The sequence below is a fragment of the Macrotis lagotis genome, chromosome 5, assembly GCF_037893015.1.
Source record: "Macrotis lagotis isolate mMagLag1 chromosome 5, bilby.v1.9.chrom.fasta, whole genome shotgun sequence".
Lineage (NCBI taxonomy): Eukaryota > Metazoa > Chordata > Mammalia > Peramelemorphia > Peramelidae > Macrotis > Macrotis lagotis.
This window is the reverse complement of record NC_133662.1, coordinates 120,721,405-120,793,493: the sequence shown is the minus strand read 5'-3', so window position 1 is coordinate 120,793,493 and position 72,089 is coordinate 120,721,405. Positions and strand designations below refer to the sequence as shown.

At 36.2% G+C, this 72,089-nt stretch overlaps 3 protein-coding genes across 7 annotated transcripts in view; 1 reads left to right on the top strand and 2 right to left on the bottom strand.

The window, feature by feature from the left end:
- Positions 1–6,354, bottom strand: part of LOC141487854 (importin subunit alpha-6) — a 53,864-nt gene extending 47,510 nt beyond the window's left edge. Inside the window, exons 1-2 of the mRNA XM_074187435.1 lie at positions 6,169–6,354; positions 3,811–3,944 (exon numbers count right to left, since the gene is read on the bottom strand). Of these exons, the coding sequence (XP_074043536.1) occupies positions 3,811–3,944; positions 6,169–6,172 (138 nt within the window). The 5' untranslated portion in view covers positions 6,173–6,354. The remainder of the gene's footprint in view (positions 1–3,810; positions 3,945–6,168) is intronic.
- Positions 6,355–12,712: 6,358 nt separating this feature from the next.
- Positions 12,713–34,138, top strand: ZUP1 (zinc finger containing ubiquitin peptidase 1). Of its 2 annotated transcripts, XM_074187433.1 has the most exons (11): positions 12,713–13,028; positions 14,161–14,191; positions 15,620–16,190; positions 18,827–18,934; positions 23,535–23,650; positions 26,841–27,009; positions 27,769–27,957; positions 29,156–29,321; positions 30,868–31,019; positions 31,338–31,558; positions 33,122–34,138. In XM_074187433.1, the coding sequence occupies exons 2-11, from the start codon at positions 14,189–14,191 to the stop codon at positions 33,167–33,169; spliced, it is 1,743 nt and encodes a 580-aa protein (XP_074043534.1). In that variant the 5' UTR covers positions 12,713–13,028; positions 14,161–14,188; the 3' UTR covers positions 33,170–34,138. The 2 variants fall into 2 exon arrangements, with proteins under 2 accessions (XP_074043534.1, XP_074043535.1); XM_074187434.1 differs by lacking the exon at positions 14,161–14,191 and having other exon boundaries at positions 33,122–34,137.
- Positions 20,183–59,459, bottom strand: RSPH4A (radial spoke head component 4A). Of its 4 annotated transcripts, none has more exons than XM_074187429.1 (6): positions 58,819–59,459; positions 55,830–56,061; positions 44,510–45,232; positions 41,998–42,154; positions 40,338–40,455; positions 20,183–20,458 (listed from the first exon to the last, which is right to left on the bottom strand). In XM_074187429.1, exons 1-6 carry the CDS (start codon positions 59,370–59,372, stop codon positions 20,263–20,265), a joined length of 1,980 nt encoding a protein of 659 aa, XP_074043530.1. In that variant the 5' UTR covers positions 59,373–59,459; the 3' UTR covers positions 20,183–20,262. The 4 variants fall into 4 exon arrangements, with proteins under 4 accessions (XP_074043530.1, XP_074043531.1, XP_074043529.1 ...); XM_074187430.1 differs by lacking the exon at positions 20,183–20,458 and adding an exon at positions 24,291–27,485 and having other exon boundaries at positions 58,819–59,457; XM_074187428.1 differs by lacking the exon at positions 20,183–20,458 and adding an exon at positions 27,527–39,418 and having other exon boundaries at positions 58,819–59,457.
- Positions 59,460–72,089: the final 12,630 nt, after the last annotated feature.

Sequence of the window (72,089 nt, the reverse complement as noted above, 5' to 3'; positions counted from 1 at the left end):
TAATAAGGAAGTTTGAGGAGAAGGGCAAAGAATTCACTTTTGGACATGATGAGTTTAAAATGTCCTCAGAACATCCAGTTCAACATTTCTACTGGGCAGTTGGAGAAATAAGACTAGAGGCAATTAGAGAAGTTAGACCTGGATAAGTAGATTGGCTATTCATCAGCACAGAGAAAATAGGATTCAGGTAGATAGACTATTATGTTGCTATTTATAAAGAGGAGTAGATTTTCTGACTGAGACTTGGTGGTGGTGGTACTGTTGTTTGTCTTTCATTTTCAAAGAAGACCATCAGGGAGGGGAATGTCATGACATGCATGTGAACTGGATTTCAAAGAAGAGGTACTGTGCTAAGTCACCAGCCTCACTTTCTCCTCCAGAGCTCTCTTGAGTTCAGTGGTCAGATATGAATCAAGACTACTGAATGTGACCCTAGATGCAACATAATCAGGTTAAGCGACCTGTGCAAGATCACACAACTAATGTCAAGTGTCTCAGATCTGATTTGAACTCAGGTCCTTCTAATTTCAGGGCTGATGCTCTATTCACTGCATCATTAGCTGCTCTAGCTAGTCACTTAGCTTGTTTGCTTCAATCTACCGGGGAAAAAAAAAGGTCAACCCTCCAGTATTTTTGTCAAGAAAACCCCAAGGACAGTATTATGATTCACGAGATCATGAAGAGTCAGAAAAGAACTGAGTGAATAAAACAACTAAGTGATGCAGTTGATAGAGCACCAGTCCTGAAGTCAAAAGAGGACCTGAGTCCAAATCTACCCTCAATCACTTATTACCTGGTCATACCTTTTGACTATAAGACAGAACTCAGCTAAATGAGGCCAAGATGAAAGAGCTAATGTTTGGTTACCCTTGTACCCAGATTACTAGCCAAGAGAGAAGAAGTGGTAAACAGTAGCTCAATTCAAGAAATATTTATTTAAGTGCCTACTACCTGCAAAAACAGGGCAGCTAAGTGGTGCAGTAGATAGAGCACAGAATCTGAAATCAGGAAGACTGATCTAAGTTCAAATCTGGCATTAGGCACTTACAAGTTTTGTGATCTGGGGCAAGTCACTCAACCCTGTTTGCCTTAGTTTCCTCATCTGTAAAATGAGCTGAAGAAGGAAGTGGAAAACCACTTCGGTAGTTTTGTCAAGAAATCTCAATGGTATCTCAAGGAATCATTCATGCCATGTCCTTTATTTTTGAAGAAGACCACAACATCAGGGAAGTGATACCATGACAAGCATGTGAATTGAATTTGAGTAAGGGGTGCTATGCTAAGTCATCAGTCTCACTTTCTCCTCCAGAGTCATCTGAGTCCAGTGGCCAAACTTGAATTAGGACACCTGGAGATAGCCCTGGATTTGAGGCAGTCAGGGTTAACTGACTTGCCCAAGATCACACAGCTAGTAAGTGTCTTCCTGTCTCCAAAACCAGTCTCTATCCACTGTATACCTAGCTGCCCCAAGAGGAGTCAGGCAGGACTGTTAGAACTCAACAACAATCAAACTTGCACAACAACAAGATCGCTAAAAATGGGACAGAGGGAATGTAATTCTACTAGGGAGATCAGTAGAGAATGTAGAAAAACTCCACATGCCTCAGGTTTGAAGAGACCCTCCCAGTCCTCTCCTCTCTTTCTCAAACTCTAAGTAAAAGCTGTCTATACTTATCGCTTACACTTGCTGTTTTTTCATTCACTCCTAGGCCCTTAACAATCTAGCTCCCAATCTCATCAGTGAGATAAATCTGTTTTCCCATCAGAGCATGGACAATGCAGACCATCCTTTCTTCCAGAATACTTTCTCCTCTCTGGGTTTTTATGACATCACTCTCTCCTGATTTTTCTACCTGGCTGAATGTTCTTTCTCAGTCTCCTTTACCGGTTCATCATTCATCTCAATCCCTCTAGTTGTTGGTATTACCCCAAATCATATCCTAGGTCCCTACTATTCTCACTCTCTCTCTCTCTCTCTCTCTACATACTCTCTTGAGCCTCATCAGTTCACAGGGGCTTAAATCTCACTTCAACTGTCAATAATCCCCAAATTTTCCAGCCCCAGCCTCTCCACTGAATTCCACTTTGGCATCACCAATCATCTATTAGACATTTCAAACTAGTTGTTCCAACAGTCTTCACAAACTTAACACATCCAAAACAGCAGATTTTTCCACAAAACCAACTCTCTTCCAAAATTTCCCATTTCTGTTGTTCAAATGCCAACTGTACATTTGCCTTTAAGAATATTTTATGAAGAACTCACATAAGACAAATGCTCACATAGTGGTCAGAAGAAGTAATATAAGGATAGTCTCACAGTCTCTCTGAAGAATTCTGGAATTGATTGAGTGACATGGGAGACACTGGCAAGGAATGAACATGCCATCATCAAAGAAGATTTTGTGCTCTATGAGCAAAGTAGAACTGAAGTAGTTCAAAAGAAATGCAGAATATTCAGATTTAGAGAATCTATTCCAAATGTATACGTGGACTATTTGTGCCCAAACTGCAATAAGAGCATTCTGGGCTCAATTGGTCTCTAATGAGTCACAATTAGACACTCTATAACTTGACTCTAACAAAATATTGTCATTTTGGTCCTCTTCAAGAAAGGAAGATACCAACTGTTTCTTTTGAAGGCACCATCAGTGCCTCCCAAACTCCCAAATTTATAACCTTGGCATTATGCTTAACTTCCCATTCTCTTTCACCCCACGAATACAATCAGCTGCTTAATTTTTCAGTTTTTACCTCTACATCTCTCATAGTTGACATTTCCTCTCTGCTTACAGGGGTGGGGAACATCTTTTTTTTCCTGTCAAGGGCCATTTGGATACTTATAACATTATCTGAGGGCTATATTTAGTCAAACATTTAATTAATTCGACCCTAAAAAGCACCAAGATCTATTGAATTTTGAGTCCCACCTGCAGTTGTCTTGGCAGCACAAGACCAATACGGCACATGGGCCCGAAGGTTACTATCTTAGTTCTGACACTCATCACTTCTTGCTAAGATTATTAAAATCACTGACTTGGTTTCCCTGACCCAAGTCTTTCTTCCTATTCCAGTTCACCCTCCATTTTGTTACCAAAGTTATTTTACCTAAGAATAGATCTGGGGGCAGCTAGGTGGTAGAGTGGATAAAGCACCGGCCCTGGAGTCAGGAGGAACCGGGTTCAAATTTGGTCTTGGAACACTTAAAAATTACCTAGCTGTGTGAACTTAGGCAAGGGCACATGCCCTTAAACTCACTGCCTTGCAGAAAAAAAAAAAAAGACAAAATTTGATTATCTCATTCCTATATGCAATGAATTCTAGTGTTTCTCTACTGGCTCTAGAAAAAAATTTAAACTTCTGTTCAGTCTGACTGGAAAATTGACACTACCATCTACATGAAACCTTTCCTGAGCAAACTAGCTCATATCAACTACTTTTCATATGTATTTCACTTCTTTTAAAATATCTGTAATTCAGACTCACAAACACATCTTGTAGGAAGGGAGGGAAGATAGAGAGCAGTCTGGAGAAAAGATTTCAAGAGCATAGGAAAGTCCCAATGTGAAAACTCCAAACACTGATGCATTTAGTCTGAGTTTGTGATGTTTGAGGATATCATCCTGATGCCATTTTCCTTTGTTCTTAGTTTGCCAAGATATCACAGTGACTATGACAAAGTTAAGTAGATATATTCCTCATATTTAATTACCACAAAATCAACTGTCTCCAACTGAACAATAGTAAAACTCCCAAGACACATCAAATGTTTTCATGATAAATCGCTATTAAACACTCACAAATACCTACCTGTTCTTCCCTTTTTTGCTTTCGAAGTTGTATTCCTTCTTCTTCCCTTCGTCTACGCATTTCTTGAGGATTTAATGCTTTATTCTTGTAACTTTTCATTCTATAGTTATCCTTCCCTGGGCTTGCCATGGCATCTGGTGGAATAAAAAAAAAGTTCAAACACAAAGATGATTCTCAAGACAATACTCAAGATTACAAATATCTGATCTGTCATCCTGGTTACTGATTCTGATTAGAGAAAGCTTAGGTGGACAGTGCTGAATTTGGAATCAAGAAGAACTGAGTTCAAATTTTGCACCAAGACATTTCATATAGCTATGGTACACTGGAAGAATCCCTAAGCCTCTAAAAGTGGTCATTATAACATCTACCATTTAGGAGCAAGAAGATCAAATGAGTTATCACAGATCAAAGTGCTATGCTAAACACCTTAAAGGTCTATATAAATTGTAGCTATTGTTACTACATATATATGTTCAAATGGTACTTTATGGATGTAAAAGTTTACCTAAAATTAAATATGCACATTTATAATGTAATCATCACATGGACTGTGAGTATTACAAGTATTACTGTCTCCATTTTACAGATGAAAATCTTAACAAAAGTGACTTGATTTGTCCATAGTTCTATCCCTACTGTCACAGGTGGGCTTCAATGCCAAATTTCTTCTGACTTCAGCTCCAGTGCTTTTCCCACTAATCATGATTTAATAGTATAACTAATAAATTCACCTTAGGAACAGCTCACATGCCCAAGTTACTATTTAGAAGAGATTTAATATAAATTCATAATGGAAAATGAAGTCTTCCACCAATTTATTTCTTCCATACAGATCCAACAGTACCTTAAACTTGTAGAGGAAAAACCTATAACAAATAATTTAAATTAATAGTTATGTGTTCAATAGGTAGTAAATGATTTTTCAGAAATAAGGATTTCATTTATAATTAAAATATTAATTATACATAAATTTTAAAATTGTTTTATCATCAGTTGATTATCAAAAAATTAGTATTGTTATTATATCTGTTAAAATAATCTATCCTGAAAATTTCAATTATGGTTTGCACATTTTCCTCCATAAGGACTATGCTTGCATTCTTCTATTTTATCAAAAAAAAAAACCCACCACCTTATCACTCAGCTTCTCTAAATTCAAACACTTCAAGGAGGCAATTCATTTGAAGTAATATAACTTTTAGAGAGGCTGTACTTTTAAAGTGTGACTCATTAAGTAGTCATTTTTAAGTGCTAGTAATGAAATCAAAAACCCTATGTCTATTCTATATAGAATTTATTCCCTTGTTACCCAACCATGTAGTTTCTTTTTTTTTTTTTTTTTTTAGGATTTCTGCAAGGCAAACGGGGTTAAGTGGCTTGCCCAAGGCCACCCAGCTGGGTAATTATTATTAAGTGTCTGAGGTCGGATTTGAACTCAGGTACTCCTGACTCCTGGGCAGGTGGCTCCATCCACTGCGCCACCAAGCCGCCCTGCCATGTAGTTTCTGAAATTCTAAAGCACAGCTAAGAATTTAGGACTAGAAAAGTTTTAATTGTTATTCTGCTACAGACTTAATGATATTGTTTTTATATTACAAGGCCCATTCCCATCTCCTTCGTCAGTCAAAATCGATATAAATAAAGAAGGCAGAAATGTAAGAACAAAAACTTATCAACAGCTAAGGAAGCAACACTTTAAAGGGCTCCCTTGGACAGGGAGAAAGTTAATATTCCCACTCGAGGATCATTTGTTAAATTAATAAGCGATTTCAGTTTAGAAGCTCATGTCACGTATTCTTTTTTTTCTTTAGGTTTTTGCAAGGCAAACGGGGTGAAGTGGCCTGCCCAAGGCCACACAGCTAGGTCATTATGAAGTGTGTGAGCCCGGACACATATTCTTTTAAAAGCACAAGACACATGGTCGTACTAGCGGTTTAATACCCTGGTCCCCTCCTCTTTCCCGAGCTAACAAGTCTTTTCAACGACTCCTTGCCCACGTAGGAGCGGGGCTGGCGGAGGGTCCGCCGAGGCCACTGCAGCCGGCGCCCTTCGGTGACAGCCCAAAGCAGGTGCAGGAAACAGCTGAGGCCGGCGAGCCCGGGCCCCGCCTCCGGGCCTCGGGGCCTCCGGGCTTCCGGGCCCCGGGGCCTCCGGGCACGGCCTTCCCCGCCCCCACGCGCACCTCCTTCGGGCCCCGGGGGCCCCAGGGGGCCGAGCCGACCCCGCGGACGAGGGAGCACGGCCGAGACCGGCCCCCCGCGGGATCTTCGGGGCGGCCCGAGCTGCCGCCCCCCCCCCCGCCCGCGCATCGAAGGCCCGGAGCCCCGGGTCAGCGGTCCAGTCGCCGCCCCTTACCCATCGGAGGCCCGGTTCGGCCGCTGCTTCCCGGCTGCTCGTTAAGTCGGTGCTGACGCTCCCGCCGGCGCTGCAGCTGCGCTGCTTCCCCCGCGAGGAGCTCCACGGACGGGTTCGCAATCCAAAATGGCGGCCTCCCGGCGCCCCCTCCCCGAGACCCCGGAGGCTCGGCTCCCAGCAGCCCTTGCACCCGGCGAAGAGCTTCAGCCCTACCTAGTGGGAGGGGCGGGGAACGAGCCGAAGCTCCGCCCACTCGGCCCTCGGCGTCCGGCGGCGCCGCGAGCGGGACGCGCCCGGGAAGAATGCCGGGAACAGGCGACACCGGCCTCTGCGCATGCTCCCTTCCCGGGCTTTCAGCCCCTCTGATCCCCGAGGCTTCTTACGAGATTTCGGTTTGCTACGTGAACTGCACGAACCCATGACGTCATCAGGCTTCAGCTTGCAGTGTGGTTTCCTCGGCACCAGCCGCAGCCCTCTGGATTCTTCAGTTACCGGCGTCCCGCTTCCTTCAGCTCAAGAATCAAGTACAGGGGCCGCCGGGTGCGCAGTGGATGGAGCACCGGCCCCGGACTCAGGAGGCCTGAGTTCAAATCCCATCTCAGACACTTAATTACCCAGCTGGGTGGCCTTGGGCAAGCCACTTAACGCCATTTGCCTTGAAATAAATAAATAAATAAATAAAAGATGCTAGACTGAGATGACTCGCTTATGTTGTCTACTTAGTTCTTAGATGATGAGATAGCCCTTCTTTCTCCAAGCCAAAGGGGAGCTCATCCACATTGCAGCTACTCCCAGTTTTTCCATTATCATCCCTGTTCACTTTTTTTGTTTAGTGTCTCTCTCTCTCTTTCTCCCGCCCCCCACATATATATCTATAAACATATATATCTCCACGAGTTTTATACTTACCCTCTGGATGATCTCAACCATTATATATAGATATAGATATATTTGTGTGTGAATATATATATGGAAATATGTCTATATATGTATGTGAATATATATCTATACCTATATGAATGTGTATCTATATATGCATATGTATATATACATATATGTAAACTTATCTACATGCATGTATTGTACATATATCTATATGCATGCATGCATAGATGTCTGCACATATATATGCATGTGTATCTATATATGCTTGTGTATGTATACACATAAACATGTGTGAGTATATCTATATATGCATTGAACATATACATGCATGTGGATATATCTACATATGAATATACTTATGTACACTGTGTGTATGTGAATATACACGTGTGTGTGAATATATCTATATGTATGTGAATATATCTACATATATATGTATGTGAATATTTATCTATATATGTATGTGTGTATATATCTGTGTGTATACATATATGTGTATATATCTATATATGCATGCATATGTGTATGTATATATGCATATATATCTATATACATATAAATGTATGTGAATATATATCTATATGTACGTGAATTATATATTATGTGAATATATATCTCTAATACATATGTATATATAGCTATATCAATGCATGTATATCTATATATGCATTTGTAGATATAGATAGATATAGATATAAATATAAATATAGATATAGATATAGATATCGATATAGATATAGAGATAGAGATAGAGATAGAGATAGAGATAGAGATAGATATAGAGCTCCACCAGCTTTATACTCACCTCTGAATGATCTCAAGTACAGCAAAATCTCAGAATTATTTCACACTTGTGGTCTTTGAATCTGGACAAGCACCTAATATCCCAATATACCTGTTTATTCATGAAAGCTTTCTATGAATCAAATGTCTTATTGTTGCTGTTCCCTCATCGTCAGGGCTACAACTCATTAGTATATGGATTGATTTTTTGCCGACACTAAAACAAATCTCCTCCTGGAGAAGACGGGGCACATAAGTGTAGTTTCCCTTTTCAAATGGAATAAAGGAAGGTTTTTGCTTATAAACACTGTTAGCTCTTTGATTTTATTGTGTTTCATTTTATTTTATTCTGCGAGTTAACTGTGATTTTGATAACCAGTCTAGTTTTATTCTTTGCTTTGCTTTCATTTTTTTAGAGAGTTAACAGTTTTATGCCCAAAGGGCAACAAAAATGTGCATATCCTTTGATCCAGCAATACCACTACTGGATCTATATCCTGAAGACTTGATAAAAAAGGGTAAAAACATCACTTGTACAAAAATATTTATAGCAGCCCTGTTTGTGGTGGCAAAGAATTGGAAATCAAGTAAATGTCCTTCAATTGGGGAATGACTTCGCAAACTGTGGCATATGTATGTCATAAAACACTATTGTTCTATTAGAAACCAGGAGGGATGGGAATTCAGGAAAGCCTGGAGGGATTTGCATGAACTGATGCTGAGATGAGCAGAACTAGAAAAAGACTGTACACCCTAACAGCAGCATGGGGGCGAAGATCAACCTTGATGGATTCACTCATTCCATCAGTGCAACAATCAGGGACAATTTGGGGCTCTTTGCAATTGAGAATACCATCTGTATCCAGGGAAAGAACTGTGGAGTTTGAACAAAGATCAAGGACTATTTAATTTCGAAAAAAAAATTGATATCTTATTGTCTGAGCTTGCTGTCTCTTATACTTTATGTTTCTTCCTTAAGGATATGATTTATCTCTCATCACATTCAATGTGGATCATTGTATACCATGGAAACAACGTAAAGACTGGCAATTTGCCTTCTGTGGGGGGTGGGAGGAGCGAAGTAAGATTAGGGGAAAAATTGTAAAACTCAAATAAAATCTTTAAAATTAAAAAAAAAAGAGTTAACAGTTTGCAAAACCCCTATGACTCTGGTTATTTGTTCTCAGGGTTGACACTGCAAATAGGTCTATATCTAGCCCTTGCTTTAAAAAAAAAAATCCCACCAATCTAGCAGTTGCCCTAAAAGTCATGTATAATGAGTATTTCCTTTCAATCTATTCTAAATTCTCCATAATTTAGCTTCAGACCTCAACATTTAATGGAAATTCTTCTCTCTCTCTCTCTCTCTGAAATTACCAATGATCTTTTACTCCCTAAATCTAATAGTCTTTTTGTCAGTCACCATACTTCTTGACCTCATAACCAAATTCCACATTGTTGATCTCCTGGATACTCTCATTTTTTTGTGACACTGCTTTCTTCAAGCTCATCTACCAGTCAAATTGCTCCTTTTAGTTACCTGTTCATCCCTGCCCCCCTAACAGTAGTATTCCTGAGCCTCCTGATGATCTGGCAGCATCCAAAGAAGACTGATAAAGGAGCAAGTAATTGGGGCCTCTGGGTCAGACTACTCTGCTCTCCTGAGACTAGAATTATATCTATCTGCCCCCGCCTAAAAATTGCTAGTCCAGGAGACATTCTTTTTAGATTCAACTTGATTTCCTGATCAATAACCTTTCATGGAAAAAGTAGTACCCCAAGCTAGATATAGAGGTGTGTCCCTTTTCCTTTTCCATCAAATCCCATTTCTACTAAAATAATGCTATTTAATAAATAGCATTATCCAATATAGTAGCAAAAAAGATATCATAATTATACAGGCAGTATATAAAATGAATGAACTCTTTCATTGGGAAGGAGATATCAATGCAAAAGAGAGATCAAATCCAAGGGGAAATTCCTCAAAGTTCTAATGTTAGGAAATTGTGCCAGGCACAAGGTCCTCTATTTGTTAGTTTCTCAAAATCTTTCTGTCCCTCTAGGGGCCTCTTTCCTATGTTCCTTCTCAAAATTGGAAGCTAGAAATGAAATTCTCTAGTATCCAAAATTCCTCCTCTCACATAGGCATTGGACATCCATAATCATTCTCTCTACCAGTGAGGAATATATAAAAGTACTAAACTTGACCTCTGAGTCAAAGTCATGCAGTACTTTGGGGTACTACTCAGCTATAAATCTAACTACTCTTCTGGGCTCTGACCAGGAATCACCTGCTGTCTTTTGTATATCTTGAATTATATTTCTCTGAGGCAACTCAAACTCAGTACTACCAAATGAGACCTGATTATCTTTTCCTCCAAACCTTCTCTTTAGACTTTCCTATTACTATTTCTTTTCTATTACTATTATTTTTCCTATATCTCTATATCCCTTCTCCATCAATTATTATCTATATGTAGTCTTCTCTTATCTGACACTTCCATTATCCCGTTGCAGGGTCATTTCCCTTCAGGCATCCCTGATGGTTAGTCTCTGCCTTGTCTTTCAATACTCTTCTCCATCCTCAACTTAACTGTCAATTTTATCTTCCTAAAGAACAGGTTTCACTATCACCCTCTATTCAATAAACTCCAATGACTCCCTATCATCCCTAGAACTGAATGCAAAATCATCTCTTTTGTTTTTTAAAGCCCTTAATAACCTGACCCCTTCCTATCATTCTGGTCTTCTTACATACACATTACTCCCCACTCCCTCCCAATCACACTAGACTCATTTGCTGCAGTAGAATTAAGGCTGAGCTTTTCCTAACTACACACTCTCATTGGCTGTCTCTGGTGCCTAGGATTCTTTACTTGCTCATCTCTGCCTTCCAGTTTCCTTGGCTTCCTTTTGGTTCCAGTAGAAGTCCCACTTTCTGCAGTGCTCCTTAATCATAAGATGCAAGTAGGTCTTACATAGAGTGTTGGATCTGGAGTCAGGAAGACCTGAGTAACAGGACCTGGGTCTCAAGATTGTACTAGCTGTGTGTCCCACATAAATCTACTTCAGTTTCCTCAAGTGTAAAATGGGGATATATTAGTAGCACCCATCTGTCAGGTTTATTGTGAGGATCAAATGAGATACCATTTGTAAAGTGCTTTACACAGAGACTGGTAAGGAGTAAGTGCTATATAAATTCTGATTCCCTTTTCTAATGACTTAATTATGCCAAATTTATCATAAATATGCATGCGTGTATGTGTATATGTATATGTGTGTCATATGTAAGAGTATACACACATATTTATTTATTATTTGTATATGGTAGTTTTCCCATTAGACTATTAGCTCAGAGAGTAGGCAGTGTTTGGGGTTTTTTTTGCCTTTCTTTGTATCTCCAGTTATTAATATAGGGCATGACACCTAATAAGCACATAATACTTTTTTTGATTAATTGCTCTTGGGTACCCCAATTAAATATTCTGGACCAGTTTCCTCATCTGTAAAATAGGGGGAATTGTACTCACTTGGAAGGCTCTCTGTAAGGAAGCACATCTTGTTTTAATTGGTTCACAACTTTAGAGCCATAAATGACCCTAGAGACCATTTAGTTCAATCTCTGCTCATTTTACAGATGAGAAAAACTGAGGCTCAAAGAATTTAAATGACTTCCTCAGGATAAACATAAGAGGCAGAATTTGAACTCAAATCTTCCCAGCTCCAAGTATAGCACTTATTTACTTACACATTTGGATCCTACATATGCCAGTTGTAATGGTTATTAACCATTATGAGTTTGGCCTTAAAAAAAAGAATTAAGGGGCAGCTAGGTGGCACAGTGGATAGAGCACCGGCCCTGGAGTCAGGAGTACCTGAGTTCAAATCTGGCCTCAGACACTTAATAATTACCTAGCTGTGTGGCCTTGGGCAAACCACTTAACCCCATTGCCTTGTTAAAAAACCAAACTAAAAAACTAAAAAAAAAAAAGAATTAAACTAACGTGTTAATCTCCAGGGTTTGTCCTAATAAGTAACAAACAGAACTAGTCTAATAGTTTAGCTTCCAGAATTTGGTCTTAAGATTAAAATATATTAGGTTCTCTAGGCTTACAGTTAAATTTATGTGGGGCCAAGTTAGGAGATGGACCCAAAGTGGAATTTTGAAGATTCACATTTATACAATTGCAGAAATCAGAAGATTTGATAAAACTGCTCCTGTGCTAGTCCATCAAGGGAGTGGCCTTTATCTCAGGATGTGCTTCATGTCACATTCCTTACAGGTGCAAGGCTATTATCAGGAATTCCATTAGTTCAGCAGTGAACCTTCCTGACAATACTTTGTGCCTTATCAGTCATGCTAAAGACTTGGTACCACCCTATGGCTGTTGAAAACAATAGGGAGATTTATATTTGTTACAAGCAAACTAAATTCATATTTGTTTATAAGACATTGTCCCTGTTTACTTATTTTTAGGATGGTTGCGGTGATCAGTAAAGGTAATGTATATACATGAATGCTGCATGGCTCAATGTTATTATTAGGAAAATAATTATGAGATAACATAAAAACATAACATAAAAAGTGCTTTAAACTTCTACGTCATATTGGGTAATTGTACGAGTTAGTTTTATGGGTTTTTTGATATTCGAAAGAAAAAATTAACGTCGAGTTTCTTTACCTTAAAGTTACTTTTCTTTATTTACTATTAATACAATGTTTTTAACGGATCTCTGAAATACTTGAGTGAGAGGAAGATGTGGTTGTGAAAGCCTTGTGGTTGCTCCCTTGACCCATCAGGTCACCTGCCCAGCCCAAGAGAAGAGGACTCCAAATCCCAGCATGCAACGCGAGGGCGGTTGGGGGTGGGGTTAAAGAGCCGGAAATGAAAGAGACTTGGGTCTGTGCAGCGACGGAAGGAGGGCGATTTAAAAACCGAGAAGGCTAGGCCTTCCGAAAGCGTCGCTCGATGAAGTCAGCTCCTCCTTCTGGGGAGTCGTGGCCGGTTTGGGGGTTCTTCCAACCCCGCAACCGAAGACCTTGGGAAGGGCGGAAGTTAGGCCGTTGAGGTTGGGGGTAGCCTTGTGGGACACCGCGCTTGCGCAGGGCTCGGTCCGGGCGGGAGGAGAGGGTGAGAAGAAAGAAGCTGCTCCCGGAGCTGCGGCAACTGCCGCTGTAGGCGGCGGCCCAGGTAGCGGCCTCCCCGGGGCGCGGGCGGAGGGTCGGATGCGAACGTGGCGCCCGAAGCCGCGCGGAGCGCCGGGTGGGACCCGAAGACACGGCCCCGAGGCGGGAGGGAGGGAGGCGGGAAGGCCCGGCTGCGCCCCAAACGTGGGCGAGGGGAGGGGGGCCTCCTTCCGGTCACCTGGCCCGCGGGACCCCCGGGCTTCCGGAGCCTCCGTGGGCTGTTGGGTAAAGGAGGTTAGGGTGAGGTTTGTCCTTAATGAATCAGCCCATGACGTCAGGCGATGCCGTGACAAGCCGGGGGGGGGGGGGGGGGATGGGGGGGGGGGGGCGATGTGCTGGGTTCTGGTTCCAGGGACCTGATGTGAAGCAGGACTGGAGATGGCCCTGGGTGCCAGGCAGGGAGGGTGACTTGTCCAGTGTCACACAGCTAGTGTCTGAGGGCAAACCCAGACCCACCTGACTCCAGGGTATTGGAGTTGCCACCCTCTTGGAGTTTCGACGAAATAGCTTCAGATTTTTTTGCACAAAAAAAGGGGAAGAGGCTTTACCATCGAGGAAACTGAGACTTAGATACTTGGGTTTTACTAAAGTCATACATGGAGGAAGTAGCGGGTCCAGTATTTGAGTCTAGACTCTCAGCTTCCAGTGGAGGGATCTCCTTCACTAGTAAAAGCATGATAATTCTAGGAGGAAGGAAAGGTAACAATGGGGGGGGGGGGGGTGGGCAGTGGAAGGGAGGGAGGGAGGGAAGAATAATCCATTGCTTCATTTCTCAGGTCTCATGTAAAATCAGGAAAGGTTTTTGGGTATGTTCAGTTTCTCTGACTTCTTAATATTTGAGAGTTCTGCCACTAATTTTTAAAAAAAATTTATTTTGAATTTTACAATTCTGGATTCCTTCCCCCCACTCCCCACAGAAGGCAGTCTGTTGTTAGCCTTTATGTTGTTTCTATGGTATACATCATTCCATCAGTGCAACAATCAGGTACAATTTTGGGGTATCTTCGATGGAGAATCCCAAATGTATCCAGAGAAAGAATATGGAATTTGAACAAAGACCTTTAATTAAAAAAAAACCCCGTTATTTTATTATGTAATTTTGCTAACTCTGATAACTTTATTTTTTTCCCCTTAAGGATATGATTTCTCTATGCCACTAACTTAATGGTAAGCATGGGGTTCAGAGAGTTATACATTGCCTCCTCCAGATCTGTGAATTGTGCACTTTTTATAATCTTCAGCATTTTTGAAAAGGATTTCCTCACCCAAAATCATGTAGCTTGATATAAATTCAGAAGTTTTTTTAAAAACAAACGACACTACTTTTAGCTAAACCTTTCTTGAGCACCTGTAAGTAGTATTAAGAAGGCAATTTTTTTTCCAAATGCTGTTTGCTATTGTCAAGTTGGATGCACATCTCAACTTCTCAGTGGAAAAGGAAGTCTTCTAGCTAATTCTCTTTGTGAATGCCATGCTGATTTCATCAAATAATCATTTTAGAATATTGAACAGCTTCCTTACTGAGGTCATCATCATTCAAAACAGTCCAATAAAACGGTCTTGGGCAGGGAAAGAGAGAGACTTGTATTTGGAGAGAGAGAGAGAGAGAGAGAGAGAGAGAGAGAGAGAGAGAGAGAGCGCGAGCCCATAGAACTGACCTGTCCACTTAAAACTTGGGTAGACAATGTAGATAAACCACCAACTGCAATACAAGATTGAATAGGAAGAAGGGAAAGGTTTTGATTACTTTGAGGAAATTGTGCAGTGTTTTGTTTTTTTTAATGATTTTGAACTCCCTGAAACGTAGGTCCATCTTCAATATCTTTTCACCCCACAATTATGCTGTATGACTTCCAAACAAATATCAGTCTCTAAGAAATCAAAATTTGGGGTCATTTAATAAGTAATAGAAATGTGGTAGGTGTCAATGAGATAAACTTTGTTGTCAACAATGACTCACTTGTTAAAAGTAATATTAAAGACAAAATATGTGTGAAAGAGGAAATAACCAGTTAATGTAATAAGAGCAAGATAATGGAGATACAGCATTAGTACCCAAGAGACCTACAATAAGGTCACCCCCTTGTGAAAAATGTATCTGAATACATAGATGAGAAATATAATAAAGTTTTGGTGGTTATAATATATTTATCAGGAGCATATCAACTAGATGATTCACTGAAGAATAATCTAGAATTATAGTTAGAAAGTATCAACCTGATGATATAAAATCTCTAAAATGAAATAAATCAATTCCAAAGAATGAATAAAATATATATATATATATATATATATATATATATATATATAATCACAACTGTGAATGAAAGAAAAAACTGGAAGCAGCAAATTCAAGAAATTCAGCAAATTCAGAAAGGGATAATGAATTGAGTAAAAATATTTTCTGTTTGGTGTGTGATCATTTGTTCTGATTTTTAAATGTTCAAGTTTTTTTTCTTTATATTTAATTGCAAAAAGTACTAGATTGGCATCTTCCATCAGTACAAGGATTACCTTCATCTAGAAAATTAAAAGGCCTTGTAATATTGAAGTAATGTTTTCTAATTAAAAGTAATGGTATGCTTTTATTTCTAGACCTCTGTAATAACTATGTTTACCTGTGATATTTGTGGAGAACTAGTAGCCTCTGAGCAAGACATAAAGACTCATCTTCTTTTGACTCATATGGAAAATGATGTGGTCTGTCCATTTTGCAAATTGTCTGGTGTGAATTATGATGAAATGTATTTCCACATTGAAACAGCTCATTTTGAACAAAATGAAAATGAAAGAGACTTGGAAAAGGTTAACCAAGTGCAACGTAGAACTCTTGATAAAAAAACTGAAAAAGAAAACTCTCATCATTATAGAATGGAAGTTAATGAAGATTCTTATTCTGCTTGTGCATCAAATGATGTGAAAATTACAGATCATAGTCACTCTAAGGATGCTTCCTTAAAATGTAAAACCTTTCATTCAGAGAATTTGACTGAACTAAGAGAGTTACAAGAAAATAGACTGAATCAATCTGACTTAAGTGAAATAAATGAATCACTATCAAGTATCCCAGAATGTCCCTTCTGTGGGAAAATGGAAGCTTATAATGAAGATTTGGAAACACATGTGAAAAAAGAGCATGCCAATCTTTTAGACACTCCAGCAGAAGGTATAGTATACATTTTGTAGTATGAGAAAGGAACACATTTCTAATTATGAGCTAGTTGTATAACTAAGTTGTTATAATAGGATCTGGATCTGCTGTTTCATTAGCATTGCAAACTCCCTCTATCAATGCTGTTTGATATATACTTTGCAATTCATAATCTTAGAGACTTGCCAAGGGCACTAAGATTTCCGGTCACTTGTTCAGTCACATATATAGCCAGTGTTTGTCAGAGGCAGTATTTGAACCCAGACTTTACTGGTTCCTGGGTTGATTTTCCACTATGCAATTCTACCTTAACCTCATAATGTGTGCTTACAAATAACTCACATTGATTTAGCACTTTAGTGAACAGCCCTATGAAGGAAGTAGGGCAGATACTATCCTTATTTCAAAGACAAGAAACTTCATTTTGGACAAATTGTGGTGTAGCCTATCATACCATTCAATTTAAATCAATATTTAGTATCTATGTTCTAGGCATGGTGGAAAATTTTGGATAAATCAAAGACAATAACTAAAGATCCATTCCCCTCAAAGTTCTTATACTTGAGAATCTTTTTATTCTAAATGTTTGATATTTTTTTCACTATTTCATAATGTTGTTTGAAACTTGGGAAAAAACTCAAAAGGGGCTGTACAAATCACAGTAAATATAAATTCATGTTTAGCCATACAGTTCTAATGTATGCAGTATACTGGATTTTTGGTAATAAGAAATTAGAAAACAATAGTGTAAATTTTCAGTGTTGTGTAAGCATCATAAAGACCCACTCTAATTCCAATGGGAAAGGAATTCGAGTTTAATCTTTATACTTAGCCTCTAGTAAAACAACAATCCTCTATCATAATAGTGCCACAGAAGCGACTACTTTATTACACCCTTCTCCCCTCCCTTAATCTTTTGGAAGAAATAAGAAAAATCTATTTTGAGTTTATTTTATTTTAATAGAAGATATTCAGCAAACATTAACTACCTACTAATGTGCTGGGGGAGACACAAAACTTAGTTAAGACATGGAAGGAAATGACATGAAATCAGATTGGGAAGAGTTGAATTCCAGGGGAAAGAGTTCTAATTTTACTTGATAGGGAGCCTTGAGCAAAGGAGTTAACTTAATCAGAGCTCTATGTGAGAGACAATTACAACTTTGGTAGCAGGAGTAGATGGAAAAGGTACAGAACAGGTGATAAGAACTATTAGAATACTTTTTCGGTTATGTAGGTTGTTTGTAATGAAGATTAGAATGTTATATTAGTAAGAACTAGAAGGAGGGAATCCATGTGAGTTAGTGGTGTTAGTTGGAATAGACCGGACTTGTTATTTGTTAGCATCGAAGGATCCAGGACACTGGATAAAATGGTGCTCTGACACAAAAATGAGCAAGTTTAGGAGGAAAAAATAAGCTGTTTCAGATGTAATGAATTTCAGGTGCCAGTAAGAGCCAAACAGGTATTTTAGAGGCAATTGCTGATGTGGTCCTGGAACTCAGAGGAGATATCAAGACCAGGGATACAGATTTAGGGGTCATCTTACTTGATTCAGTGAGAGTGAGTGAGATTGCCAGGAGAGAAAATACATAAAGGAAGCTAGGTGGCCCTATGGGTAGAGTGCCTGGGCCTGGAGTAAGGAAAACCTGAATACAAGTCTGGACCTGGGCAGGTTCCTCTGTCTCAGTTTCCTCATTTGTAAAGTATAAAAAATAATAATAGCATTTGCCTTCCAGGCTTATTGTGAGAATAAAAAAGATAAATAGGCATATGACACATCATATACATTTTAGCTATCATCATCATCATCATTATTAAATAAGGCATGGAAAAAAAGGACAAGAAGCCAAGAAATTTGAGGGCTTACCCATTAGGGGGGCTATCAAATGCCTCAAATGTCAAGAATGAAGTCTGAAAAATAGGCCATTGATTTTGGCAATTGAAAGGGCATTGATTGACCTTTTAAGAAAATAGTTTTAATAGAATCGTAGAAGAGGTAGAATCTATGTCGTAAGGGCTAGTGAAAGAGAGGAAAGTGAAGAAGTGGAAGTATGTTTAGATAATACTATATCTTTTAAAGCACTATTAATAATTAAAATGAAGATTTATGTGTAGTTTATTATACTAACAGGTTGAGAGTTTCTGTAATTGAAGAGCTTTCAGGATTACTGAAATATTTAACCAGGGTTACATTTGGATATTTTTTTTAATGTTTGGGAAAATGATATTTGGTAATTGTATGCATTATGTAAATATAAATTAAAGTTTGATTTAAAATTTAGGGCATAGTGGTCTCAGGTTAAAAAAATACGAGGACTTGTTAAATTAAACTACCATTTAATATTCCCCATAACATTTCTAATACTTTATTAAACTATTTTAATATCCTATTTATTTACTCAAAATACCTTTGGTTTTGTATCTCCGGTGTTACTTTTAGACCATAACCTAATCTATAGAAAATACCAGATAAAACAGGTAGAAGAAGTACACTCATTTAAAGGTATCATCAGTCAGCCTAAGGAGAGAAAATAGTAATATGACTTACATATGTAGAGAGCAGACAAAGACCTAACTCTGTGAATGGATCTAAAGAGTAGTTGTGGGGAAAAACAAACAAGCAGAACTAACTTGATTTTTTTATACAGGTCAAGATCAGCCATTCTATGAATGTCCAATATGTGGTCTTATCTGCACAAATTATCAGATCCTACATGAACATATTGATTTGCATTTAGAAGAATGCCATTTTGAAGGTGAGTTGAAAAATGAAAATTTCAAAAATGGCATTATATAATCTTATAAATCCATTATTTAATTGGAATTTCACAAGACAAGATCAATTTTGGAGAAATTCCCAAATTTAATAATGAATTGTGCCAATAAAAATGTAGGAAAGATTCTTGTTACTTCTCTCTTACTTATTTTCCCTTTTCCAGTCACTTGCAAAATCTTGTCAGTTTTACCTCCATACTCCATCTTGAATTTATGCACTTTGCTCCAATCACATTGCCAGTGTTTGTGTCCTTGACTCTTCTCATCTGTCAATAATGAGCTATTCATTGAACCTCCTAGCTTCCAGTTTCTCCTCCCTACAATTTATCTTCCACCAAGCTGTGAAAATAATCTTCCTAGATTTTTCATGTTTTTTCTATTGCAATTCTTATTCTCAGGAATCATTGAGAATTACTTTTAAAACACTTCCTAGTCTTTCTTCAGGACACTTTCTAGACCTTTTCCCCCCATACCAATCCCCTTCATGTTCTTTGTGTTCCATCCAAATAAGCCTTATTTCCCAAACTACTCATTCCATCTTGTCATCTGTGTTTTTGTATAGGTTATCTCCCTAAAATATAGGCTGACATTCATAAATTTATTATAAACAGATTTTGTTGAAAGTTTCAGTAAGCTTAAAGCACTGCAGATTCTGTTTGTCTTTGAGCTGGCTCCTCGTCATCTGTGAAGCACTGGCTGCAGCTACATCTCTGACTTCAGAGACTTTGCAGATTGTACAAGATACTAATCTCTACTATAGAAACTGGAACTTCTTTGTCGGTGCAGTGTGTTGCTTTACTTGTTTTATGTACTAAATTGATATGATCAGAATTATTCAAAATAAAGATTTAGGGTAGGCTTAAGAATTCTTTACCAATTTTTATATTCACAGGGGTCCTGTGCTCCTAAACCCTCACAACTGTCAAGAGACACCTCTTTTAAAAACAATTTTTTAAAATTTATTTTTCCAACTACATGCAGTGATAGTTTTCAGTGATCATTTTTTGCAAGAATCTGAATTTTACATTTTTCCCCCCCTTCTTTCCCTCCCCCTTCCCCTAGCAGAAAGCAATCTAATATAGGCTATATATATATGTAAAGAAGAATCAAATCAGATTGGAAAAACAAAACCATGAGAGAAAAAATATAATACATAAGACAACTTTTAAAAATAGAAGATTGTAAACTTTAGTCTTTATTTGAACTCCACATTCCTTTTCTGGATATGGATGGCATTTTTCTGTTACAAGTCTTTTAGAATTGTCTTTGATTATTGTACTGAAGTGAACAAGTCCATCATAGCTCATCATCATCCAAAGTTGCATAATGTTCTTCTGGTTCTTCTCACTTCACTGAACATTAGTTTGTGCAAGGCTTTCCAGGCTATTCTGTAGTCCTGTCTCTTATGATTTCTTATAGAATAATACTGTTCCATCACACTCATAAACCATAATTGTTTAGCCATTTCCCAATGGATGAGCATCCCCTTAATTTCCAATTCTTTGCTATTATAAAAAAAAGAGCTTCTATAAATATTTTTGTATATGTGGGTTTTTTTTTTTTTTACCCTTTTTCATTATCAGATCCAGTAGTGGTATTGCTGGATCAAAGGGTCTGCACAGTTTTATTGCCCCTTGGGTGTAATTTCAAATTGTTCTTCAGACGGGTAGGATTAAGTTCACAGTTCCATCAATAAGGTATTAGTGTCTCAGATTTCCCACATCCCTGCCAACATTGATCATTTCTCTTTTTAGTCACATTGGTCAATCTGATAAGCATGAGTTGGTATCTCAAAGTTGTTTTAATTTGCATTTCTCTAATCAATAATGCTTCCGAACATTTTATATATGAAATTTAATTTCTCTGAGAATTTTCATCTCCTTTGACTATTTATGAATCGGAGAAGGATTTGTATTATAAATTTGACTCCATTCTCTATATTATTTCAGAAATGAGTCCTTTGTCAGATATACTAGTTGTAAAAATTGTTTTCCAACTTAACTGCCTTCCTTTTAATTGGTTGCATTGGTTTCAGTTGTGCAAAACCTTTTTAACTTAATGTAATCAAAATTACCCATTTTGTATTTTAGAATGTTCTCTATTTCTTCTTTGGTCATAAACTGCTCCACTTTTCATAGATCTGACAGGTAAACTATTCCTTATTCTCCCAGTTGGTTTATGGTATCACCTTTTGTGTCTAAATCCTGTCCCCATTTTGACTATCTTTCTGTCATACTATCTTCCACTTTTCTGAACAGATTGCACCACAGAGTGAGTACTTATCCCAGAAGCTGGAATCTTTGGGTTATCAAATAGCAGATTCCAATAATCATTTACTACTGTTTCCTTTGCATCTAATCCATGCCATTGATCCACCACTCTATATTTTAGCCAGTACCAAACAGTTTTGAAGACTGAAATGTAATAATATAATTTTAGGACTAATATTACTAGGCTACTTAGCTTTGCTTTTTTTCATTAATTTCCTTAATATTCTTGACCATTTGTTTCTCCATGTGAATTTAGTTACTATTTTTTCTAGCTCAGTAATTTTCTGAAAGTTTGATTGGTATGGTACTGAATAAATAATTTAATTGAAGTAGAATTATCATCTTTATTATATTAGCTTGGCCTTCCCATGAACAATTGACATTTTCTCAGTTTTGTAGATCTGATTTTATTTGTGTGAAGTGTTTATGGTTGTTTTCATATAGTTTCTGAGTCTGCCTTGGCAGGTAGAATCCCCAAAATTTTATGTTATACAATGTTACTTTAAATGGAAGTTCTCTACTTTTTTTGTTGTTAACATTTTGTTTGTTTTCCAATTATACATACACACATATACATATATGTATGTGTGTGTGTGTGTATATATATATATACACACACACACACATATACACAAATAGTATCTACCTGTCATTCTTTGAAAGGTTCTGAATTTTACAATTTCCTCCCCTCCCCCCCAGAAGGGTGTCTGATAGTCTTTACATTGTTTCTGTGCTATATGTATTCCGTGCATTGATGTAAATTGAATGTGTTATAACAGTAAACATAACCACCCCCCCTCCCCAGAAGATGAGAAACCTCAAGAATAGAGAGGAAAAAAAATTACTTCAGTCTGTGTTCAGATTCCAATGGCTCTGTCTCTGGGGTGAGTTGCTTTCTTTACCATAAGTCCGCCAGAAAAGTTGCTTCAATATTTTTCCCACAGTTGCTATTACTAGCTGTACCTCCACTCTATTTCTCCCTACTCTCATTTATTCTGTTCTCTCTCTCTCCTTTCACCCTGGCCCTGTCCAAAAGTGTGTTGAATCTGAGTACCTTCCCCCTCAATCTTCCCTCTCTTCTGTCACCTATTTCCCCCCCTTCTCTCCCCCCATTCCCCTTTATCCTACCCTTTCTTCTCATTTTTCTCTAGGGTAAGATAGATTTCCTTACCCTATTAAATGTGTGTATGTTATTTCCTCTCTGATGTGAATGAAGGCTCACTCATTCCCCCCTTGCCTTCCCCCTTTCCACTCCATTGAAAAAGCTTTTTCTTGACTATTAAGTGAAATGTCTTAAGTTTCTTCTTCCTCTCCTTTCTCTTCCTCCCAGTACTTTCCTTGGTCACCCATTGACTCCATGTTCTTACTATATTATACCATTGTATTCCACTCCTTCCTATGTCCTGTCTATATATGCTCCTAACAGCTCTTATAAATGAGAAAGTTCATATGAGTTATTAATAGCTTCTTCCCATGCAGGAATACCAACAGTTCAATATCACTAAGTTCCTCACAGTTAGTCCTCTTTCTGTGAGTTCTGCCCTCTCTAAATTTTGGCTAGAGTCATAATTTTTTTTTGGCTTTTGGAGTTTGAGGGAAAAGGAGTTCCTGGGAAATGTTGCCTTCATGCTGCCATCTTGGCTCTGCCCCCTATTTCTACTTCTTGCTAATGGGGGGGTTTCCTTAATAATATATAGAAATGCTGATGATTTCGTGAGTTTATTTTGTATCCTGCAACTTTGCTATAGTTGCTAATAGTTTCAAGTAATTTTTTAAGAAGATTTTTCTGGAGTTCTCTAAGTATATCTATAATCTGCTTCTTGAAAGCAGACATTATTTATTTGTATTGTCTTTGCTACTCTTGAGATACAGTATATAGTATTGGGTTCTGTGAACCTTTTTAAGAAAAAAATTTTGATAAATATATTACAGTTTCCTTTGTGATCCTTTGTATTTTATGCATTTTAAAGCCTTATTCTGAGAATGGTTCCATAGGCTTTACCAGATTGCTGAAAAATGATTTAAAACATTTGATTTGTATCTAACTTATATTTCAGACAATTTCCAATTCTAATATAAAGATTATTGACTTATATAAGAAAATCTTATTTATTTCCATACGTGGAGGATAACCTATAATTTTGGAGGGATATTTTGGGGTTCAGTGTTTCATATAAAACTTTTATTTAAAATAAAATTGTTAAATTCTACTCTATTTTTAAAATTTTCATAATTTCAAAGATATGTATTATATTTGATTATATATTTGCTAATAATTTTATCATTGGTTGTTTTGAAACCATACCCCCAGGAATGAATAAAGTCTCTAGTGACCTGGAACTGGCTCGTCAGCTCCAGCAAGAAGAAGACAGACAGAGAATGTCTGAGGGGTCAAAACAAGAAATAGAAGAATTCCAAAAATTGCAGGTATGAAGAAAATGCATATGTTTCATTTTTAAAAATTTTTACCATTTAAAATTTGAATGTTTTTTTTAATTTCTTCAAAGTATTTTAACTTTAAGAACCCAGTAAACAGTGATTTTACATGTTGCACAACTGTAGAAAAAGATGCAAAAAGGTTGCATGTCTTGCTCAATATTTTAATTGGTGACAGAGCTATACAAAAATTCAGGTTTCCTACTAGAAGTTGCTAGTTGTTGGAGGTTTTTCCCCCTTGGATTATTGAAGTTTTTATTAATGAACATTTCCAGTGGAAAATATTGTTTTTCTATAACTTTGATTTTTGTATAATGTGCCAGACAGAGATGAAATTGGAAGGGGTATTAATTTTAACTGCTTAATGAATCTCTACTATAGATTAGTTTGGAAAAGCTTATTTCTCTTGTAATTTCCTCATTTACAAAATTATTGAGTGCTAGTATCTAGAAATAGATTAGTTTTTCCCTTATCTTACATTTCTTGTGTACATAAGTATGCTTTTATTAACATAGTAAGTTCCAACTTACAAATGGATTTCAAATATATTGATTGTTTGAAAATTGGAACACTTTTTGCCACAGAATGGTGTTGAACGATAGTTAGATTCTGAATCCATTCCTCAAAAACTTTATGAAATCAGAATGTAGCCGTAATACTTTTTGCAGTGAAAAAAATAGTGCTTAGAGCTAGAGGCTGATCCTCAGTCTGCTCATCTATAAAATGAAGTTTGATGTACATAAGCAGTCTCAAACTTCTTTGTCTCAGGACTTTTTTATAGTCTTAATTATTAATTCCAAAAAATTTTTAATCATGTTGGAAATATAAATAAGATCTTGTTATTATCAGGGAAATACTTTTAGGGGCAGCTAGGTGGTGTAGTGGATAAAGCACTGGCCTTGGAGTCAGGAGTACCTAGATTCAAATCCGGTCTCAGACACTTAATAATTACCTAGCTGTGTGGCCTTGGGCAAGCCACTTAACCCCATTTGCCTTGCAAAAACCTTAAAAAAAAAATGCCTGAAAGTAGACACAGTATTCCACACTGGGGGATTTCCTAATCCTGCTAAGGAAATACTTTTGACTTCAAAAGATCCATTTCGGGATCCCCAGACCACACACGCTTTGAGAACCTCTGAAGTAAACAGTCTCAATTTTTAAATGTAATGTAGTGGTTCTTAATGAATGACATACTCATTCCATCTGACTAATTTTTCCTTGTTACCAGATATATGTCTTCTCTATTGCAGATTTATAAATCAATGACCATTATATATGGTTGAGAGGGAAAAACTGCACTCTGCATTTTGTACATTAGTCTTCTAGAAACTATTTTTATTCACAAAATCATTCTAATTCTAAACATCTTTGCTTAGTGAGAATGCAACACGGCAGAATTTCCCTGTACCTTTGAAAATCTCTCTTCAGGAGGTATTTTCAAGTTACTATGTATAGCATTTCCAAACAATATACACAATTCCATAATAAGATAAAATATAGTAACAGAGTTCAGGTAACAGTTTGCTGTCATTTCAAACATTGGAGCATTCCAGAGAATCATTTCCCAAAAACTGTTCTGTGTTTCTTCAACTATTTCTCTGTCTGTTCAAAGGTAAACTCAGAGAGAAACTTGGGTGTCTGCTCTATTCTCCCTCACCACCCTTGTCCAGATAGTTGCTAGTTTCCATGGTATCTGTTGATTCTCTCTTCTCTACATTCAGGGACCTCCATTCTATTTCATTGGCTCCCACTTAATGTAGGATAAACTATAAATGTTTACATCCAGTATTTAAAGCCCTTCATGGCCTGGCTCCAGTCTATCCATTTAAATCAGGTTTTTGTATCATGGACTCCTTTGGCAGTCTGGCAAAATCTATGGGTCCCTTTCTAAAGTGATATTTAAAAACTTGTAAAATAAAACATAGGATTACAAAGAAGCAGTCCTATTGCAATAGTTATCAGAATATTTTTTCCAAACAAGTTTCATGGACCCCAGTTTGAACCCCATTTTAGACTGATTACACAGTACTTGCTCAGTTTGAAATCTGGTACAGTAGGTGCTTGATTCAGGCTTGCTAAATGAGGCCAGGCTGGTTCTTATCCATATGTAACATTCTTGCTCCTTCCTTCACAATTTTGCCCAGTATTGCCTCCATTCCTGGAATATTCTTGCTCCTCTCAGTTCAAGTGCCACCCACAGATGAGACCTTTTCCCCAATCATTTACTTTGTTCTTACTTTTGAAATACTTGTCTATGTATATATCATTTCCTTGAGAGAGTTTATGTTTGTGAAGGCATTTTTGTCTATATACCCTTAGCACTGACAACAGTGCCTACCCAACACAGAGCAGGCATCAATAAATGTGTTAGGAATTGAAATCAATTCAACTTAAAGTCAGGAAACCTGGGTTTTAAGCACATCTCCCCATAATAACTTCGTGAGCTGGGAAACTTTTCAATTGCCCTGAAATTTAGTTTTCTCAACTGTAAAGATTTAGAACTTGAAAGGTGCTTATGGGTCATTTATTCATTCAGTTCAGTTCCCTCATTTTACATCTGAGGAAACTGAGTTATTGAAAAAGTTAAGTAACTCTTCCTAGGTCATATAGTTATTAAGTGGTTATGAGTTTAAATCATATTTGCAATATCTACCTCATAAGGTTGTTGTTGGAAACAAAGTGATTTTTGAATTTTCAAATGTAATATAAATTTAAATTATTGCTATTACTGTTAATTTTTTCCTATTTTTCTCTAAATCTTTTGATTTTATTTAGAGAACATTTAGTAAGAAAACATTTTATATTCGTGTTGGCAAGCTACTCTCTTTCAGAGAAGGTTAAAGGGTAAAGTGATTTATCCACAGTCACAAAGAAAAGAAGGCTAAGTCAGGACTAGAAACCAAGTCTTTAGGGACTCTGAGGTCCATGCCCTTTTAACTATGTTATGCTGCCTTTTACAACTCTATTCATAATACTCAATTGTCATTCATGGGAGCCTAGATTTTCAGCTGGAAGGGACCTTAGATATATTCTAGTTTGTCCCTCTCATTTTATAGTTTACACACTACAGTGCAGATAGGCTTATCTTTTTGCCTCTGGTCACATTGTTGTTAGTCTAGTCCACCTACTTTCTACCTGTATTGAATCAGGCAATTAAGCTATATATTTTTTTTCCCAATAGAGACAATACGGTTTAGATAATTCTGGAGGCTATAAACAGCAACAACTAAGAAATATGGAAATTGAAGTACGTAGAGGAAGGATGCAACCAATTGAGTTTCATAAAAGAAAAGCTGATATGCTGGAATCATTAGCTTTTGGCATAGATGATGGCAAAACAAAGACTTCTGGTGGGTATTTAAATCCTATTTCAGAGAATTACTTGGGGGGGGGGTGTTGATTTTTATACCACCATGAAAATGTTACTCTTAATTATTCTCCTTTGATTGTCCTTAAAAAATTTTAGACCAGTGTGCTTAGATTGGTACCTATACTTAGACAATTTTATAAGTAATAAAGAGTATGTTAAATATATTTCCTTTTTGAAATTATCCTGGTACCATTTGTGAAAATAATTCATTTGTATTGCTTTAAGTCATTGTGACAAAGGAAAATAACCTTTCATTTTGTTGTGAAAAGTAAGATGCTGTCATATTAAAGGTTTTTTAAAAAATAATTGAATAGGGGGTGGCTAGGTGGCGTAGTGGATAAAGCACTAGCCTTGGAGTCAGGAGTACCTGGGTTCAAATCCGGTCTCAAACACTTAATAATTACCTAGCTGTGTGGCCTTGGGCAAGCCACATAACCCCATTTGCCTTGCAAAAACCTAAAAAAAAAAAAAAATGAATAGTAAGTGCATTAGTCAGTACTTTAAATTTCTTCATTTATATATCTGGAAAATGCTATTTATTTTGGACCTGAATTCTAATATTTCTAATGTATGTTACCTCCCTAAACTCATTTATTGTGTTTTCCTAAAATATGTAGTTAATATCTTTTACTTGTATCTCACTTAGTATTGTGCCTTTAAGTAGTTATTTGAGCAGTACCTAGTCTTGTAGTAATGTCTTCTTTCATGTAGCCTTTTCACTTACTCTTTCCTACTTCAGGAATAATTGAAGCCCTCTGTAGGCATTATCAGAATGAAGCGAGAGAGGTGAGGCGAGTGTGGCTTTCCACAGGAGTCGATCATTTTTATTCATCTTTAGGAGACAAAGGCTGGGGTTGTGGTTACAGAAATTTCCAAATGCTACTCTCATCTCTATTGCAAAATGATTCTTATAAGGACTGCTTAAAAGGTTTGTTTGAAAAATATTTTTTGCCTTTCTGAACCCCTGATCTTCTCAAGTATATGTGAAGTGTGTTATTTAGGAGATAGTGACTTATTGACTTAGCAAAGAAAGACCTGCAAAAGTATTTATAATAAATAATAACTTGTCTTTCTTTGGAGTTTTCAGGAAGATTGAGGGGTGGGGGGAATATAAGGTGATCAAGCTCTCCACTAGGTGAGCACAGTGTTTAGAGCACTGACCTTGAAGTCAGGAGGACAGGAGTTTGAATCTAGTAGTCTCAGATATTTTACTAGCTGTGTGACACTGGGCAAGTCACTTAACCCTGATTGCCTCATATCCAGGACTATCTCCAGCCATACCAATTCATATCTGGCCAATGGATGCAGGTGACCCTGAAGGAGAAAGTGAGGCTGGTGAATTAGCACCTGTCATCCAATTCATATGTTTGTCATGGCATCATTTGCCTGTGGTCTTTTTCAAAAATGAAGGACCAACATTCTTCCCCATTTAGCAGCAAATACTTTCTAAATAAATGATTTTTTTAATGCATAAACAATATATCCTAGCTTGAATTGTAGATGGTTATTTGCAGTTAGCCAAGGCCTCTGATAAAGGAGCAAAAACTGATGACAAACATACAGCACAGTAAGCGAAGTATTTCTAGGAAGACTTTTTTGAAGGTTCTCAAGATCTAGTCTTAAACCAATCCTATCTGGAAATCCCAAAGGCCAAGACTCCATTCCACCATCCTGAAGTCCATTATCTTTACAGTTATAGTTCATTGGGCATTAAGATAAAAAAACCTTCAGAGCCTAAATAAGCAAAAAAGGTGCCATCAGGTTTGTTATTTCTTTCTTACAGATACAGTATATACTCAGTTCTTTTTTATATACTTCATACATTGAGATCAGACATAAAGATTAGATATAGAGGGACTGGAATATGTTTTTACTACAGGTTTAAATGCTAAGTGTATAGAAAAGGAAGTGACATGAAAACTGTCAGGATTGGGATAGACTTTGTAGTTCTGGATTTTTAATTATACAAAAGAACAGTTATGCTTCAGAAATATTAACTATAATTCATCCTACTTGAAATATTATTCTAATGATTTAAAAGCAACAAAGTAGAATATTTTAATAACTCAGCCAATCATAATGCCATTGTGTTTACAATATGTGGTACATTATTGATATAATTTCAGATAAGACAATTCCTTGCATTCCAAAAATTCAGTCCATGATTGAAGATGCATGGAAAGAAGGGTTTGATCCTCAGGGTGCCTCTCAACTCAATAACAGATTACAGGGAACAAGAACATGGATTGGAGCATGTGAAATATATTCACTTCTAACCTCTCTCGGGCTTAAGTATGTTTTTGTCAGCAAAATCTCTTGTAATGGCTTATTTTTGTTTTACTATATCTTTGCTTTTCTGTTTTTCTTTTTAAATAACTCAGCCAGTTTTTAAAATATTTCTTGTCATTGAGGATTTTTGAAAGTAAGTCTTAAATTATAAATTAATAAGATGCACACTTCTCTGGCACATGTTTGGGTGCATATCTTAAAAATTTAGCCAATTTTAAATGACATCAGTTTTTTTTGGTTGTCTTTTCCTTAGCTCTCTGCTTATTAAGTATAATTATATCATAAATAGTACTAAACTTACAAATAAATTTTAAAAAGGAATATTTTCATTGAATATCTTTTAGACAACAGCTTTTCTCTTAGTGTTATCATTGGTTTTGTACTTCTCTTTCAACAACAGACTATGAATGAGTTTATTTTTAGTCATTCAAATTTAGTCATTGAAAATTTTCTTCTTGAATAATGTTATTTTGGGCAGTACTAACAAATGGAATTTGACTAAAATATTTTCTCAGCAATTAAATCTCTAGACCTAAAATAAAAAAACTTTATTTTGCTATGACTTTTTTCCTCACTTCTAAACTATCATTCACTGATAAAACCACAGATTAGTAACTTGATAATCGGTTAATAGATTGTCAGCATTAAATTTATTATGCCCACCCACAGTTATGATTTTAGGTATGCTTTTAGATATTATTTTCTCTTCTAAATTTATGATAATGATATTGTGGTTGTTGATGGGCTTGCATGTAGGCACTGAAATTTTTAATAAGAATACTCATAGTTTTATTTCAAACTTGATAATTTGACATCTCTTAAGTGGAAAGAATATTTGTTAAAACATAGGAGAGATACTAGGCATGGCCTATAATATTTTCACAACTCTTAATTATTGTATCTTTTTTCAAGTTGGCATATATATATAGGGATTTTTTTGCTTTATATTAATAGCTTAGTTGGGAGAATACAAATTGTCATTGCTCTCTGACCCTTAAATTCAAAGAACTTGGAAGTTGTCATATTCCAAACTCTGACTAGATTATTTAGGGTTCAGATAAAACTTCAGTATTTCTCCTATAGATTATTTGGGCATTAATTTGTTATGACTATTTTTAAATGAGGGTAATTGAGTCTAAGGTGAAGTAGTGGAAAAAATGCTTGACTGATTCCTGAGACCATGGTGTCAGACATGGTGCCCCATATACTTTGTAGATATGTAACCATCAGTTAGTCATCCTTTCAGTACCTCACCTTTCTCTTGTGCAAAATGGGGATAATAAGAACTGTACCATCAATATCACAGTCTTGTAGCAAAATATTTTTGGAAACCTTAAATAACTATTTAGATGTGAGTTTTTATGGACAGCTTTGCAAATAGCCATTTGTTCAGCATTAACTAACTTGTATTGACAAAAATGAAAATTCCCTCATTTTATTCTTGGGGAAAAACACAAGCAGATAAAAGTAAATTTATGGACTTTGTTTTTATTTACTAATCTTGAGTATAAACCTATTTTAATATATGCTTTTCATTGAATATTTTTAGATGTCGAATTATTGATTTTCACAAGTCTACTGGTCCTTTGGGTACACACCCTCGATTATTTGAATGGATATTGAACTACTATTCTTCAGGTAGAGAAGGAGGTCCAAAGGTAGTATGTTCCTCCAAACCTCCCATCTACCTACAGCATCAAGGTTAGCACTGAATTCATATTTTTGTTTATAATTTCTAGGATGATCTATCAAATTGACATTTTCATTAAAGTGCAAAATGTTTGATGGCAGAGCCGATTTCTAAGTAGTCCTACTTCTTTTTGGGGTAGGTCTTCTAGTCTTCAATTGTTATTGGTACTAAAAGAATCATTGTTTTTAAAGAAAATGCAATATTGTTGTTTTGTAAGATATATATCATTGTTTATTGTCTAATTTTGCTAGATCAAGTAATGTAAACCATAAAACACATGTAGATAGAATAATGAGTAACTTTATTAAGTTATTTTATTTTCATGTTAGGTCACAGCCGAACTATTATTGGAATTGAAGAGAGAAAAAACAGAACCCTCTGTTTACTGATATTTGATCCAGGTTGCCCTTCTCGGGAAATGCAAAAACTATTAAAACAAGACATTGAGGTTACCAGTCTCAAACAGCTATGGCGATTTGTAGGAAATTTAAAACATAAGCAGTACCAGATAGTAACTGTAGAGGGTGTACTTTCTGCAGAAGAGAAAGTTGTAAGTATCTTTTTTAATTGTAAGTATCATTTTTAAAAAGAAAAAACAACTTAGAAATGGAGGTTTTTATTGGCAGTTAGCTTAAAAATTCTGAAAAAAATAGAGATCTCAACATCTAAATTGCATTTTGTTAATCAGAGTTTTTGCTGTATTTTTCAATAGTCATTGGAAAAGAAATATTTTCTAGAATTTACTGTTTAGATTTTCATAGCATTCATTCAGGACCTCAAACTTTCTTGCACATTTTGATATTAAAAAAGACATTTTTGAAGACTTTAATAAATGATGAAGAATGAAATGGAAATTTCCTAGTTTTCTCTGAACCTCTCCTTTTTATAATTTTTCAGTCTTCACATTAAATCAATAAGCATAACATCTTTTTAAAAAAAATAGCCAAAATAGTTTCTTCTGCAATATATTACACTTTTGCCTTTTTTCACTCCATTTCGTTCAAAGCATCCTCCAGATCTGCTCTTTCCTCTATTCTTTTGTCCAGTTATCTCCAAAACAGGGATGAGTGCATCACTTCACAATGGTACACCCTTCCTGCAAAAGCTAGTGTTAAGACTTACAACCTAGCCTCCTCTTACCCTCCAGTATTTCTTCAAACTCCGTGCCTCATTTCCAAGCCTGGTGTAGGCCCTTGGGCATTTATAGCCTAAACAGATGAATACCCACAGCAGCTGCATCAAGAACCATTGGGAACATTTTATCTCTGTTCCTGGCTCATAGCATTTTTGCTGTCAGGACTCCTTTTGAAGATTCTCCTCTGCACTTGAGAGGTAGTGACTAGTGGAAAGAGCCATGTCTTCCTCCTCTCATTTTGGGTAGATTGAGTGAAGCACATAGGATGAGGTGGCAGGAATGTATTGTGATCTGGATCACAGATACCCTGACATGATTAAATTATTGTCTCCAAACCCAAACCCAATCCCATCCCATCTATCTTTAATTTCCCTATTACTGTCTACTGCACCACCATCCTCTGAGTCACCTAGGTTTTCATAATGCCAGTATCAGCTTTACCTGGACTATTCCAATAGCCACCTTTTTTGATCTCAAAACCTCATGTCTTCCTAGTCCCACTTAATCCTCTGCAGAACTGCCAAAGTGATTTTCCTCAAGTACAAGTCTAACTGTGTCATTCCCTTTCTTAACAAAATTCCTGTTAACTCTAGTATCAAATATCATTAGTATCAAATATCATTCTTATTTTAATTTCTATTTTTGTAACAAATTTGATCATGTCCATAAATTATCAGTAAAGGAGAATGGTTACCAAGTAAATACATCAATTGAATACTCATAATTACTACTAGTAAGAGTACAAGACTTTTTTAGTCTCCAAATGTTTTTAATCTATTACTTTGCTGGGGTGAGAGATAGCTAAGGGAGAATTTGTTAATACCTTCTAGGTTTTAAGGTTTGCTATGTATTTTAAAAATGCAGCTTTTTATGAACTAGAAAGCCCCAAATTTTATTTTAAAATTGTAATGTTGTGAATTATAATACACATGTTCTAATACATTTAACTAATGCATTTAATTCTCTCTCTCTCTCTAGGCTCGGATGAAAGCTTCTCAAATCTTTACAGCTGAGAGAATTCCTTGAAGAATTACAATTCCTAAATGACGTGTGCCATTTCCTACATTCAAAAATAACTCATACATGCAGCTTGCAAACCTGTATGTTTACTAAGCATTCAGCTGTTCAGAGTACTTTTAGGATTTTATAAAGTGTTTAAAATATGTTGTCACTAGTTCTTTAACAATTGACCGAATAAATTTTTTTGTTATATTGAAAGAGGTTTTGTTTTCTTGCCTCTTAGTCAAAAAAAGTTTCCTTGTTAGTGTTAAAAGGGGAAAAAAAAATGACTTTACCACAAATTGGAAAGTAGTGTCTGAAGATGTCTTTGAAGATGTCTTTGAACTCATCTTCCTAACTCTAGGTCCTCTATCCACTGTTTCGTTGTGGTTCAGTCATTTCAGTTGTGTCTGACTTTTCATGACCCCATTTGGAGTTTTCTTGGCAAAGATACTGGAATGGTTTCCCATTTCCTTCTCTGGCTTATTTTACAAATGAGAAAGCTGAGAATTAAGTGGCTTGCCCAGACTCACACAGCTAGTAAGTGTCCGAGGTCAAATTTGAACTCGGGAAGATAAAGTCTTCCTGATTCCAGGTTTGGCATTCTATCCACTAGCTATAATAAAGCAGCAGCATCAAAATCTTTTGGGTGCTGGTAAAATAATGGAAAAGTAGATCAACAGATCACACTAGAAAAGGAAAAATCAAATGGCAAATTAAGTTAACCTAAATCATAAATTACCTAGAAAAGAACTTCCTATTTGATAAGAATTACTTGGCAAACTAGAAAGCAGTCTTGACAGAAATTAAATTTAGACCAACATCACAAAGTTTATTCCACAGTTAAAAATGAATATATGACTTGAAATACTTAAAAAAAATTAGAAGCAGACTACATATCTTTCATATTTTATGGACAGAGAATGAAATTCAAAAATTAAATATAATTTTGATTACATGAAATTGAAAAACTTTTGCTCAAGCAAAATGAACACATTTTAAAAACATTTTTTCAATGTAAAAACCATTTTTAACAATTTTTTAAATTAAGTTCCAAATTTTCTCCCTCCCTAAAAGGGTTAAACAAATTGATATTGATCATATTTGTGCAATTGTGTAAAACATTTCATATAATGCTTGAAAGAACAAACCAGAAAAGAAAAAAATTAAAAATATAGTATTCAATGATCTGCATTCAGACTTCAGTTCTTTCTCTTCATTTTTCATCATAAGTCCTTTATTGATGAGAATAATTAGTTGATCATCATACTATATTGCTGTTACTGTGTATAATGTGTTCCTGATTCTGCTCACTTCACTTTGCTTCAGTGCATGAAAGCCTTTCCAGGTTTTTCTAAATTGGCCTACTTATCATTTCTTATAGCATTACAGTGTTCCATAAGGGCAGCTAAGTGATACAGTGGATAGAGCAATAGTCTTAGTGTCAGGAGGATGGGAGTTCAAATCTAACCTCAGACACTTGCCACTTACTAGCTGTGTGACCTTGAGCAAGTCACTTAACTGACTGCCTCACACCCAGGACCATTTCTAGTTCTGATTCATATCTGGCCACTGGACCAGATGGTTCTGAATGAGAAAGTGAGGCTGGTGCCTTAGCCCATCACCCCCTCATTCAGATCCAACCCCCTCACTCAAATCCCTTCCCTGATGTCAGTGTTCTCTTTGAAAACAAAGGACAAATAACATCATCATCATACTATCATATACCATCTCTTGTTTAGCCATTCCCCATGATATGCATCCCTTTAATTTCCAATTCTTTGCCACCACAAAAAGAGCTGCTATGTGTTTTTGTACAATTAGGTCCTTTCCTCTTTTTTTTGATCTCTTTGGAATAAAGACCTGATAGTGGTGGTGCTGATGGTTTTTGTCCTTCATTCTCAAAGAGGACCAATGACATCAGAAAGGTGATGACTTGTAAATGAATTGGATTTAAGAAAGGCAAGGCTGTGCAGTTACCAGCCTCCTCCCTCCTCTGAAGCCATTTGGGTCTAATGGCAAGATAAGATCAGCATGATTAGGAATGCAATGAATACCTGGGTGTAATGGATACCTGGTCAAAGGCTGAGCTAAGATCTTTCTCAGGTCTCAGTTTGAGACTGTCCATTCAGTGATTAAAGCTAGTATAAAAGAAATGAGGCCAAAAAAAGGCTTCCTTTATGAAGTTAAAGAAAAAACCAAACCAATTAATCAAGAAGGGGAAGACCCTTAGGGTTTCTGGCCAAAACAGAAACATTTGCTCTTTACACTCACTCTTGAACCATCAAAACCCAAACTATGACCCATTGAGGTTTGGTCTGGGTCATATTGTTGGCCAATCAATGAAAACCAAAGTAATTTGGGTTTAAAGTCTGGTCAAAGAGCTCCTCTATTTGACCTAACCTTTCTTAGCAAAATGACAGTGTAACTGTTGATCTATGTTCCTTCTGCCTCTAAAACTAAGTTCTATGTACCAACAATCAGATTAGGGCATTACTTATTTCCTAATAATATTAAATATCATAAATATAGATTTAAAAAGGTAGACAGTTTGGGGAGTTTTTCCCAGAAAATAACTATCATTCATTTTAGAGTATATTAAGTCATTATAGAGTAGTGACAACCAGTAATAATAACAGATTAAAGATCACAGAACAAAAAGTAAAATCTTGTGACTCAAATTGGCGATTAAAGAGCTGTGACTAACCATATATCAAAAACAGGGTAGTTAAAGCATAAAGAGATCTAATAATTGTTGGAAAGATTTGAGATACCTAATTTAGAACATAGTAGGGGTAGAGGAGATAATATAAAAAGATATGAAAATTTTCTAGTTTTCTCCCTTTAAAAGTAAGTTGTAATCTCATTGGGGACATTGAAAACATGCATAAGAAATAATTTACCACAAGGAATAGATCTGAAATACAAATGACTAATACAAAATAGGAATGGTACAGAAGTGCTTACAGAATATGGAACAAATTTGTTCTGAGATAAGCTGTAAATTGCCATCATTGAAAATGTATTTCCTGAGAAACAATACTAATAGTAATTAGTATGATTTGCATTTTCTTTCAAAATCAACAATAAAAGTTTATAAAAAAGTTTTTCTTAATTTTTCATACTAATTCAATTTTGTTGCTGATATTTTATTAAATTATTTTTGAAGGAATGAGGATTAATTCAAAGATTGATATTTACTAGTTTTCATACCAGGAATCCAAATAGAATGAAATAGGAATATATTTTGAAAAACATTTTGATATTCTAGGTCAAAGAGTTTAGAAAATTAAGGTTTAATTACCATTGGAACTGCTTCATTTAGGCATTTTTGAAAACAAAATTTAGTTCAGTTTTAAAAATTGGATTTGGTTTATGGTTCATCAAATTTTCTTGGTTCTTGGTTTGTACAGTTAGTTGCAAAAGTTTATCCAAAATGTTTATAATTCCACTTTACCTGTCTTGTTTATAATCAAAATAATTATCAGGTAATAGAGTTCAGCTATTTACTGGAAAATTTACAGTAAGTTAAAGAATAATAAACCAAAACTCAAAGTTGAAAAAAAAAAGGGCAGTAGACTTGAAAACCAGACTTTGGTTTGAGCCTCACCCACACTATTTCCTTCCTAAATTAATCCATTTATTCAAGATAGAGGATGCCAGCTAGGCAAATCACTTAATTTCTTTAAGTGTATTTTCTCACATGTAAAACAGGGATCTGTTCTTCCTTACTATGAGAATTCAGTTTAATATTTATAGAAATGTTTTATAAACTTAAAGCCCTATATAAATGAAAGACTTTCTTAGTGCAGGTAAATTTGTAAAAAAAAATTGTGTTAATTGCCTTCCTTTTAATGATACACACATATATTCTGTATGTACCCATTTATTAACATTTCCTCATTAACTCTCCCATAAAAACTCCTTGAGGGAAGGTACTATTTTTTGTCTTTCTTTGTATCTCAGCATTAAGCATATGTCTGGCACATTTTAAGTTCTTAATAATTGCTAACTGACTGAAAAATGTGTTTATTGAGCAATAAAGCCACCTTTCAAGACCATAATTGAGAATTTTTAACCTTAATTTCATCAAATCAACCACATTGCTATTCTAATAACAGAACCAAAAAATGCCACACGGCTAGGGCCAAATTAGCTACTTATCACAGCAGTTGTTATAAGCAGAACTTGTCATAACAGTTTTCTAAGTCATAGAGGTTTTTTTGGTGGCAATCTGTTTATTATGTTTGTCTTCAGATGTGATCTCTTTCAGAGTTAGTAAAATGGATTAATACACCTATGTGATTATCAATAGCCACATAGGTGCAACTATTTTACTAAGCTAGAGGAAATCACAGTATCACCACCAAGAAAACCCTAAATGGGATTTTGAAAAGTTGGATCCAAGTGAACAACACTTTACCAAGAGACATAAGCACCATTATTAAACTAGTAGAAGTAGGCCTGGTCAAAGAGCTCCTCCATTTGACCTAGAAGACAGGTAGATCAGACTCTGATCAAAGCTTGGAATATGCTCCCAGGGAAATTTATCTCCCACTTTTGAGTACATGATGATTACAAGAACAATGAGGTTCAAGAAGGATATAGATAAGAGATTAGGGATTCTGGATGAGGAAACCCTCTCAATACAAGTCTACTCATTCTATGCAACTTACAATCTTAGAGTTATCTAAGATAGAGAGCTAAGATTTTTAGGTGACTTGCCCACAATTATACAACTAGTATATGTCTTTGGCAGCACTTGAACCTGGCTCTTACTGACTTATTCTGCTTTGTAAAAATTATTTATTTATTTATTTAAGGCAATGGGGTTAGGTGACTTGCCCAGGGCCACACAGCTAGGTCATTATTAAGTGTCTGAGTTCGGATTTGAACTCAGGTCCTCCTGACTCCAGGGCCAGTGCTCTAACCACTGCACCATAAAGCTGCCCCTGATATATGTTGACTCATTGTCTCTGGAAGTGTATTTTTTTGTTTGGTTTTTGTTTTTGCAAGGCAATGGGGTTAAGTGACTTGCCCAAGGTTGTACAGCTAGGTAATTATTAAGTATCTGAGGTTGGATTTGAACTCAGATCCTCCTGACTCTAGGGCTAGTGCTCTATGCACTGCACCACAAAGCTGCCCCCTTATTCTGCTTTTCTATGGAATGAGCTTTTGTTTTGATTCATTACATAGCAATAGTAGTTGTACTTCAGATCTACATCAAGACATAATTATTGTTTTTGTAACAGACCCTTTTGGCATTCTGGTACCTAGTACCCCTTCACAGATCATGTTTTTAAATAATTGAAGGAAATGCTACATTTTAGTTAAAAGTTAATAAAAAATGATGGCATTATTTTTTCTATATCCAAAATAATGATTATTTTTTCCTCATCCAAGTTTTAGGGTTCCTGAAATCTATAGTCCATGGACTCTGGGTTGGGAGCCTATGATCTCCATCTTTCCCCAAACTAATTTTTTAAAAAATTCCATACATATTTTTTCATTTTCTGTTTTTCATGTAATAAAGATATGTAGTTAATAATATTATCATGTATGTCTTAAGATCAAAATATCAAAACAATTTTAAAATAATTTTTCTCAATACAAAATATGGCCTAAATTAACACCTCTAAATTGATCTTTCTCTAAAATATCACTGAACTTAGAATCATAAAAATTTTAGAATTTGTGAGGACTTATAAATGGTTGGGATCAGGAGGAACTGGGGGAGTACAGAAAAACTGAGTAATTAGCGGTCAAAAAAGTTTTCCCAATTTTCTATTCCATATTTTCCTTACTAATTTTTAAGCATATTTTATAGTGATATAAAGTGTCGGTGTTATTACATTAAATACCTGTTTGTAACCATATAAGAATTTCATAAGTGAAACCTCAAATTTTATATCTTCAAGGAATTGCATTCCTGAAGATGATTAGTTGCTACTGCCACTGACATATGTATCCCCAAAGCACCTATTTTATGAGGGACTGAGTTAGTTTTTACATTCTTATTAGTCATCTTCATCTTCATCATCTTCTTCTTCTGCTTCTTCTTCTCCTTCTTCTTCAGTCTCTTCAATTTTTTCAGATTCAAATAAAGCTTTCTCTTGGGTAATTTGGAAAGCCTGCTCCTCAGTCACAGTGGGATCATCGATTTCCCTGATTTCTATTCCCCTGGGGTATTCTAGCTGAACAGGTGGTGGAAGTGGGGGCCTATAATTGTCCGGGCTGTATTTATGACCCCAGCCTATGTAAAGATTCTCAAACTTTCTGTAGACAAAATAATGATTACCACATAAGTTTTTAGGAAAAAAAAGTAAAACCTGAATGGATTATAACAATGAGCACTGGAGTTTACATTTCTCTGATTCTAAACAAAACTTCAATCAGAAGTAACAGAGGTGAAATGTCCCTTAGGATCTATCTTTTCAGAGAAAACTTCCTTACTACAAATACTAAAGCTGATAGCTATTAAAATTATTAATAATTGTCACTGGACACCAACAAAGGGGTTTTTGTGAACCTAGGAAATCCTAGGAACACTAGGACTAGATAATAAATATTTGTTTCAATATCTTTAATATGTAGTCCTAATTTTCCTGGGAACTCTTTGGATCACAAAATATGATCTATCACTTAACATTTTTATATCTTTTAAATGTTGTCTAAAGAGTTCATTTAGCTAAATATTCTTTTATTTGAACTGAAAGATTCCATTAATCTTCTCAAAGTCTTGCCTATGTGTTGATCAAATCATTAGGAAAGAATAGAATCATATGATCTAAATGGGGAATAAGACATTTACTTTTCTTTTGGTCATAAGTCTTTCCATTTGTATCTTAACTGCAATTTAAATAAATTAGCAGAGCCTTCCCTTATTCATTATAGATCCTCCATCCCCTACCCATGAAAAAAAAATCAAAAACCTTTAGATGTAAATTGGTTTAAACTTTAAATTTTCCTTCACTAGAAAAGTAAAATAACTGAAGTAATTAACAAGAGAATTTGACAAGTTAGAGAATCTTTGGTCTAATACATTCAGATGATGACTGTGACAAAGAAAAATGATTGAAATAGTCTGATAATTTCCTAAATTATCTGCTTTTCTTTTCTTCTGAATTCAATTATTTTGTGAAAACTATGTGAATTATTAAGAGATAGTCTATAAAGGATAGTCTGTAATACTTACTTGCCATCAGAAAAGGCATATGCTCCAAGCCAAAGGTTAGATCGAAGAAATGCAATAGCATATTGAGGAATCAAATTTGAACATAACTGGGCTGTCCAAGGAGGTATGTTCTGAATTTCTATAAACCAAAGACACATAAGACTGGGTAGTGGAGAGAGAAGAAAGCCAAATCTTAAGAGTCAGGAAATCTTGAGCTAAAATTCTATCTCTCTCATACACTAAATATGTCAACATATATATATACATATATATTCTTGATTCTGCAGGTTCCCAACTTAGACCATAAGTTACAATTTGTCAATGTCATTGTTGAGGAAGTGTCCATGTAATCAAGTTCTCTATACCTAAGAAATCATAGTCCTGGCCCTTCTCAAATAATGTTTGTAAATTTTAGGCACATGTAGGATATGCAATATGAAAAGCTATAACCTCCCTTTCTACAAATCTGCTAAAATATATGATGCAAGAAGATGAAACAGAAGCAGGTCAGAAGCTATCAAATAAAAAAGGTCAAGTCCTATAAAAGAAAATGATGACTACTAACTCCAAATCTACATTAAGTAAAGGCAAAAAAAAGTGAAGAATAAATATAGAAAATATGAGAAAAGTATTAGGAATCCAAAACTAAGTATTATAGATCAAACATCAAACATTTATTAACGGTCTACAGCATGCTAAGTATTGTTCTAAGATGCTTAGAATGTAAAGAAAATAAACAGTTCCTGTTCTTAGCTTACATTCTATCAGAGAAGACATGTAACCCATACACACACACACACACACACACACACACACACACACACACACACACACATATAAAGTAAATTTAAGATTTGTGGATAAGGATGGGCAGGGGCATGGGAAGGGGTAGGAGTGTCACTATCAGTCAAGGAGGGGTCAGGAAAGGCTTTGGGTAGGAGGTCTCATTTGAACTGATAGCTGAAGAAAAGTTTGAATTCTAAGAGGAAGAGGTGAAGAATATATATGAAGGATATATGCATGAAAGATAGACTCCACAAAGGCAGAGAGATAGAAAAATGGGATAATGTGTATATAGAAAAGTAAAAGGCCAGTTAGACTGGACCATGACAAATGTGAAAAAGAATGGCATAGAAAAGTAGGTTGAACCCTGGTTATGAGGAGTTTTAGAGGAGGTTGTAATTGAACTTAGATATAACAGGGAGCCAGAAAATCAGCAATAGTGTAGAATAGAGATGATGTACTAGAGAGGGAAGAGACTTGAGCCAGGTAAACAAATTAGGAGACTGTTATAATTAAAAATTTTATATGGTGCCTTGTGGTTACTTTAAAATACTTTACATCCATTATTTTGTTTAAGTCATACAACTACCTTGTGAAGGTGGTGGTACAGTTACTATTCATTTTTCAGATTAAGAAACTGAGTCCCAGAGAAGCTAAATAACTTATCTAAGGTTATATAGTTAAAAAGTGGCAGAGATGGGTTTCACATCCAGATTATCCAACTCTAAATCTATGGTTCTTTCCACTTCACCTCAATTGTGACAGAAGAGAGGTCAGAACCCTGGCACAACATTGTTCAAAGATTAACATCCTCTTATGTTTGTGTATTTGTGCAGTCATATATGTGTATTCTAGATATTTCATAGTAATTTTTTGAACTCTAGAGTATAAGAAATACCTAAATCTTCAGAGATTGGAGTCAAAAGAGGAGGCCCCATTTCTTGTTCAATGTTATCTGACTCTTTTTTTTCTTCTACTTCTTCATCTTCAACTTCCTCCTCTTCCTCTTCCCCTACTTCATTTTTTTGCATGGGGTTAAACCAGTTACATCGGCCCTAGGTAACAAAAGTTAGAAGGTTAATTAGAATGTTTAGCTTATTACAGCAGTTCTGCAATATTAATAATAATTCAAAAACAATTTTGATAAATTTTAGTTTATAGTTTCCTAATACTAATTATGTAAGGAAAATAATGCAAGAATTATTATTCCTATTTTTCAGAAAAGGAAACTGGAGATTCAAAGAGCTATGACTTGCTAGTCATCACTTAAGAGCTGAAACTAGAGCTCAAAATCAGGTTCTTTAATGGGAAGTCCAATATTATTTTCACTGCACCACAAATAAGCTTATATTAAAATCTTATTCAACTCTGCAGATAATGCAAAACAAAAGATTATATCTATTGCTTCCATTATTGTTTATAGTGACTTCTAACCTCTTGAAGTAAATGAATATGTTCATATGTCTTTTAATATGCATGTTATCCCAAAACTTAGTGCAGTTTTAAATTATTAATGCTCTATATATGTATATGTGTTCATATATATTATATTTACAGATTATATATATATATATATATATATATATATATATATATATATAAACTTTTGGGATACCCTATATTTTTAACCATTCTATCATCAGTGATCCACATTAAGAGGTCATTAGAAAAAATATAGCAAGAATAATAAATAAGCAAATATTAAAACAATACTATTTGTAATTTGTACTGTTGATGTCACCTAAAAGCAAATATAAATTTTGTCCACTTTTTTTTTCTCTCGAACAACTAATATGAATCTCTTCATTGTATCAACAGTCATTGGATTTCATTGACTCCTGGAGAGGGAATATTCACATGCTTTGTGGAGGTTTTTAGCATAACTGATAAGACACAAAAATCCTGAGTCTGGAGGGTCAATCCTAACTGGCATTCCTACTAATCTAATGTAATGTCTGATATCAATCTCCATCCTGAGTTGAGGGCTGCTTGATGTATAAGCCAGAAGCAGCTTTTTTGGATCCTATCTTCTGAAACTGAAAATGTATTAAGAATCACTTTCCAAAACTCTATTTTTGTGATATAGTTTTCTAGTCAGGCATCCTCACATGCATGCATAATCAGCAAGCTGAGAGAAATTTAATAAATGAGTATATTAGACTAATTCTGTTTGTTCTTTCTTGAGACCAACCCCAGAGGTTAACATTTATTCCTTGTTAGGACAAACTCTGAAGGTTAACACCATGTTTAGTTTAATTCTTCCTTAAGATCAAACTCCTGATCAACAGTACCTATAGCTATGTGACTCTAGATAAAATCACTTAAAATCTTAGCACCTCATCAAACTCTTAAAAATAAGAAATGTATTGCAGAAAAGGTGAAAGTTTTTTTTTTTAATAGATGTCATTTTTTCCTTGTGGAATTCCCTAATCTGACAAAATGAAAAAGAGGGAACAGAGAGGGAAGTGGAGAGAGAGAAGAGAGAAAGGAAAAAAGCAGCAGGAAAACAAATGAGAAGAGATGAGAAAAGTTGAGATGAGATGAGATGAAAGCTATAGTGAAGGCTGTATTTCTCACTTTTACATAAAGTATTATTTTTTTCTTGTTTTTCCTTGTGCAGATCATTATTTTTTTTGTTTCCTCATGTAGATTATACAAAATAATTGTAGTATGTTTTCAGCATACAAGTAGCAATAATTGTATGTTTTCTGAATTTGAATACTAAGTTTTTGAATACTCTTAGGAATGTGATTCAAAGAAAAGGAACAAGATCCTAAAAATAATATGCCTACATAAATTTAAAATATAAAAAAATAGGTAATTTTACAAACTCACTTAAATCCTACCTTATCTTTAGTACTTTACAAACCACCACAAAGCAATGATAGGGTCTCGAGTTGAGAAAATCTGAATTCAAATCTGGTCTCAGATTGCCTACCTGTGTGATCCTGGACAAGTAACTTGCTTAACTTCTATCTGCCTTAGTTTCCTCTACTGTAAAATGAGGAAAATAATAGTATCTCTCAGAGAGGGAAAATATTTATAAGTACTTAGCACAGTATCTGGAACACAGTAGTCATTAATAAATACTTATTTCCTTCTTTCCAACCTAATTTGAAAGTCTCTGATACCATTTAGATGTGTTTTTCTTGTTCTGATTTGTATTTGTAGTTGATTTTTTTTCTTTTTAAAGATTTTATTTATTTTGAGTTGTTCAAACTCCACAGTTCTTTCTCTGGATACAGATGGTATTCTCCTATAGTTGATATTTTTGTGCCTTTATCTTTTTTTTTTGCTAAACTATAAACTCCTTAAGGAAGGGGATATTGCCTTACATTTGTCTTCCATAAAGTAGAAATTAAATAAAAAAAAATGATTACTTGATAGATTGAGAACTTCAGGGAGCTTACCTGAAGTAGAATATGTTGCTTATGATGAACCCAGTTGGAAAGGGATTCTACTAGCTCAATCACTTGGATGCCTTCAAAATCAGGATTCCTCTCATAATTATCCCTTCCTCCTTCTACCTCCTCCTCCTCTTCACCTTCTTCTCCAAAATGGTAGAAACCTAAAGGGCTAATATGGGTTCCTGCTGAAATTCGAGCAATTTGTGCCCGCAAGTAATTACTCTCATTTCCTGGAAAGGGGGGATAACTAATAACAGCAGCATCTAACCGACCAGTGAAAAATTTCTTGATTCTCCTTGCAATAACAATTTGTGCAGGTGTCACTGAGGGTAACCTTGTCCAAGGCCTTCCTGGCTCACTGCATACAAAGTAGGTGTATTTGTTGGCACCTGTTCTGTTTTCTTCTTTTGGTATCACTTGTGGGCCCTTGTAAGAAGACTTGGGCAATTCATCTTCCTCATCTTCATCAGCCTCACTTTCTTCAATGATATCTTCTTCATCTATCTCCTCCTCATCTTCCCCTTCACGAAATTCCACTTCGGCCACGATGTAATTACTTTCTAGACCCAAGATTTTCCCCCAGAAACGGCATGTATGTACTGGTAGTGTGTCTGTGAGTTGTTTGAGGGCAAGAAAAATGCGGTAGGTTTCATCTGTACTTAAACCAACTCCAGCTTGTTCAAAATAGAAAGCTGATTCCATTATATTTGGAAGAGGGGTTTCTGCCTGAAGAAAGAAGTACATGAGTTAGAAAATCAGATACAAGCAGGAGTATTACAAGGCTCAAATGGGATAAGGAATGTAAAGCTTTAAAGTGTAATGTAAATGTTAGGTATTATTATTACTATTAATTATTACCACTATTATTATTAGCCTACAGGCACCCAGTCCTTCAGTCCTTTAGCCTTGTATTGCATTCCTGATGAACCCAAGCAATGTTTATAAAATAATACAGAGTTATGTTAATAAATGGTTAACAGCAAGGCTGTCTTGGGGGAAATGTATACATATGCACATTTAAATCTGTATTATACACACTTTCTTAAGTCTAGACAATCAACAAAACTATAAATGAAATTCTGATTTATAGTAATCGTCAATTTCTAAGGTGATATCCTCACAGTGAAAATTTAGCAATTACTAAAACTAGCTCTTACAGACTACTGAATACAAGAATCTATTTGCATTCCTTTCTTCATCTGCATTTCTTTTAATGTTTTACTAATTCCAATCCCAATACCCTTGTTTGTATTTATTGATCACACCCACAATACTGTTCTGCTAATGTCTCAACCAGCTAGGTGGCACAGTGAGTATCTTCTCAATTCTTTTAAGAACCAGTTCAGCATCAGGATGATTTCCTGGTTCAATAACACTTTACCATTTTCCTATTTTTGATAACCTCTTTTATTACTTATATTTGGGACTTTTATCCTGCCATCTTTTATTTACTTTAATATTTCAGGGATCTCTGATTCCATTTTTATAAGTATTTCCTTGCAGAGATACAGATTGCAGCCCTTCTATATTTAAGTAATAGTCTTTGTGAGTAGCTATGGCAAAAAAAATTCATTAACTTGTAACCAAGTTGATAAGCCTTTCTATACTTATAGTTTGGCCCTCAGATAATAGACCCAGATTTATCATCTTATATTTTATTTGGGCTGGATCTATGATTTGAAAAGTCCTGGTAAAGAACTTCCTCTACCAATGAACATTTTATATTTATTGTACTTATTGATTCATTAATAAATAGATCATAGCAGATTAATTTCATCTTTTTCTTTGACAAGATTCAGAGGAATAAACAGATACAACACATTTAGATTTCAAAAACATTTGAAACAGTCTCTCATGGCTTGATCTGGTATGACACCCTTGTGGCATAATCCTTGCTTCTAGGGGAAGCTGAGGCTGGTGAATCACTTTAAATTGGGAATTCTGAGCTGCAGTAGGGCTAAAGTTGATCAGTAATCTGAAATAAGTCTAACACTAATATGATGAGTCCCTGGGAGTGTCAGGCCACCCAGGCTGTTTCCAAGAGGCAAAATGACTCAGATTGGAAAAATGATACAATTTAAAACTTCCATACTCATCAGCATTTAGATCAAATCCCCAATTGTGATTCCTGCATTCCTAATTGTGAAATAGAGATCTAATTAAATAAAATCTAGTTAAATTTTAAAAAAAAGGAGAAGAGTGACAAAGGAAGGAAGAAAAGAAGAAAAAAGGAAGGGAAGAACAAAGGAAAAAAGAGAAAAGGGAAGGAGAAAGAAGAGGAAGGAAATTGCAAAAAAGAGAAAAGAATCAATGAATCAAATGATCATAAAATTAATATGTAAGCAAAACCAGTTGAACGACCAGGCTCATGTAAAGAGTTGTTATTAAAGGTATTCTTCTTGTTGATGTTTTTTACCTTGTTTATCATTTGGCCTAGCCCTTTTTTGGGGGGGGGGGGTTGCAAGGCAATGGGGTTAAATGCTAGCCTTTTTTTAAAGTGTTATTTTCTTCAATATTTTTTATATCTCCTTCACCAAGCTGTCAACTCACTTTTCATGGTTTTTTTTTTGTCACTCTTATTTCTCTTCCCAATTTTTCCTCTACCTTTCAAGTAAGATTTTCAAAACCTTTTCTGAGTTCCTCCATGGTCTGAGACCAATTCATATTTTTCTTGGGAGGTTCTGGATGTAGGAGCTTGACTTGGTTTTGATCTTTCTTGCTAACATAGTAAATTTATGTAATGAGAATTTTTTCTCTTTGCTCATTTTTCCAGCCAATTACTTCACTTTTAACTCTGTTAAAGTAGGACTCTTCTTCCGGGGTAGAGGTCACTTTGTCCCAGCCTTTGGGGATGTGTGCAGCTATTTTCAGAGATACTCCTAGGGACCAGTGAATTTTCAATTCTTTCAAGATAGTGGGATCTAAAGAGAGGTGTTTACTACTCTCCTGGCTTGGGCTCTGGTCTGAGCACTCCTTTCTACCCTGGAACTATGAGGAGGGTCTTCATCATTCCAATGTGACCCCAAGCTTTGATGCTTGTGTTTCTACTTGCCCTGGGATTGCTACCAGGACTGTGACCCAGATCTGAGTATGGGCAAAGCAAAAGAGTACTGCCTCAGTACTAGCACAGAGACCCCTGTCATCTCCTTCTGACCAGTTATTCAGACCTCTTTCCATCTGTGGACTGAGAGTTCCAGCTATTGTTGCTGTGGATTCTATGCCTTCCAAGACTTGCTCCTGGTTTCTTGGAGCAGGATCTGTTCTGGAGCAGCCTGTGCTAGGTTGTGCTCCACTCTCACTCTGATGGAACAGACCTTTCTTGCTGACCTTCCAAAATTGTCTTTGGCATCTGTGGGCTGAGAGGTCTGGAAACTGCCACTTCTTCCCTTGATTCATTAGTCCTGAGGCCTGCTCCTGGATTACAGAGGTCTGGTCTGCTCTGGCATTGCTCATATTAGACTATGCTCCTCTCTCACTCTCATGCAACAGACCTTTTCTGTCAACCTTCTGAACTGTCTTGGGAAAATTGTTTCACGTCATCTTTTTTTGTGGTTCTGCCACTCTAGAATTTGTTTAGAGCATTATTTAGAAGTTTTTGGAGGAGTTTGGGAGAGCTCAGGCAAGTCTACTTTTACTCCGTCATCTTGGCTCCACCCAATCAACATGATATTTTATACCATATAAAGGTATAATTACATGAAGTTGCCATTTTTTACTCTTCATGTAGCAGGTGGCACTTACTGTGACCTTTTGATAAAGCAAGGGATCTTAAGAAACAGAAGAGAAGTTTGAGGGGTGGGGGAGCCAAGATGGTGGCAGGAGAAGAGCCTCTCCTAGGTGCTCTCTCAAAAAATATTTCAAAAATCTTAAAATTATGATTCTAACTAAATTTTCGAGAGACAGGACCCACAGAAAGATCCAGTGAGGCAATTTTCCAGCCCAAGGTAACCTGGAAAATAGTGTAAAAACTCTGTTCCACAGGGTTAGAGTGGCCACCTCGCCAGAGTAAGAAACTTCAGCCTCCCAGGAACGGCTAGCCCCAGGGCACTTGGGAGCCATGGTTCCGGGCAGCAGAAGCAGTTTCCTAACCTGCACCTCAGGGAGAACCAAGTACAACTTGGAAGATCAGCAGGAAGACCTCTGCCAGAATGAGCAAAGCTCAGGCCCTGAACACAGTTGTGGCACTTAGCGCACTCAGCATGACCACAGCAGTCAGCACGGCCACAGCCCTGATCCAGTAAATGGAAGCAGGCCCACATAGCCCGCAAGCAGGAGTCTCAAGGCAGCTGCACCCTGAGTGCTCAGTCCACCAAAGGTTAAAGGAGTGGAGGGAGACTTCCCAGGTCTGTCCTCTGTCCCTGAAATAGGACTCTGGGGCTCTGACCACATTCAGATCCTGATCGCAGTCTAGGCCCCCCATAAATCTGGGACATCTCCCCCTCGGCCCTGTGGCAGAGGCGTTTGCTTGTGCTCATTCACACACCAGGAGCGCAGTCAGATCCTTACATACTGAAGTCCTTGTGGGGATATCCCAACAAAACTCAAAAGCTCAGGAAATCAACCCCAAACCAAGCAAAGGATGGGGAAATGAGTAAGCAGGAAAAAAAAAAGAGGAACCTGACCACTGACAAATATTTTGTCTATGATCCCAAGGAGGATCAAAATACTCCATCTGAAGATGAGGAAGTATAAGCTTCTCCATCTAAGACTCCCAAGTTAGGCTCAGACTATGACAGAGCTCAAAAAGATTTTGAAAATCAAGTAAGGGAGATGGAAGAAAAATTGGGAAAAGAAATAACAGAGATGCAGGAAAAACATAAAAAAGAAGTCAGCAGCTTAGTCAAGGAGATCCAAAAAAATGCTGAAGAAAATTACATGTTAAAAACCAGCTTAGGTCAAATGGATAAAACAGTTCAAAAAAGTAATTAAAGAGAAGAATGCTTTAAAAGCAGAACTGGCCAGATGGAAAAAGGGATAAAAAAAGCTCTCTGAGGAAAACAAATTCTTCAGATGTAGAATGGAGCTAAAGGAAGCTGATGACTTTTCAAGAAATCAAGACACAAAAGTTCAACACCAAAAGAATGAAAAATTAGAAGAAAATGTGAACTATCTCATTGAAAAAAACAACTGATCTGGAAAACAGATTCAGGAATGATAATTTAAAAATTATTGGGATACCTGAAAGTCATGATCAGGAAAAGAGCCTTGACCTCATTTTTAAATAATTCCTACAGAAAATTGCCCTGATATTCTAGAAGCAGAGGGCAAAACAGAAATTGAAAGAATTCACCAATCTCCCCTGGAAAGAGATTAAAAAAACAACCTCCAGAAATATTATAGCCAAGTTCCAGAAATCCCAAGTCAAAGAGAAAATATTATAAGCAGCCAGAAGGACACAATTCAAATATTGTGGAGCTGCAGTCAGGATCACACAGGACTTAGCAGCAGCTACATTAAGGGCTCGGAGGGCTTGGAATATAATATTCTAGAAGGTAAAAGAGTTTGGAATGCAACCGAGAATCGACTACCCAGCAAAACTGAATATACTCTTCCAGGGGAAAAAGATGGACTTTCAATGAATCGGGAATTTCAAATGTTCCTGTTGAAAGGACCAGAACTGAACAGAGAGTTTGACCTTCAAATCCAGGACCCAGGTGAAGCATAGAGTGTGGAGTAGAAGGGTAAATTGTGAGGGACTTAAATGATGATGAACTTCATGTATTCCTACATAGAATAATGATACTGATAATACTCATGTGAACTTTCTCATTTAATAGAGCAGGTAGAAGGAGCTTTTATAGATGAAGCACAGCAGAGAACTGAATTTGAAGATATAATATATTGTAAAAAATGGAGTCAATGTATAAAAGGGAAACTGGGAGTAAGAGAAAGGAGAGGTGGAATAGGCTAAGATATTTCATATAAAAGATTTCTTTTTGCAATGATATGGAAGGGAGAGAAGGCAAGGGGGAATTAGGGAACCTTCATTCTCATCAGAAGTGGCTCAGAGAGGAAACAGCATACACACTCAATAGGGTATAGACATCTAAGTAAAAAGGAGAGAAGGAAGATGGAGGAATGGGGGATGTAGGTGATAGAGGAGAGGGTAGATCAGAGGAGAGAATAGTCAGATATAACATATTTTCTTTTTTTTTAATTTTTGCAAGGTATTGGGATTGGGGGGACTGTCTGGGACCATGGGGTCTATGGGTCTATGGGGTGGTATGTGGGCTTGGGACCTTTTGGCCCCAGGGCTGGTGCTCTCTCCCCTGTGCCACTAAGCTACCCTACAGCACATTTTAGAAGAGGGACAAAGTGAAAGGAGAGAGAAAATATGTGGTAGTGAGGAGTAATGTATGGAGGGAATTATAATTAGCAACAGCAACTGTGAAAAAATATGGAAGTAACTTCTGTGATGGACTTATGATAAAGAATATGATCCAACTGAGACAGAGCTGATAGTATCAGAACACAGTCTGAAATACATTTTTTTCTCTTTCTTTTACTTTATTTCTTATGAGGTTCTATATTTTTGTGGGGGAGGGGGCATTAAACAAGAATATTTTAGTAATGTATAAATAAAGTCATATTAACCAAAAATAAGAAAAAGAAACCAGGAGGGATGGGAATTCAGGGAAGCATAGAAGGATCTGCATGAACTGATGCTGAGTGAGATGAACAGAATCAGAAAAACATTGTACATCCTAACAGCAGCAGGGGAGGGGTAATCCTTATCCTTGATGAACTTGTTCATTCCATCAGGGCAACAATCAGGGACAGTTTTTGGTTATCTGCAATGGAGAATACCATCTGTATCATGAGAAAGAATTGTGGAGTTTGAACAAAGACCAAAGACCTTCACTTTAGAAAAAAACTGTTATGTAATTTTGTTATCTCTTACACTTTATTTTTCTTCCTTAAGGATATGATTTCTCTCTCATCACATTTAACTTGTATCAGTGCATACCATGGAAACAATGTAAAGACTAACACACTACCTTCTGTGGGGGGTGGGGTGGGGGGAGGGAAGTAAGATTAGGGGGAAAATTGTAAAACTCAAAATAAATAAAATCTTTAAAAAAAAAAAACGAAAGAAACAGAAGAGAAGAGAGAGTGCATTCCAGGTACTTGAAACAGTTGTGAAAAGGAACAGAAATGAAGAATTGAACAGGGCAAATACAGAGCAAGGTACTTTGGCTCCAAGTAGAGTGATTGCTTGATTAATTGATTAATTGTCCTTCATTCTTGAGGAGGACCAAAATGGCAACACTATTTTAGAGTTGAACTACAGCATGTCCTACTATGACTGATCAGACTAACAGGATCCCAAATTTGGAAGGCTCCCTCTAACCACAAGTCAGGGACAAATACTTCATGTGAATGGGGTAGACTACTTGTCTTTAATTACTTCCAAATCTTCAACTACATTAATGGTTATTTGTTCTTTGCATCCCTCATCCCTCAAAGTACTAAAAGTACATAAGCCAATATTGACAAAGGGAATGAAAATAATCATCAGATCAAGTCTTTTTACACTCTCTATTAACCCTCCAATGCTTGTTCCTACACACACACACACACACACACACACACACACACTTTTTATTCTTTTTCTTTTTCATTTTTTTTTTTTAGTTTTTGCAAGGCTAATGGGGTTTAAGTGGCTTGTACAAGGCCACACAGCTAAGTAATTATTAAGTGTCTGAGGCCGAATTTGAACTCAGGCACTCTTGACTCCAGAGTCAGTGCTCTATCCACTGTGCCACCTAGCTGCCCCCCACTTTTTATTCTTGCCACTGTCTTGCCTAAATTCTTTCTCCAATCTGGAATATATTCTACGTTTCATTATCTATATTAATTATACTCCTCCTTTATGGCTAAGCTGATATTGTGCTTCTTTCTTTATGAGACCTAATGATTCCAATCCATACAGACCTTCTAACTTTTTAATACATATACTGTGTATATCATAGTGAATAATCATGTCATTACCTTCTATTAAATGTGCATATTCTATAATTTATTTTTCTCTCAATATTTTGCATGTATAATTCTAATTTCAATTATAATATAAACAATTTATCACCAAGACCCTATCTTATATTTATTTTGTGCTCTACATAGTAGAGCATTCAGACATAATAACCACTTAATATTCACCTTGTTAATGATGAACTTAGAGCCTGGTTTAGTTTGCTGCTATCTAGTGTGGTCTAACTAAGAATTAATAGAGATTTCTGGTACCCCTTAATATTCCCTGTACTTTGTGTCATACAAACACACATCTACAGCACATACATATAGAGCCTTTTATTTATGCTTGGGATACAGCAAGGCTGATTTCTGAGCCTGAAACATAATAAGATGCTAATAAATGCTTGTTTATTGATTAGACATTGTTGTTGAATGACTTCTGGAGTAAACTTGAAGCAATTGTATCAAGCAGGTATAGAGAGTAGACAAAGGAAGTAATAAACATATTTAGATTTGGAAATTGCCTACAAATAAAACTTCCCAATAGCATAGTTTAATAGAGGCTGAAACTCATCTAGAATCTTCTTTAAAGACTTAGAGCAAGAAGTAATGGACTGGTTCAATTTCTAGTTGTCACATGAATTTAATTTAGTCACAACCTCTTCTAGATTTCTTCACCTAGATAATAAAGATAATGATATTTCCTACCTTTTGCAATGAATTGTAATGAAGATAAAAGAAGATACAATATATCAAAGTACTTTGCAATTTCTAACCTAATTTTTAAACAAATATTACTGTTATATGAGAAGCAGCATAGCATAATACATAGAAGATCAAGCTTGGATTCAGTTAGACCTGGATTCAAATCCTCTCTTGGACAAATATTACCTATCTGACCCCGGGGAAATTGCCAAACTTCTATATTTTCCATTCAGCTTTGTCTAATTGTAAATCACAAAGTACAAGGAATTTAAGTAGGGGTTTCCAGTATCAATGGAATTACAAATTCATCTTCTTTTCTCCCACTAAAATATACATTATATGCAAATTTATTAACTGGAAATTTATTCCTGAGAATTATAGATAAGACCATTTTATTTTATTTTATTTTTTAGTTTTTGCAAGGCAATGGGGTCAAGTGGCTTGCCCAAGGCCACATGGCTAGGTAATTATTAAGTGTCTGAGGCCGGATTTGAACTCAGGTACTCAAGACCAGTTTATCTTGAAATTTCTAATGATATTTATTTGGAGATCTTCCAAAAGACCCTTCTAATATATGCTGCCTCACTTATAAAGCAGTATTTGGCATCCATCCTTTAAGATGCTTTATAGCAGAACTAAAGAGAATTTCAGATACTCAAATGTGGTTCTTCAAAAAAAAAATCTGAGTAAATATTTCATATGAGAATATCCAAGTGTTTAAACAGAAATAAACTAAGCTTATAATGGTGGATTGTTATTAAAGAAGAATATGAAGAGATTATTTGACTCCGGGATTTTTAACTTTCTTTGTGTCACAGACTCCTTTATCAAGCTGGTGAAGTCTAAGAACCAATCCCTTCTCAGAATCATGTAGTTAGCCACAGGACCATGAACATAAATGGCATTTTTATTCTTCTAGAATATCTGCTTAAACTAGCAAATTTATAAACAAAACGATAGGCTAAAGATTTCATCTAAGAACAGTGTCATTAAAAGTTATTAGCAAAAGTTACTATCATCTGGGAAAGAGAATAATAAAGTGCATAGCAAACAGGCAGCTAGGAAACAGAATAATGATTCTATTTGGAAATACGCACATCAGAAATTTTTGAGTTACTAAAATACGTGTCCATAATTGAAGTGTACTATCCTTACCTCTGATACTAGGTTACTCTGATGGGGAAAATCATTCACATGTTCTTATAGCACGTGCAAGAAAGATCTTATTTTTCTACTGTTTTGTCAGCTCTTCCTGAATCATCTCACATTCTCATCTATTAACAACTTGTGTTAAAAAAAAAAAGAATAATATAAAAGCCAGTCTGGGTAAGAACAGCCTAAAGAAAGGCAGTCATTTAAAGACAGACTTTCAGTTCTACATTTGTTCATAAAATAAACATTTATTAAATATGAATTTAAATGATAACACTTACAGAACACATTTACAGTTTATGAAGTCCTTTCATAAGTGGCTCTTTCCTCATTTGATCTTTTCAATCACTCTATAAGTAGCATAAAAATTATGTCTTTTGTTCAAATAAAAAAACTAAGTCTAATATCTCTTTTTCTATCTCTAGAGCTTAGCACAATTCTGCGGCACCATAGTAAATGCTTAATAAATGTTTGGAGACTAATTGACTGACTTGTACAATATTATACAGTTAGAAAGTGGTAGAATCTGTGCTCAAATCCATCACATTTGGGACTCTTCTATTATGCTATTCTACTTCTCTGTAGAAAGCAACTAGGTAGCATAGTGGATAGAGTTCCACTGTGCATGGAATTAAGAAAACCTGAATTCAAAACCAGTTGCAGACACTTGGACAATTTAATATTGTTTGTCCCTTTCCTCATCTATAAAATGAGCTAGAGAAGGAAATAGTAAATCATTTCAATATTTTGTCAAGGAAACTCCAAATGCAGGTCACAAAGAGTTAGACAAAACTGAAATGGCTAAAAAAACCTCTCTGTACTAGGTAATATAAATGATGTATTTTTTACACAAAATGCCCCAAAATACTGTCACTGCCACAGGAATACTTCTGATTTCATTGCCATAGCATCCTCCCAGATAAGAAATCTTTTTCTTTCTACAAATAATTTGATACCTCCTTTCCAATTCATAATCTTATAGATTTACAGTTCTTTTTAGGTTTTTTTTGCAAGTTAAGTAACTTGCCCAAGGCCACATAGCTAGGTAATTATTAAGTGTCTGAGGCCGAATTTGCACTCAGGTACTCCTGACTCCAGGGCCGGTGATCTATCCACTGCGCCACCTAGCTGCCCCTAGATTTACAGTTCTAATGAGCACTGAGAGGTTAAATTACTTGGTCAGAATCCCTGGTTTCAAGGTCAGCTCTTTACTTATATATCATGCTGCTTCTCTCCTTTGCCACAAAAAAACCTTTAAAATACATTTAAGTATATAAGAGAAGAATATAAGGAAATTCTAGAAAATTTTAATTAATTACTGAAGTACAAATTTACAAATTTTATGGGAAGCAAAGGAATGATTAGTGTTAGGTGAGGTTATTTGTTACTTGAAGAATACTTGGCAAAGACAAAGGTAAAAATTGTTTATAGAGAACTATGAAATAAGAAATTTTGAAATTTAAATTTAAAAATATTGACCATAATGACTTACTATTTCATCTTCCTGTTCTTGATCACCTTCTAAATTCCCTTGGAGAAAAAGGACCTTTTGCTTCTCTGCTAGTTCATATGCCAAAGGTACCTCATGTTCATCTTGGAGTGTGTCCAATTTCTTATAAAAATGAGTCTTCTTGACATCCAGACTGATAGTTTCAATGATGTCAACAACATTCTCAGGGCGTTCATCTAAAATCCTAGTCAGTATCTTGCAAAGATGATCATATCTACCCAAAGAGAAAATTCCAGAAAAGGGCATTAGACTCACTAAGTGTAGCAGATAAAACTGATGAAGGACCCTGAAAAGTTTCAGACTTACTGAGCCTTTAATTGCTTATTCCCTATCTACTCAGAAAACCATCGCACCTTGACATGAGCCATAGAGTTCAGTCCTGGGATCGCTTCTCTTCTCCCTTGATACTACTCTATTTGGTTTTTTCATTAGCTCCCATTGATTTAATAACCATCTCTACACTGATTCTCAAGTCTGCTTATCCTCCCCCAAACTCTCTGCTGACTTTCAATCTCCCATCTCCAATTGCCATTCATATCAAACTGAATGTCCAAGTCATCCTAAACTCAACATATTGAAAATTGAACTCATTATCTTTTCTCCTTTTACTGTACAGAGTAAAACCATCCTTCCAGTCCCTCTGGCTCATAATTTAGGAGTCATCTTTGACTCCTCACGCCCATATATCCAATATGCTGACAAGGCCTATTAATTTCACCTTTGCATTATCTCTTGAATATGCCCTGCTCTCCTCTGACACTGTCACCATTCAAGGGCAAGCCCTCATCATCTCATTCCTGTACTATTGCAATAGTCTAGTATTTTTTTCCTTCCTTAATCTCTCCCCAACTCCATAGTCTCTCCTCAACTCCAAACCATCTTCTATTCAGCCAGTAAAGTGATTTTCCTAAGGTGCAAATCTGACTATGTTACTCCCCTACTCACTAAACTTCAATGGTTCCCTATTGCCTCTAGGATCAAAGCAAAAATTGCTGTTTGATATTCAAAACACTTCATAAATTGCACCCTCCTATCTTTCCAGTCTTCTTACACCTTACTCCCTATTACATACTTTATTCAGAGACACTGATCTCCTTGTTATTCCAGTAACAAAGTCCTTTTTCTCTCAGTTCCAGGCATTTTCTTGGTTGTGTCATCCATGCCTGGGACACTCACTCATCCACTGTTTACTGACCTCCCTGGCTTTCAGTCCCCAGTAAAATACAGTCTTTTACTTGAAACCTAACTTAATTCTAGTACTTTCCTTCTGTTAATTATTCCCTATTTATTTTGCATATAGCTTGTTTTGTATATATTTGTTTGAATATTGTCTATTCCATTAGACTGTCAGCTCTTTGGAGTCAGGAACTGTCTTTTGCCTCTTTTATATCCCTAGCACTTAGCACGGAGGCTGGCACATAGTAGGCATTTGACAATATTGATTGACTGACTTGGATGCATGAGTATTCCAGTTGTCTTAATAGAACTTCCTAGAATGAAACTAAGTGAAACTATTATAACTTAAAACAGTTTCCAGTAAGATAATCTTTTGTCTATATTTGAATTTCCAGTACTTAGAAAATGTCTAGCACACATAATAGATGCTTAATACTTACTGACAATATATACATATGTATATATATTGTGAAATATATATGTATATTTGTGTGTCACATATATTTTTCATATGAATTCTCTTCAAATGAACTGTCAAATATTTCTACATAAAGTATAGCAAGGACTAGTGCTGATAAAATAGCTATTTTTCTATTTCTACTGGTTGCTATTGTTTTATGCTTTGGGATATCTATCTTAATGGGTTTATTAAAATTAAGAAAAAAATTTACATATCTTGAATAGGTATCAAGAGTGAAGTTTACATTATTCTCACATATAAGGGGTCACAATTAAGAAAGGTGAGTTTTCATTAAAATATAATTAAATACTATGTGCTAGACACCCTATTAAGCAATGGGATAGACAAAAATAAAACAGACTCTAACCTCAAATAACATTTCATTGATTTTCATGTTTCATAGACATAACTGTATTATACACATATCCTTAGCAATGATAAATAGTACCCACTTTTTTGCAATTTCTACGTATAGAGACGGACATCATTTTTATGCATGTTTATCAAAATGCTTATTTTGAGCATATAATTAAATTTACTTTTTTTAGGGTTTTTTTTTGCAAGGCAATGGGGTTAAGTGACTTGCCCAAGGCCACACAGCTAAGTAATTGTTAAGTGTCTGAGGCTGGATTTGAACTCAGGTACTCCTGACTCCAGGCCCGGTGCCACCTAGCCTCCCTTTTAATTTACTTTTAACGTGAATGATGTCTCTTCTATGTCATATAATTCTGTTTTATTTTCTCCTTATATGCCTTTATAACTAGAAATTTTTAAAAAAATCTTTGGAAAAGAAAAACTATTGCTAATTAAGACCAGTAACTTTCTGGCACAAACACTATTTTAACTATTTTACAACTTTTGATTTTGTGAAAATATGAAATATTCCTTAAACACCAACAAAGTGAGCTATTTTACTTACTGTCGCTGATATTTAAGCGGTCAGAGTCAACTCACTACGTAAAACCCAACCAGACATTCAAAAAAATGTTTGTTGATTGATAGATATAATTGAGAGTCATTAAGTTTATTTGGGAAAGAAATTATTCCTATGTGTCTGGGCTTCATGGAGCCATGAGCCCGCTCGCCATCTCTTGGACTTCTTTACAAATATGACTCTTGGGGCGGCCAGGTGGCGCACCGGCCCTGGAGTCAGGAGTACCTGGGTTCAAATCCGACCTCAGACACTTAATAATGACCTAGCTGTGTGGCCCTGGGCAAGCCGCTTAACCCCATTTGCCTTGCAAAAACCTAAAAAAAACCCAAATCCGGGTCTTCTGGAGACACCCGGGTACTCGGTTATCGTCCTCTTTCCTCGGCCAGCTGTCGACGACTCACAGATTCAGGCCGGACTTGCTGCTTTTCTTCTGCAGATAGGCCTTGGCGCTCTGCGCTGCGAGCTCCAGCTTCCCGGGCGCCGCAGGCCCGGGCGCGCCCTTCGGCGCCGGCCCCGGCTCGGCCGCGCTGACGTCAGAGGCGCCGCCGGGCGCCTGCGGAGGGGGACGTCCCGGATGTCGTTGTTCTCCCGGCGGATGGATCTGAGTGACGTCACTCGGAGGAGGCGGGGCTTGGTGGGCGGGTTCCTCCGGGGCCGATGAGCGGGGACTTGATTCCCTCTCATAACGCGCTCGCTCCGAATGGGCAGCACCAGGCTCGTCGGCCTCGGGCATGGCAGGAGCGTCCGGATGAGGCGTGGCAGGCCCCACGTGTGGCTCCGGCCTCGGCTCGGGAGGACCCTCCGAACCCGCTTCTGAAGGGGGAGTTCCGGGGCTTCGGGGCGACGTGGCGCCCCCCTGCCGCGACTCCCCGCCTTCCCCGGCCGCCTCCTCCGGCTCTTGCTGCTGCTCTTCCTCGGGGGATTCTTCAGGCTCCGGGGGCGCAGAGACTTCCATGGTGGTTGTGAGAGGACTTGACTCTGTCTGCGTGAGGAGCGAGCGCTAGGGGCGCCGGCTGGATCGCTGATACGTCTCCATAGCAACCCCAGAGGAGGAGGGGCGGGGCGTCTCTAGGGTAAACACGGCGCAGCTTTGTTCTGACTGGTTAAAGAGGCGGGAGGGGCGGGGTCTGGTAACCTGCGGATCTGATTGGGTGGTGATCCTGCTCTTCTCACCAAATCAACCAATTGTAGTTGAATAACCGATAGAAGGGGCCATTCCTAGTGCATCTATATGGACCGTAACGGGGAGATGGATGTAAGTTGGGGGAGGATTTACCTGCACTTGGGTAGAGAGGAGGCCTGCTTTTAGGCTGGACCGTGATCAAGTCCCAAGGTTATTGATTTCCGATTGTTGACTGCAAGAGCTGCTTGATGGGAGATGGAAGAGTGGGAAAAGGATGTGGAAAAGTGAACCCCGGGATAAATAAATTATGGCCGCTCGATTGTATCCCATTAACTCACACACTCTCTTGAGTTTCTGCTGGGACTTAGGGGGAAGTTTCCTAGGCCGAAAACTGCAACTTCAGTCAAGTATTTCCAGCTTTGCCATTTCACACTCAAGCATTGTGCTGGGGGAGGGGGAGAGGGGAGAGAGGAAGGTGAAAACTTCAAGTGATGGCACTCCAGTTCAAGCTCCCAGCAATCTTCAATTTTGCCCTTTCTATGAGCTGCTTCCTTCCTATCTATTCACATGCTCATGTTGATCCCATTCTCATTAAAAAAAAAACCCTCACTTGATCCATCCCTTTTCATCCATCTCCTTTGAGAGACCGCCCACAACGCCTTGAGAAGACCATTTAAATTTGTGCTTCTACTTTCTTTTTGCTTACTTTCTTCTTAATTCTCAGTGGTCTGTTTTCCAACCTTATCAAACTAATTATCTCCAAAATTTTGCCAGATCTAATTGATTTTTCTTAGTCTTCATCCTTACTGTTACCAGCAGCCTCATACTGTGTTGATCAGCCTCTAGGTTATCATGAAACTACTCTCTTATGGTTCTTTTCCTACTTCTCAATTTTCTTTGATGGATCGTCATCCAGCTCACTGCCATTAACTGGATGTTTTCCAAGATTTTCTCCTGGATCCTCTTTTCTTCTCCTTAGTCAATATTATTTTTCTTGGTTGTCGCAAAAACTCCTATGATTCAGTTATCTTCTCTCAGAGCATCTCCAACTACTTATTAGGTATTTCAAAATGATGTCCTACAGACATTTAAAATGTAACATATCCAAAATAGAACTCAAAATCTCTCTCTCTTCAAGCAGTCTCCTCTTTCCTAACTTCCCTATAACAGTTGAGAGTATCACTATACCCACATAGTCATTCAACCTGACAACCTAGTTCTCACTCTCAAATCCTTCTATTACCCTCTCCCCTCTTGCCTAGTTCTGTCATTTTTGTCTTTGAAACATCTCTTGTGTATTATCAACTTCTCTTCCCTGAAACAGTCTCTATCCTAATATAACTTTTCCTTATCACATGGCTGGGCTATTGCAATAGGCTTCTGGCTTTCCACCTCAAGTTTCTCCTCACTCAGCTCTATTTTCCATTCATCTGTCAAATTGATCCTTCCAAGTAGGAGATCTGATCATGCATGCTATTCCTCCCCCTCTCCTTCAATGAATTACAGTGATAACCTATTACCTTCAGGATCAAATATAACATCCTCTGATTTTAAAAGTTCTTCATAACCTGTCTCCTTCTCCCCTTTCTAATCATCTTACAGAACTGTGTGGAGTGATATACACACCTTATTCCAGAACCTGCTACCAGGAATTTTTGATGATTGTTCCCCTTGCCCAGTCTCTTTTCTCACCTCTATCTCACCTTTAGCTTCCTTCAAGGCCCAGCTAAAATATCATCTTCTGCAAAAACCTTTCCCAATCCCCCCCCCTTTTTTCTTAGGTTTTTGCAAGGCAATGGGGCTAAGTGGCTTGCCCAAGGCCACACAGCTAGGTAATTATTGTCTGAGACCAAATATGAACTCAGGTACTCGTGACTCCAGGGCCATGTTCTCTCCACTGTGCCACCTAGCCACACCCCACCCCAATCCCTTCTAATTCTAATTCTTTCTGTCAATTATAATTTATTCTTAATTTATCTTGTTTGCATGGTGTCTCCTCCCTTATAAACTTTTTATGATGCCATGGATTTTATTCTCTAGGACAAGAATTGCATTTCCTCTTGTTTATTGTATTGATAAAGAGGAATATTCCCTTTTCTCTCTCTCTCTGTACACTTTCAACTACTAAGAATGCCCACATTTAAAGAGTAGTTTAAATGTTACTTTTAAACAGCTGCTGCCTTGGCTATAAATTTGAGTTCTTCAATTTTTGGTAAGCTATGTTAAATGCTCTTTCTTCTAATGCATTTAATTGACCTCTTTAATGGTGAGTGTAGAATAAAGCACTTCCAGATGGGGATCTCCACCATCATGAACCCACCAGGTCCGCCTATTGGCATGCCCTCTATATTCTAGTATAGCTTAGTAATAATAATGGGGTTGCAGATTCTCTCTAATTCTTTGCTGATGCTTAAATTCTTCCTCAGAATTCTAATTTTTATCCAGTCAGATGATTATTTCATTACTTTTGTCAAGGATCTGCTGTTTGTCTTCACCAATTTTCCTTTGGAATTTCTCATCTTCTATGGTAGTCTTCACATTGAAAGCATAAGACTTAAGAGAATTCTTGGAAAACACCTTTTTCTGCTTCTCATCTTCAATTTTGTATTTCTCAGTCTCCTGGACTATACTCTCAATATATTTTTGCCCAGACAATCTCTCTCATTGGTAATGGGGATCTTTTTCTCCATGCTTATGTTCTTATCCATAGCACAAACATTGAAATTGTCATTTGCATCCATGTCAGATGTTACTTCAATCTGAGGAACATCCCTGGGAGCTGGGGAAATACTTTTCCAAACTTGCCAAGCAGGTTGCTATCTCTTGTTATTTCTCTCACACCTTCTTAAACTTGAAGAAGTACACCAGGCTGGTTGTTTGAGTAAATTGTAAAAGTCTCCATCTGTTTGGTGGGGATGGTGGTCTTGTGTTTGATCAGAATTATTATAACCCCACCAATAGTTTTAATATCAAGAGAAAGAGGAGCAACTTTAAACACCAGCACAACCTGGCCCAGTCAAATTTATCTTCAGACACAGTGATAGAGCCTGAGCTGCTGTTCCACTGTCTCCATCAGTCTCACCAGGACTGATACCTTTTTTGAGCTTATTGCTATTGAAGATGTCTTAAGAAGCTTCTCAATTTAGAGGATATTAATAGAACCACCCACTAAGATGATGTCATGAATATGTGATTTATCTATCTTAGAATCTCTTAGGTACATTTCTACAGGTGTTCAGTGTATTAAAGAGGTCAGCAATCAACTCTTCAGAACAAGCATTGTTTTGTGATAAAGGTATATCTTCATTGAGGAAGTCAATCTTTTTTTTATTTTAAAGATTTTATTTATTTTGAATTTTAAAATTTTTCCCATGATCTTGCTTCCCTCCCCCCACCCCCTACAGAAGGCAGTCTTAGTCTTTATATTGTTTCTTTGGTATACATTGATCTAAGTTGAATGTGATGAGAGAGAAATCATATCCTTAAGGAAGAAACATAAAGTATAAGAGATAGCAAAATTACATAATAAGATAATGGTTTTTTTTAATTAAAATTTTAAATTGGTCTTTGTTCAAGCTCCACAATTCTTTCTCTGGATACAAATGGTATTCTCCATTGCAGATAGCCCAAAATTGTCCCTGACTGTTGCACTGAAGGACAAGGTTTATCATCATCTCCATGTTCCTGTTAGGGTATACAGTATTTTTCTGGTTCTGCTCATTTCACTCAACATCAGTTTATGAAAATCCCTCCAGGCTTCCCTGAATTTCTGTCCCTCCTGGTTTCTAATATAGTGTTCCATGACATACGTATACCAACAGTTTGTTAAAACATTCCCCAATTGAAGGACATGCACTTGATTTCCAATTCTTTGCCACCACAAACAGGGCTGCTATGAATATTTTTGTACAAGTCATGTTTTCATTCTTTTTCAGAATTTCTTCAGGGTGTAGACCCAGTATTTCTGTATCAAAGGGTATGTAGATTTTTGTTGCCCTTTGACAACAAATTGCTCTCCAGAAAGGTTGGATGAGTTCACAGAGAAAGTCAATTTATTTATTTATTTGTTTGTTTGTTTATTTATTTATTTGTGTGTTTTTTTTTTTGTAAGGCAAATGAGGTTAAGTGCCTTGCCCAAGGCCACACAGCTAGGTAATTATTAAGTGTCTGAGACCGGATTTGAACCCAGGTACTCCTGACTCCAGGGCCGGTGTTTTATCCACTGCGCCACCTAGCCGCCCTGAGAAAGTCAATCTTAATACTGGCCTGGGTACTAGAAGAGAAGATTTGCTATACATGTTCATAAGTGGTGCACAGATGGTACTTTTGTTTTCACTAATGTTTTCTTATGCTTTCACTTGAATTCAGAAATGAAATGGTTGATCATGAGATTGTCAAATTATTCCCCACCCATATGTATGGGTGGGGAACACTTTGTATGTATATATGTATGTATGTTTGTATATATGCCCTGTTGTGAACTTAACTTCTAAGATGTCAGCTTCAATGATAAGATTGGAGACATTAAAAAGTGCCACCTCCAAGGTCAGAAATCAACAAATTTCTGCAGAGACCAATCCTTTTTGTCTAAGCCAAAAGCAATAACAACAGTAGTTGGCAGAATCAGATAATTCTGAGTGAATTGAGTGCATTAATGATTCCAACTTTTTTCATGGTTGAACATTGGTAATCATTGAAAATGAAAATAGCATTTGTGACTAAGTTCCAAGGTAAGCTTTGACAGTTTATATCCTCTTCATCAAGACTATAGAACGGGGTGGGGAACCTTTTTTTTCTTCCAAGGGTCATTTGGATATTTATAATATCATTCACCTGCTATAAGTGATCAAACATATAATCCATCCCTAAAAAGATTTATTTAATTTCAAGTTTCTCCTGCTGTTACTGTGGGTGTCCCCTGCCCTGCTATAGAAAATACTTCTTCTGGATAGAAACTTTTGGTGGCTTCTTAGTATTTTACTTGGACATTAAGCCTGCCTCAGTCATTCACCATCATGAAACATTAGTACTTCAAGTATGAACCATATCATCAAATCTATAATTAATCAAATGTTTGGCATCAAAAACTGTTTTGGTGGGGCTTGCTGCCACTCGGTTCTCTGCCGCATCACCAATTGAACATTTTATGTTGAAAAAGGAGATATAGCTTAGGCTGGTTCTGTTTCCTTGGCCATTAGTAATGATCTCAACTTTTCCATGATGGAAGACTCTCACACAGGAATGAGTGGTGCCAAGGGACACTTCAGTCTTTTTGACATGGTTGCTGGGACATTGAGTAGTTAGTTGACTTCTATGGAGTAAGAAGGGCTGCTGCTGTGCTGAATAGACCGTACTATAAATTTCTTGAGAGCAGGGACTAATTTTTTTTTGCCTTTTTCTGTATCTCCAATACTTAGCACAGTACCTAACATAATAAATTATTAATAATTGCCCATCAATAAGTACTTGTTCATTAATAAATAATAAGTATTTTGCTTGAGGGTAAGGAAGGCAAAGAGGAAAGGAAGAAAAGCTCTACTCAGCATTCCATAACTGTTTAATAAACCATAGTACTCATTTTCCAAACTGATCCACTATTTATTTAAAATTCGTTTTTGGGGGGTGGCTAGGTGGTGCAGTGGATAGAGCACCAGCCCTGGAGTCAGGAATACCTGAGTTCAAATCCGGCCTCAGACACTTATTAATTACCCAGCTGTGTGGCCTTGGGCAAGCCACTTAACCCCATTGCCTTGCAAAAACCTAAAAAAAAATTGTTTTTGTTGTTGTTGAAATATAACTAGTAAATATCAATCTATTGTTCTTGTAAACTATTTGGAATGTATTCTATTTTTACATTTATAACAACTGGGCCCAGAACACCTAAAATTCTTCAGCTGCAAGATGTGTAAACAGACTAGAAAATTGTCTCCAATTTTTAAAAAGAATGCAGTTGAGTTTTTTAAGATGATTACGGGGTGGCTAGGTGGTACAGTGGATAAAGCACCTGCCCTGGAGTCAGGAATACCTGGGTTCAAATCTGGTCTCAGACACTTAATAATTACCTAGCTGTGTGGCCTTGGGCAAGCCACTTAACCCTATTTGCTTTGCAGAAAAATCTAAAAAAAAAGATGATTGCATAATTATCAGTAACAAAAGCATAGTTTTGATATCTGATCAATTATAATGGTTTCTCATTATGATTAATTAATATTTAAAGGTATAATGCATACTTAGTTTGAATTCATTAACACTAAAAGTATCAATGCATATTTCAAATAATTTTGATAATAATAATTTTTTTGTTTAATTTCTTGCATATCTGATTACTGCCAGTTATCATTTAATATAAGCAGATATACATCTACCCTCTCAGGGTTCTGAATGGCCCTACCTCTGCATTTCATTGTCTGGCATGGAACTTTATCAGTGTCTAGTTCCTTTGGTACCTCAGCACTGCAGGGGAGTTGAAATTACATTTAATTTGCAATATATTGTGCTATTCTGAAAGTAGGGGTGCTTTAGTCAACTTTTTATTTATATAACTCTATTCTAATAGAAATCCTAGTTTTCAATAAATGACACATTACTATCTGACATAAAGACTAGTAAGGGGTCCTGTGTCTTATGAAACAATGAATATTAAAAGAGATTAATTTCTTTGTTTTATTTTAGACAAACTATATATGTGTGTCTATGTATAATGCATATGCATATATTTATATTCTTCTATTTTCTTTCCAAGCCTCAGTGTGTCTACCAACTTTGAAAATAATTGATGTATTGAAAACATATTTAAAACACATTCACCCAAAATCAAAATGACTAGCTAAAATAAAATATTATACAAGTTCAAAATAGGAAAAATAGCAGCTTTCCAGTTCATTCCACATTTCCTTGTTTGTCCTTCATTTTTGGTATGGATGAGTTAAGTACTTTAAGGCAACAGTAGTAATGGATATTGTAAGGCAGACATGGGAAATCTTTTTTTTTTGCCAAAGACTTTGCATATGTATAACATCTTTTGAGAACTGTATTTGGTCACACATTTAATTAATTTTCCCCTCAAAAGCTACTAGATTTATTGAATTTCAAGTCCTAGCTGCTGTGCCTTGGCAATACCCAACGATACTGTCAGGGTAGGGGTTTGCTGCCCCTGGTATAACGAAAAAGAGATGAGAACTTAAAATTTTTCTTCATGCTTAAAAACATCCATGAAAAAGATAATCCATGAAACAATATGAATATTGCATTTAAATTAAAAAAAACTTTTGCATAAACAAAACCACTGTAACCAAGATCGAAAGAGATGTAGTAAATTGGGAAACAATTTTTACAACTAGTGATTTTGACAAAGGACTCGTTTCTAAGATAGAGAACTGAGTCAAATTTATAAAAAAAAAAGCCATTCCGTGATTGACAAATGGTTAAAGGATATGCAAAGGCAATTTGCAGATGAGGAAATCAAAGGTATCCACAGTCATATGAAAATTTGCTCTAAATCATTATTGGTTAGAGAAATGCAAATTAAAGCATCTCTTAGATACCACCTCACACCTCTCAGATTGGCCAATGAAAGGACAATGATCAATGTTGGAAGGGATGTGGGAAATCTGGGACACTAATGCATTATTGGTGGAGCTGTGAACTCATCCAACCTTTCTGGAGACTAATTTGGAATTATGCCCAAAGGGCAATAAAAATGTGCATACCCTTTCATCCTGCAATATTACTACTGGTCTGTACTCTGAAGAGATCATGAAAAAGGGTAAAAAGGAGTTCTGTTTCTGGTGGCAAAGAATTTGAAATCAAGGGGATTCCATCAGTTGGGGAGTAGCTGAAAAAACTGTTGTATATATACATGATGGAACACTATTGTTCTATTAGAGACCAGGAGGAATGGGATTTCAGATAAGCTTGGAAGGATGAACAGATGCTGAATGAGGTGAACAGAACCAGAAGAACATTGTACACTGTAACAGCAACATGGGGGTGATGATCAACTTTAATGTTTTTGCTCATTCTGTCAGTGCAATAATCAGGTATAATTTTAGGGTATCTGATGGAGAATACCATCTGTATCCAGAGAAAGAATTGTGGAGTTAAAGCAAAGACCAAAGACTATTACCTTCAATTAAAAAAATTGTCTTATGTACTAAATAATTTCTCTATCTCCAATATTTTACTTTTTTCCTCAAGGATATGTTTTTTCTCTCAACACATTCAATTTTGATCATTGTGTAGAATTGAAACAATGTAAAGATTATCAGATTGCCTTCTGTGGTGGGGGGAAGAGGAAGGGAAGAAAGGGTGGGGGGAAAAATGTGTAAAATTCAAAGCCTTACCAGAAAATGATAGGTAGAAACTACTATTGTATATGATTGGAAAACAAATTATATAAATATATATATATTGCAAATTGATCTGTAATTTCCTTAATTTGGGCATTTCTCCCAATTTCAACCAATCTTTCCTAAGTATTTAATGCAATTTTTATCTGTTTTTCTTTTTACTTCATCCTTGCATAATAATTCCAACATGCAAGAGTCTTCTTTGAGTTCTCTTGACAGTTCTTCCTTGACTCTCTTGGAGTTTATGTGCCATTCATAAGACAGTTCTTGACATCAAAATTCTTGGCACTATCACATGGTTCAAAAATAGAAACAGTATGTTTTGAGTAGCACAAAAATTTCTAGCTTACTCATTGGAAAATTATGTGAAAAACTTTGGGAGGCAGCATGTTACAGTGGAAAGAGCTTCTTCTGGAAGATGTATCAAAAGATTAGAAAATTGTTGGAAAGGGGGAACTGGGATCAAATTTTCATTTTATTGCTTCATGGGATGTCATGAACAGCTACAACAACCTTCAAGTAGTTTATAATCTATTTGAAAGATAACAAAAGCAAAAAACTCAGTTGGAAAGGAATACTGGGAGGGGAGGGTGGGGGTAAGGGAGAATTAAAAATACTCAGTCCAAATTATAATATTGAAAATACCATTTAATATTTTAAAATGCTAAGAAAAGCAAATAGCAATCCCAGCCCTCAAGAAGCAAGATTTAATTTGGGGGGCAGCTAGGTGCATTAGGGATAGAGCACCTGCCCTGGAGTCAGGAGGACCTGAGTTCATATCGAGTCTCAGATTCTTAATAATTGTCTAGCTATGTGGCCTTGGGCAAGTCACTTAACCCCAATAGCCTTAAATAATTTTTTTTTTTTAGTTTTTGACGGGGGGCACTGGGAGGTTATTGAAGAGGGGGATGACATACTCAGACTTACAATTTGAGAAGATCCATTTGACAACTGAGTGGAGAATGGATAGGAGTGGGGAGAGACTTCAGGCAGAGAGAGACCAACCAGAAAGTTATTGTAATAATCTAGGTATGCAGTGATAAGAGTCTATATTAAGTTGGTGGCAAAATCAGAGAAGAGAAAGTGGTACATATTGAGAGAAGTGATTATTTCATATTAATAATCAATTATTGAATTGCTGAATTTTTTCAGAAAACTTTTTCAGGACATAGAATTAATGGACATTTTTGATGAATGAGATTGCTGAAATCCTCAGAGCACAGGCTCTTTGAGTCTGGGTGGAAGACCCTACCTAACTTATAAGAGAAGTTTATAAAGAATTTAATCTTTTTCGAGCTTTTTTAATTGCATGCCCAATTCATTGATCTCCTCTTTTCCTGTATTATTCATGTAAGCATTTAGAGATACGAAATTTCCCCTAATAACTGCTTTGGCAGTATCCCATAAGTTTTGTTATATTGTCTCATTACTGTCACTGTCTTGGATGAAATAAATTATTTCTATGATTTGTGGTTTAATCCACTCATTCTTTAAAATTAGGTTATTTAGTTTCTCTTAATTTTTAGTTTATCTTTCCATGATCCTTTATTACACATGATTTTATTGCATCATGAGCTGAAAAAAGATGCATTTAATATTTCTGACTTTCTGCATCTGACTGTGACGTTTTCATACCCTAATACATGATGAATTTTTGTGTACATGCTATGTACTGCTGAGAAAAAAGCATTTTTCTGTATATCCATATTCAATTTTCTCCTGAGGTTTATCATATCTAACTTTTCTAAAATTCTAAAAATTTTCTACAATTTCTAAAATTCACCTCCTTAGCTTCCTTCTTGTTTATTTTGTGGTTCTCAGATTAGTTCTCCAATCAGCTCTCAGATGAAGAAATTAAAGCTATCTAAAATCATATGAAAAGATTCCTCTAAATAATTATTGATTAGAAAATTGCAAATTGAAAGAACTCTGAGGTAACACTTCATACCTAGCAAATTGTTCAAAATGACAAAAATAAGGAAAATATGGGGATTATTGGGCATATGGGAAAATTGGGATACTAATTCATTGTTGTGAACTGTGAATTGATCCATTCCTTCTGGAGAGCAATTTGGAACCATGCCCAAAGGGCACTGTGAATGCCCTTTGATCCAGGAATAGTACTATTAGTTCTACATCCCAAAAAGATTATAAGAAACTCACATGTACAAAAATATTTATTGCAGTCTTTTTTTGTAGGATAAGAAAATGAAGATATGTCCATAAATTGGGGAATGACTGAATAAATTGTGGTATATAAATGTGATTGAGTATTATTGTTCTATAAGGATTTAATCTAAAGTGAATTTTAACCCACTCTTCTACTCAGTTTTGGGTGGGGATAGATCCTTTGTCTAGACTGACTGAAGCTGAGAATAGTCTTATAACTTTTATAAGTTATAAGTTATAACTTATAACCCTTATAACTTATAACCAGCCCCTCATTAGAATGAGTTCATCTCTCATCATAATATTCATTCTTATTATTAATCATTAACCAATCAGAATTGATTTTCACCCTCAGGAACTCACTCTTCTAGGGCATATCAACATTAGTTCCATGAGGAGTCTTTGGCATTGGAAAATGTCACTTATCCTTTTTTAATTATATACTACCAAAGATAGCTAATAATCTATCAAAGATAGATAATGATAAAATCATTTATTACACAGATACTATGTCCCCCCAAACTTTTTATATGCCACAATATCAAAGATGTTACAAACTTTAAAATGATAGGATTTAGTAACAGATCAGATATGAGTGAGGGAAATGTGAGTGAGAATTTGAGGGTGACATCTCTACCCAGACTATTTCCCTACCTTAGGCAGAGTAGACAAAGGGATCTACTTCCATCAAAGACACATATGTCAGCTAGTGGAGTCTCTCTCAAGATTGAGGAGAATGTCAATCTAATCTCATCTATCAGCAATATCCAATGCAAAGACTGAGCTTTGAGTAAGAAAAGAGAAAGGTTATTACTTTAAGAAAAATAATAATTTCTCTCATTAGGCAATTGGAGAAGCAAGACTGAAGGTTAAGGCTGAATAAGTTTAAAAATTATAAATTATTATACAAATGTAAAATATTGTTATAATAGCTCTGAATTATCTCTTTAATTTCCTCCTCATTGATGAGTTCACCTTTTTCATTTTTGATACTGGTAATTTGGTATTCTTTCTTTTTTTAAAATCAGATTAACTGAAAGTTTATTGCTTATAAAGCTAACTCTTTTTTATTAATTAGATCAATGATTTTCTTGCTTTCAGTTTTATCAATCTCTTCTTTAATTTTTAGATTTCTAAGTTGGTATTTAAGTGGGAATCTTTAATTTTCTAACTTTTTTTTTAGTAGCATGACCAATTCATTGATCTCTTCTTTCTCTATTTTATTCATATAAACATTTGGAGATAAACAATTTCTCCTAAAAACTTCTTTGGTTACATCCCATAAATGTAGGTATGGTGTTTCATTGTTGTCATTTTCTTGTATGAAATGGTTGATTATTTCTATGATATGTGATTTGATTCACTCATTCTTTAAAATTAGGTTATTTAGTTTCCAATTAATTTTTGGTTTATTTTTCCATGGCTCTTTATTACATGTGATTTTTATTGCATCATGATCTGAAAAGCATGCATTTATTTCTTCTACCTTTCTGCATTTGATTGTAAATTTTTATGTCCTACTTCATGATCAGTTTTAGTATAGGTGCCATGTACTGCAGAGAAAAAGGTATATTCTTTTCTATCCCCTTTCAGTTTTCTCCAGAGGTCTATCTTATCTAAGTTTTCTAAGATTTCATTCACCTTCTTAACTTTCTTTTTGTTTATTTTGTGGTTAGATTTATCTAATTTTGAAAGAAGGAGGTTAAGGTTCCCCCAATATTATAGTTTTGCTGTGTGTGTCTCCCCGTAATTCCTTCAGTTTCTCCTCCAAAAATTTGGATGCTGTTCCACTTGTACCTGTATTAATAATAATAATAATATAACTTCATTGCCTATGGTACCTTTTAAGAAGTTGTAATTTCCTTCCTCATCTCTTTTATTGAGATCTATTTTTTCTTTGTCCGAGATCAGGATTGCTAATCCTGATTTTTTAACTTTCACTGAAGCATATTCTACTTTTATTCAGTGTGTATCTCTCTGCTTCAAATATGTTTCCTAAAAAATGACATATTGTAGGATTCTGGTTTTTACT

What these genes read in the sequence shown, in the direction of transcription:
- RSPH4A (XM_074187428.1), bottom strand. Translation starts at nt 59,372, where the DNA reads ATGGAAGTCTCTGCGCCCCCGGAGCCTGAAGAATCCCCCGAGGAAGAG. An exon ending in AGCAAGTCCGGCCTGAATCT is followed by an intron (nt 56,062 to 58,818) that starts GTGAGTCGTCGA and finishes CTCTTTGGGTAG; the next exon opens with ATATGATCATCTTTGCAAGA. An exon ending in AGCAACATATTCTACTTCAG is followed by an intron (nt 42,155 to 44,509) that starts GTAAGCTCCCTG and finishes TTTGTTACCTAG; the next exon opens with GGCCGATGTAACTGGTTTAA.
- ZUP1 (XM_074187433.1), top strand. An exon ending in TGGCAAAACAAAGACTTCTG is followed by an intron (nt 27,010 to 27,768) that starts GTGGGTATTTAA and finishes TTCCTACTTCAG; the next exon opens with GAATAATTGAAGCCCTCTGT. An exon ending in CTAACCTCTCTCGGGCTTAA is followed by an intron (nt 29,322 to 30,867) that starts GTATGTTTTTGT and finishes GAATATTTTTAG; the next exon opens with ATGTCGAATTATTGATTTTC.